The following is a 60,948-nucleotide window of genomic DNA, read 5'->3' on the forward strand; positions in this document are numbered from 1 at the left end:
ACAAGAATTAGGAGACCCTTATCATCCCCCACACATCTCATCGTAATGCTCCCTCCCCCACCTTGACCAGCCTGGCCTATTCTTTCCTGCCTCTGACTAGGAAAGGTATGTGGCCCACTCCTTACCCCACCCCATGGGGCCTTATACATCCCCCACCCAGCCAATAATTGTATCATAAGACCCCTCTTTCCCCAACCAATCAGTAGGTAAACAGGTGTATTGTAAGATTTCTCTTCTCTCTGGCTTATAAAAACAGAAATACCTCGATCACCCAGGGTCAGCTCTCCCTGATTATCAGGAAGGCATCCTGCCGCTGTAGCAGCATCTCTCATCTTCAGCTCTTCTTTCTCTTTATCTTGCTATGCTGGAAAATCCATTTTTCTGACCCACATGCATAGACAATAACTATTGTATTGATATTGTATGTAATATTTATTACAATAAATATTAATTATCATCATTAACTTTCTCAATTATTATAACTTAAGGTGCAAAATTTAGCATGCTGGTCTCCATAAAATGTCTTGATTGTAAAAAAGTGTCTGCATCCTCAAAACTTTGGAATACAACATCTCAGTACTACACTGGGCTTCTTCAGGTCTACTTTCAAAATAGCTGACTGAGCCTGAAACCTCTGGGCTATCCCACACACCCACCCCTTCCCCACAGCTGGTTCTGCACAGAGGCACCAGAGTCCCACTGGCTTGGGATCCATGCCCCTCCCCACCCTTGGTCTCTGCCCCTGAGCATACAGCCTGCAGTGCCTGGATGGTGTGATTTTTTTAGGGGCACATTTAGGTGCTCTCCTGGGCATCATCCTCACTCCCCAAAAATATCTCCTTGGGTGGGAAGACCTGGGCAGTAGGGGAGGGTCATCCAACAACAATTGAAAGGATACAGTGGTTCTCTGGTCCTCAGGAAGACAGCAAGGAGGGATCACAGCATCTAAGGCAGAAACACAAAGCAGGCATATTGAATGAGTCTCATGCCTCAGGACAGGAGCCCATCTCCAGGCTTCTGGTTCCAAGAATGGAGCAACAGAACAGCTGCTGGAACAGAGGCTGAGTCTGCAGCAAGGCAAGTGGATAACCTCAGCTTTTCTCTGGAGTACAGCCTGCATTGAATCGTCTCCTTAACTATGGACAATGCAATTCTTATCACCTCAGTCTCTGCCTGAAATTCTTCACTGACTCCCAACACCTCCAAGGTAACACCCCTAACCTATAAGGGCAGCTTATACAATAACTAGGCAATGCTTGAGTTATCTCAACGGAGCATCACGGAAGTCTTGCAATTATTGTTGGTCCCGTGTCAGATAAGGAAACTAAAGAGGCCAAGCAGCCGGCCAAGATCAACATCATCAGAATAGAACCCATGCCTGTCTGAGGGTCTGGCCTGTGTGCATAGACAGTCTGTTGAGTAAACCCCACGGTTCCCAGCCTGAGTATATAGGAAAGCACATCTTACTTAGGGACAGGGAAGCCCCTCGAACCAAGAATCCACAATCCTCAGAAACAGACTCACCGACGTGGAGAACAGACGTGGTTGCCAAGGCGAAGAAGGGAGGAAGGGAGTGGGATGGATGGGGAGTTTGGGGTTAGTAGATGCAAACCATTACATTTAGAATGGATAAGCAATGAGGTCCTGCTGTATAGCACTGGGAACTATATCCAATCTCTTAGGATAGACCATGATGGAAGATACTATAAGAAAAGGAATGTGTGTGTGTGTGTGTGTGTGTGTAATATATATGACTGGATCACTTTGTTTCACAGCAGAAATTGACAGAACATTGTAAGTCAACTATAAAATTTTAAAAAAATTTTTAAGTTGGGAGTTACAGTCATGGCTCAATGGTAACGAAACCAACTAGTATCCACGAGGATGGGGGTTTGACCCCTGGCCTCACTCAGTGTGTTAAGGATCTAGTGTTGCCTTGACTACACTGTAGATCACAGACACTGCTCAGATCCCACATTGGTATGGCTGTGGCCTAGGCCAGCAGCTGCAGCTCCTATTTGACCCCCAGCATGGGAACTTCCATATGCCACAGGTGCAACCCTAAAAAGCAAAAAATAAAATAAAATAGATATTCCCTTCTATTCTTGGCAGAAATGAATCTGACTAGTAACCATGAGGACACAGCCTCAATCCTGGTCTCACTCAGTGGGTCAAGGATCCGGAGTTGCTGTGAGCTGCTCTGTAGGTCACAGATGTGGCTCAGATCTGGCATTTCAGTGGCTGTGGCTGTGGCATAGGCCAGCAGCTACAGCTCCAACTCTACCCCTAGCCTGGGAACTTCCATGTGCTGCACCTTCAGCCCTAAGAAGCAAAACAAAAGAAAAAAAGAAAAAAGAATCCACAATTCCTGATTCCCCTCAGAAAAATGTATTCCTAATTGGAAGTACCTTGGAGACGGTATCTACCATCATTACAAGCTGGGCTGGACATTTGACGCTGTTTGGCCACACAGCATCTTCTCCTCCCTCCTAATAATCGCTCTAATTTCCTTTGCATACAGTCTTGGTGGACAGCTTTCCATGCAGGGATCCATCCTCCACTTTGTGAGACAAAATGGCCACACAGGTCTCTGGGTGTCTGACTTCCCTCTCACTATCTTAGAACAACGAAAGGCAAGCCTCTGATGTAAGCTTAGCCAGTTGAACTTGCTTTCCTAGGAATTTAGGCTTGAAGCAAGAGACACAAGGAATTTCATTCATCCCAGTGACTGCGCCTGGGCCAGACCCGAGGTGCAGTCCCTGCTTCCAAGACCCTCTGAGCTGCCTGCCTCCTACCCAAGCTCTGTTCTAGGTCTTCCCCTTCACCTTGAGGCATCCATGGCCACCCAGTGTCCCCTTTCTTCACTTCACCTGAGTCACTTTCTGTTGCCTGCCATCAATGAATCTGGCTGATACACCAGCTCATACTAAGGAAGAAAGAATTCCCAATTCCCCTTCCACATTTGAGCTCCAAAGGCCAAACATGACCCCTCTACCCCTGGGAAAGGACCTTCCCAAGATTCTCAACTTAAAAAAAAAAGAGAAGAAGTTGTTTATAAATTTTGCTGGACCTAAGCATCCACCAGCTGGCAGCTTCCAATTAGAACCCAAGTTCACTCGACAAAGTGAGGCCACCTGGATGAAAAGGGAAGGGAGGGGTGGAATTTCAAGTGTTTATTCAGTTCACAAGAAAAGCCTAGTGATTACCTATCTCTATTGCATCATTCCTCAGATTTGTGCTGGGAACGGAGCAGGGTCACACTCCTACATCATAGGATGGAGGGAATGGTCAATGTGGTCCATTTTTTTTTTTTCCTGTCCCTAACCCTTTCCGGCTGTGGGCAGAGAATTCTGGTTCTGCTGCTCCTCAAGGCCATGTGCCCCAGTTATTTACTATGATGGGCATTTATCTCAAGTTATAAGGGAACCCAAACCTCTATCCCTTGGAGAAAGGCAGCATTGTGTGGAGGTACAGAACCTAGGCTGCCTGGATTTGAATCCCAAATCTGCCAAGACTGCGGGAGCCTATACATGTCATTTAATCTATGCCCCAGCTTCCACATGTGTAAAAGTAGCCTCAGAGTCAATATGTGGGACGCATTTAGAATTGGAAGCACAGTTACCCCACATCACTGTCTTCCTGAGCTTGCCATGGCATCAGGCCACTAAACAGTCAACTAAACACTCAAACGGCCAACTGAAACTAGAAAACCTGTCTTCTCTTGTTTATTTGCAGTTACACTTGTCAAAAGAAAATACTGAAGGGGGTTCCACTTCTGGCCTAGCACCATGAGATGCTGCACAGACCCATTCCCCAGAGAAAATGGTGAAAATTATTTTTAAAACTACTACTGAAAATCTCTGGAAATTGACCTAAGGACATACAGCAAATGAAAAAAAATATTTCTTAGCAATGTGGATGCAACTAGAGATTCTCATAAAGTGAAGTAAGTCAGAAAGAGAAAAACAAATAGTATTTGATATCACTTATATGTGAAATCTAAAATATGGCACAAAACCTATCTGAAAAACAGAAACAGACTCACAGACATGAGAACAGACTTGTGGTTGCCAAGGGGGAGGGGAAGAGGGAGGGAGTGAGCTGGATGCGGGGTTTGGGGTTAGTAGATGCAAACTATTATGTTTAAAATGGGTAAGCAATGATGTTCTGCTGTACAGCACCAGGAGGTATATTCAATCTCTTAGGATAGAACATGATGGAAGATAATATAAGAAAAGTAATGTATGTATATATACATATATACATACACATATATATATGACTGGGTCACTTTGCTGCACAGCATAAATTGGCACAACATTATAAATCAGCTATAGTTTCATTTTTCAAATTTAAAAAAAGAAGAAATATTTCTCCAAGAAAAACTCCTAGGAGTTCCTGTTGTGTAACAAAAAAACAAATCCTCCTAGTATCCATGCCTCAGGTGCAGTCATAAAAGGCAAAAGAAAAAATAAAAAGAAAGAAAAAAGAAAATCTCCTAAAACTCTACACAAATCTATGATATTTGAACCAAGACCCACCTTGTCACCCCACTCCCAGCTCAGCCAGTTGGAGACTCCACTCCAGACCAGTACAGACAAGAACAGAGGGCAGAAGCCTATCTTTTTGGAAGGGACAAGAGAGAGGCATTTCTCATCTTGCCCCAGATACCTGCTGCTGAGACTAAGTCCCAGGAAAGGGTAGCTGTCTTTTTCAACTCAGCCTGGACTGGTGAGCAACTCAGCCTGGAGTGTGGCATGACTGAGAATACGAGGGCCATAAGTTCCTTTTGAAACCAACAGCACTAACGGCCTGAACCTAGCTAGAACACGAACTGGGACTTGAACCCAGCCTAAACCCAGATTGGGACTTCAACCCACAGTTTTAAATGAGATATCACTCACCCTTGTCTGGACTCACGGAGGTTCAGATTCTTCATGTCTACCGCACAGAATGAATTCAACAACAGACAAAGTGATAGGCAAGAAATAGATTTATTAAGATAGGACGCTTCCAAGAGGTGCAAGTAGGCAAGCACAGAAGCTCTGCCCCAAGGATCTGAGGATCTGATGGGCTACAGTTTTATCATCCAAGGGGAGAAGGGATCGGAAAAGTCTGCTTCTTCCTTTCTGGGAGTTGTAGCTCCTCCTTCATCCCATCCCCACCCAACCACCTGAGGCATTTCTCACACCTCCACTCATCAAGCAAGCCTGCCATTGGGCTGATGGCTTTCTTGAGCAATTATTAACTTATAGTGATCTCCAATTGTCCCTTAAGTTTCCCCCTTTATCTATGGTCCTGTATTGGGACTTCTACAGAAGAGCATGGAGAGATTCAAGCTTCAGGGAGCTCTCAGAAACAGTGGAAGTTAAGGACTTCCCATGTGGCTCAGCAGTAACAAAACCCGACTAGTGTCCATGAGGACATGGGTTCAATCCTTGGCCTCGCTCATTGGGTTAAGGATCCCATATTGCTGTGAGCTGTAGCTCTGATTCTACCCCTAGCCTGGGAACTTCCATATGCAGGTGGTGCCTTAAAAAAAAAAAGAAAAAAAACAGTAGAAGTTGTGATGAAAGATATTTGGAAGGAGACTGATAGATTCAATGGAAAGAGAGGACTAAACTGTAAGCTGGCTAATTTGCTGAATTGAAAACAGAGAAAGAGACAGTTCTGAAGAGGCTTCCTTGGGTCACAACAATCTCAAACTCTGACCTCAGTTACTATCCCTATTAAGGAGTTTGATTGGACTTCACTGTCAAGCAGATGATCTTGGGAGTTCCCATCGTGGCTCAGCAGTTAGTGAAACTGACTAGCATCCATGAGGACACATGTTCAATCCCTGACCTTGCTCAGTGGGTTAAGGATCTGGCATTGCTGTGAGCTCTGGCATAGGCCAGTGGCTACAGCTCCAATTGGACCCCTAGCCTGGGAAGCTCCATATGCCTCGGGTGTGGCCCTAAAAAAACAAAAAGACCAAATAAAATAAAAAATAAAAATAAAAAAATAAAACAGATGATCTCCTGGGGCATTGTTGAAAACAATAGAGCAATCTAGGAATTTGCAAAGATTCACAAATGGGTGTTGTTAGAGAAAGAGCTAGTCAAAGGGAGACTTGCCCAAACCACTGTCCTCACAAGGTGGTTGTGGGGATGCTCAAGCCTGCACCCCTTGAGGTGCAACATCTGAGGCTTCACACTGTGGAGGGAAGAGGAACTTCACTAAAATAATCCAACCAGTCACTAAAGAAGCAAACAAGAAAATAACAACAACATACCTGGGGAGGGGAGAGCGATCAGTAGCCAGATTTGCTAAAATATACTATCTAAGACACCCAATTTCCAACCACAAAATTACCAAAAAAATGATCCATACATGGAATAGAAGGACTGGATCTAAACTTCTCTCCTAAAAACAACAAAATTCACAAATAAAGGCTGAGCAGTCTCCACCCAAATGGACCGGAAACCTTAAAAAAGATACCCTACTCCAGAAGAAAAAGAGGAGGCCACATCACGAGATAGGAGGGGCGATTTCATGATATAAACAACCCCATTCCTCCAGGGTGGGAAGCTCCACAGACCGAAAACTAACTGGTTCACAGAGACTCACCTACAGGAGTGAGAGTTCTGAGCCCCACATCAAACCCTCAAGTGCAGCAATCTGGCACTGGGAGAAAGAGCCCCTGGAGCATCTGGCATTGAAGGCCAGTGGGGCTTGTGCGCAGGAGCTCCATGGGACTGGGGGAAACGGAGACCCCATTCTTAAAAGGCACACACGGACTTTCACGTGCACTGGGTCCCAGGGCAGAGCAAAGTCTCCATAGGAATGTGGGTCAAACCTGACTGCAATTCTTGGAGGTCATCCTGGGAAAACAGGGGTGAATGTGGCTTGTTGTGAGGGAGGGACATTGAAAGCAAAGCTCTCGGGAATATTCAGCAGCAAGACTTTCTCTGGAGGTGGCCATTTTGGGAAAATCTGGCCCCACCTGTCAGTCAGTGCTGAGAAGCCCTAGGGCAAACAACAATCCAGGTGGGATCACAGCCCCACCCCTCAGTAAACAGGCTACCTAAAGACCCCTCAGGCACACAGCTGCCTCTAATCCCATCCAGAGACTAAGCCCCACGCCCAGAGGAATTAGAATCGGCTCCACCTATCAATGGGCAGGTGTCAGCCCCTCCCATCAGGAAGCCTACAGCAAGCCCCCATACTGACTTCAGCCACAAGGGGGGCAGACACCAGAAGTCAGAGAGGCTACAACTCTATTATCTGTAAAAAGGTCACCAAACCAAAAACCTATAAAAATGAAAAGACAGAGAACTATAACTCAGATGAGGGAGAAAGGAAAAACTCCAGAAAATAAGCTAAGTGATGAGGAGATTCTCAGCCTCCAGGAAAAAGACTTTAGATCGATGATGCTAAAGATGATGCAAGACATTGGAAATAAACAAGAGACAAAGATGGATAACTTACAGGAAACACTGAGCAAAGAGATTCAAGATATAAAACTTAAATAAGAAGAGATGCAAAATACAATAACAGGAAAAAAAATTCACTAGAAGCAGCCAACAGCAGAATACAGGAGGCAGAAGAACGAATAAGTGAGGTGGGGGACAGATAAGTGGAAATTACAGATGCAGAACAGAAAAGAGAAAGAAGATTGAAAACAAATGAAGAGAGTCTCAGAGAACTCTGGGACAATGTTAAACACACCAACATCCGTATTATAGGGGTACCAGAAAGAGAAGAGAGAGAGAAGGAGACAGAAAATATATTCCAAGAGATAACAGCCGAAAACTTCCCTAACATGGGAAAGGAACCACTCACTCAAATCCAGGAAGCACAATGAGTACCATATAAAATAAACCCAAGGAGGAATGCACCGAAACACATATTAATCAAACTAACCAAAATTAAAGACAAAGAGAAAATCTTGAAAGCAGCTAGGGAAAAGAAACAAGTAACATACAAGGGAACCCCAATAAGGTTATCGGCAGATTTTTCAGCAGAAACTCTGCAGGCCAGAAGAGAGTGGCATGATATACTTAAAGTGATGAAAGGAAAAAAACCTCCCACCAAGAGCCCAGCAAGGCTCTCATTCAGATTTGAAGGAGAAATCAAAACCTTCACAGATAAGCAAAAGTTGAGAGAATTCAGCAACACTAAACCAGCCTTACAATAAATACTAAAGGAACTTCTCTAGGCAGAAAAGAAAAGACAGAAACAGGAAACAAAAATTCCGCAAATGACAAGGCTCACCAGTAAAGGTATATATACAGGAAAGATACAAAATCATCCATGCACAATTATACCACCAAAATCAGAAATCATGAGAAGGGGTGGGTACAAATGCAGGACACTGGAGATGAACTTGCAATTAAGAGAACAACAACTTAAAACAATCTCGTATACATATAGACTCTTATATCAAAGCTTCAGAATAACTGCAAACCAAAAAAATCTACAATTTATACACAAACAAGGAATCACTAGAGAAGAAATATATCTCATAGTAAATAAGTGCATAATCCACCATGAAGGGGGTCATTTGACATCATTCTTGGAGTGCTGAAGTCTCCTTAGATCTGATTCTGATTTCCTCTCCATCAAAGAATTTATGATAATTATAATTAAATAATGCCACTGTACAATTAAATAATACAGTTCTACAATTGTATTATTAATAACCATTTCTCTCCATGGTACAATGTAAGATCTATAATGTCTTGTTTATCACATCACCTAGAATGGTATAATGCCTATACTGAAGAATCAATAAGATGTAACAAATTGTAAGGACATATTTATATAGTTACACTGTTTTTTAACCAATTTATGCATTTTCTATTTATTTTCAGAGGGTATATTATTTTTGTTATTCTTGCCAGTTATTATTTTTATTATTCTATAGAAAATATTTAATGGTATATAAGGCTTACTTCTTTATAAATTTTAGCTGCATAATATAAACAATTTTAATATAATGCTAATTTTTAAAGAAAAATCAAAATGTAATAGATAATACTAAATAGTAAAGATGAAAGCCATACAAAATGGAATAAAGTATAGAATAAATTTCCTATTTGTCTCAGCATATTTTCCATTCCACTTCTCCAGAGGGAGTCACTTCATCTCTTTCTTAAGATCCATGATATAATAATCTGTGTGAATGTAACTGTGTTTAAATATATGTATTTTATTCTGTAAAAAAAAATAAAAATAAAATTTCCAAAAAAAAAATGACCCATATACAAGTGAGGGGAAACCCAGAAAACAGACCTGCCTGTGGAAAGCAAATAGACATCGGATTTAACAAAGGCATCAAAGTAGCCATTATAAATATGTTCAAAAACTAAAGAAAACCATGCTTGAAGAAATAAAGGAAGGTATGATGACAACATCTCTGTAAATAGAAATACTAATAAAGAGAATTATAAAAAGATTCAAATGGAAATTCTAGAGTTGCAAAAGATAAAAACTTAAATGAAAAGTTCACTAGAAGAGCTCAACAGTAACTCTGAAATGGCAGAATGGCAGAGGAAAGAATTAGCAAACTTTGAAGACAGATCAAAAAATCTATGCAATCCAAAGAAAGAGAAAAAATAGAATAAAGAAAAATAAGTCAAGCCTCAGGGAACTGTAGGACACCATAAGAGCACCAACATGTGCATGAATAGAAGTTCCAGAAGGAGAGGAGAGAGGAAGTGGAAGAAAAAATTTTGAAGAACAATAAAGCTTAAGACCTCTCAAAATTTGTTGAAAAATAATCCATACTTCCAGGAAGCTCAATTTAAGGTAAATCCAAATAGATCCACAAATAAACACGTGATAGCCAAAGACACAGAGACAATCTTGAAAGCAGCAAGAGAAAAAAGACTCATCACTTACAAGGAATTCCTAATAATATCAAATGCTGACTTCTCATGAGAAACGGTAGAGATCAAACAGCAAAAAGATGACATATTCAGAGTGCTCAAAAAAAAAAAAAAACTAAAAACTGTCAACCAAAAAAATCCTATCCTGTAAAGCTATCTTTCAACAATGAAAACAAAGACATTGCAGTTAAACAAAAACTGAGATTTGTTGTTAGCACACATGCCTTAAAAGAAATACTGGGAGTTCCCGTCATGGCTCAGTGGTAAGGAACTCGACTAGTATCCATGAGGATGTGGGTTTGATCCTTAGCCTCACTCAGTGGGTTAAGAATCCAGTGTGGACGTAAGCTGTGGTGTAGGTCACAGATGTGGCTCAGATCCCATGTTACTGTGGCCGTGGTGTAGGCCAGCAGCTGTAGCTCAAATCTGACCCCTAACCTGAAAGCAAGTGACCACTAATGAAAAAACAATGAGTCAAGATAATTATGTAATTATAAGACAGTATAATAAGACATCTTTTTTTCCTCCTTTCTTCCCAACTAATTTAAAAGCAATGGTATAGTATAATATGAATATAATGTATTGGGGGCTGATAATACATAGAAATGTAATGTATTTGACAGCAATAGCACAAAAGAGGTAGGTGGGAACAAAGCTGTATTGGGCTAAGGAAATAAATGGATGGTAACGCGAAACCACAGTAACAAATGAAGAGCAATGAAGATGATTATTGAGAAGATTAAGATAACAAAAAATATATATATTCTCCCTTTTCTTCTCTCAAATTCTTTAAAAGACATAAATTATATAATCATTGTAACCATGCATTTTTAGGTTTGTAACATTTATGTGTAATGTGCGTAACAATAGCACAAAAGGGTGAAAATAGAATAGAACAAAATAGAGGAAATACCATATGATATCACTTATATGCATAATTTTTTAAAATGATACAACCTACTAAACAGAAACAGAATCACAGACATAGAAAACAAACTTATGGTTAACAAAGGGGAAAGGAGGAGAGAGATAAATTGGAGATTTGGCATATAGTACACACTACTATGTATAAAATAGATAACCAACAAGGACCTACTGTATAGCACAGGGAACTATATTCAATATCTTGTGTTAACCATAATGGAAAAGAATCGGGAAAGTGTATATATATACACACACATACACACATATGTAAATAATATACATGTATGTATCATATACATACATATATATGTATCACTTTGCTATACATCTGAAAGATTGTAAATCAGCTATACTTCAATTAAAAAACAAGAATCGAAAAACATTAGAGAAAATCAGTGAATCCAGAAGTTGGTTCTTGGAAGAGATCAACAAAAGTGACAATTTTATCTAGACTGACCAGTAAAAAAAAGAGAGAAGACTCAAATCACTAGAATCAGAAAGAAAACAGGGGACATTATAACTGACCCTACAGAGAGAAAAATGATTATACCTGCTGTGAAGAGCTTCCAAATGCCCGCAACCAGAGTGCAGGTCAAACTGGCAGTCATGTCTTCTGGCTGATTTTCCCCAACACTATCTATCCATTGCTAAGGTCAAATTACTTCAAGTCATTTATTTTCATTTTTTTTAAATTTCAAATTTAGAGAAAAGTTGCGAGACCAATACAAAGAGCTCCTGTTTATTTTAACCAGCTCTCCCACTGTTAACACTCTATGGCAAGTATGTGGTATGTGCCTTATTGTGGTTTTTCTGTGTGTACCTATTACCATTTCTTCTAAATCATTTGACAGTAAATGCAGACTTGATGTCCTATTCCCCTCTTAATACTTTAGTGTGTGTTTCCTGACAGGTGTGTGTGTTTTTTGTTTGTTTGTTTTTTTCTGTTGTTGTTTTTGTTGTTTTTTTGCCATTTCTTGGGCCGCTCCCACGACATATGGAGGTTCCCAGGTGAGGGGTCAAATTGGGGCTATAGCCACCGGCCTACGCCAGAGCCGCAGCAATGCAGGATCCGAGCCTCATCTACAATCTACACCACAGCTCACAGCAATGCCGGATCCTTAACCCACTGAGCAAGGCCAGGGATTGAACCCACAACCTCATGGTTCCTAGTCGGATTCGTTAACCACTGAGCCACAACGGGAACTCCAGTGTGTGTTTTCTTGATGCCCCATTCCCCTCTTAATACTTCGGCTAGGGTTCCTCATACATAACCTAGCACAACCATCAGAATCAGGAAATTAACACTGACTCATTTCACATTTCATAGATTGCCCCCAATAAGGTCAATTATAGATCTGGATTCCGTGTATGCCTTTACTTTCCTTTGATCTGGAGCAGTTCTTCAGTCTGTCTTTGTCTTTCATGACCTTGACATTTTTGAAGAGTACAGAGAAGTTACTGTGTAAAATGCCAGTTTGGGTTTGTCTCATATTTCCTCGTGATTTATTCAGTTTTGGCAGAAACATGTCTTTATGTTCCTCTTGGTACATTACATCATGAGTCCTATGACACTGGCTTGTTCCATTAGTAATGACATTATCCCACCTGCCAAGATTCTTGATTGTCAAGATAAGTAACAATGAAATTTATTTATTTATTTATTTATTTATTTATTTATTTATTTTTGGTCTTTTTGTCTTTTTAGAGCCCACCCATGGCATATGGAGGTTCCCAGGCTGGGGGTCAAATCAGAGCTGCAGCGGCTGGCCTAGGCCACAGCCACAGCAAGGAAGGATCCAAGCCGTGGCTGTGACCTACACCACAGCTCACGCAATGCTAGATCCTTGACCCATTGAGCGAGGCTAGGGATCGAACCCGAGTCCTCATGGATGCTAGTCAGGTTTGCTGACCACGAGCCACAACGACGACGACAGGGAACTCCGAAATTTATTAATTGATATTAAATTAAGTATCTTGTGGGGATAGACTTTGCGACTAAAATTACCTTTATTGGGGGCACCCTACTGTAAGGTAACACTTTCCATTTTCCCTTATTTATTAATTTGTTATTTATATGAATTCATGGATTCTAAGTTATTCAATGGGTTATAATCTATTATTGTCATTATTTGTTTTAGTACTCAAATTGCCCCAGATTTCACCATTGGGAGTCACTTTGAACCGTTTTTATTGTTGTTGTTGTTGTTGTTTGTTTGTTTTCCTTTTTAGGGCCGCCCCTGGGGCATATGGAGGTTCCCAGGCCAGGGCTCCAATCAGAGCTTCAGCTGCCGGCCTACACCACAGCTCATGGCAAGGCCAGATCCTTAAGCCACTGAGTGAGGCCAGGATACTAGTCGGGCTTGTTACTGCTGAGCCACAAGGGGAACTTCCAAAATCACTGTTCTGATTGAACTCTCTATTTTCTCTTCTCTCAGCCACAACCTCTTCCCGGATCTTCAGTATCCATTCTCAGCCAAGTGATGAGGGTGGGATGGACCCTACATCAGCCCCAAGGGCGTGGCCTGACTAGGCTTATGCCAATCAGTGTATCCCATGCACCCCCCAACTGCCCCGGACACAGTGATTGGTTCAAGATGAGCACCTGACCCACTGAAGGGTGAGAACTGGGGAGATCGCTCATGGAGCTTCTGTGAAAGAAGCTTCCTTTCTCGTACAAAGGAACTACTGAGAGAGAGCCTACCAAAGAACTAACTGTCCCTCTCTCTCCCTCTCTCTCTCTCTCTCCTGATGAGACACTGGAAAAATGTAAAGTTTCACCTTGATGCAGGCATTTCTGCTGCGGAGAAAGAAGCTAGCCTGAGGTCAGTTTCAGTATACAGAATGGGGAAAAACAGAGAGAATGGCAGGGAAACAGGACTGGAGCTCTGGTGACACCGCAGCTTCTGGATAACTCTGTGCCAATAGCTATCTGTGGACTGGTTAATGATTTGAGCCAATGAATTGCCTTTTTTAATTATGCCCGAATGAGCTAAGACTTCTGTTGCTTGCAACCAAAAGTATCCTAAATAATACATCCCCACCCACAAGACAGCAAAAGACTGTCAGCTGAGAGAAGCAAACAGATAAGTTTCTGTTCCTTATAACCAAAGGAATTCTAACCATAACTGTGCTGGCCTCCCTGTGCTGGTCTGAGAGCTTTGGGGGGTATATTGACGGTGTACCCGAGCCTCTTGGAGTAGTGTGTGGCTCAACAAGTATTTCATGACTGTATGAGAGTTGCTAAGGTCGTCTTGTTCACCACTAAATCTCCCGTATCTATAATGGTGTGTGGACATCCAGCAAACATTTATTGAAAGAATTCATGAGTCATCCGAGCGTGCTCCTCTCCTCAAACCCACCAAAGAGAAAGAAGCCGAGGCAAAAAAATCTTGCATGACATTTAATTCTCCTGAGAGGGGAGGGCGGTGGCAGGAGTTAGGTGAGAGAAACAAGAGGGCAGACCCTGGATTTAGGAGGCAAGGAACCGGCCGAGGGTGCTGGAGTTTCTGTGCTTCTTCTCCATGGTGGGGTCAGGGGACGCGGGGGCTCAGATGAGACCTGGCATGGAGAGAAGAGCCAGTAGTGGGCAGGTATGGGGGGTTTCCAGGGGCAACAAGGACCACCTGTCCCTGTTCTTCACACCTGGAATCCCATCCTGGAAGCCAGTCAGGGGCCTGGGCCTGTTGCTAGTCTTTGAAGATAAAAGCCACAGGCAGGAGTTCCCATCGTGGCGCAGTGGAAATGAATCCAACTAGGAACCATGAGGTGGCAGGTTCCATCCCTAGCCTTGGTCAGTGGGTGAAGGATCTGGCATTGCCATGAGCTGTGGAGTAGGTCCCAGAAGAGGCTCAGATGCCGAGTTGCTGTGGCTCTGGCATAAGCCAGCAGCTACAGCTCCGGTTCGACCCCTACCTAGCCTGGGAACCTCCATATGCCATGGGTACGGCCCTGAAAAGACTAAGTAAATAAATAAATATAAAAGCCACAGGCTCCAAGGACAGAAAATGGTGAGGACCTTCCACTAAGGGGCAGACCCCAGCTCTCCCAGCATCAAAGCATCAGTGAGGGCTGGATGAGCTGCCAGGAGCCATCATGGGGGTCCCTTCCTGGCCCCACCTCCTGCAGCTGCAACCTGAAATCTCCAGGCACAGCCTAGGCAGCCCCAGAGGAAGACACCAGCAGAGCCCCACCCCACCCCAGAGATTCCCCCAGCCTGGCTCTCAGGCCCCTAGTGGCATGGAGAAGGATGTGACCTCGGCTCCCATCCCCAAGGACCTGTGCTGGGCCGGGGGACTGGAGTTTAATCAGGGTTCTGATGTCTCTTGAGTATATCAGTCTGAGCCCATTTGCTTGGTGTCACCCTCTTTGTACATGACCATCTTGTTCAATCCTCATTCCAACCTCAGAAACAGGGATTACTGTCCTCCATTCACAGATGAAGAAACTGAAGCTCAGAGAAGTTAAGATACTTGTGCAAGGTCACACAGCCAAGGAGAAATGGGGACCTGATTTGCCTCAAGATTGCTTGGGGGCCGGGGGGAGCTCTTATGAGTTTTTCTCAAACATCTCTAGCCAAAGCCCACCTACCCAGCTGCTCCCCACTTTCCCATGTTGAGAGTAGGGGGAAAGGACATGATGTGAGCGAGGCACACAAATGTGCTAAGTACATCCCACTTTTCAGGTTGCTGTTTATGAAGTTCTCTCTGACAGGTGTATTTTGTATTGTTAAACCTTGTCACATGGGCTGAGGAAGGCTGTCCAGGAATGTCACCTCTGCACTCACCTGTCTTCTCTTTACAGATCTTGATGTCCACACAGATAGCCTGGGGTTTCTTCCCAGTCAGGATGTCCTTGGAGATGCGACGGAGAAAGGTCCTCATGATCTTCTTGCACACACCTCTCAGTATCTTCATCTTGTCACACACCCGGGAGGCTGCCTGGGTGACAGTGTCCTGGAGCGGCAGAGACATGGCAGGACACGGGTACCAGGTGAGCCCTGCCCGGCGAGGCCTCTCTGCAGGGCCCAGCAGCTTTGGGGCCCTGGGCAAGTCTGGCAATGAAAGTGTTGGGGACAAGGAACTGGTGCCAGGTGGCCACGGGGGCAGAGACTGGAGAACAGGGCTCAGCTCCCCACTCTCCGCCCCCCCTCCCTGAGCCTGGCTAGTAGAAGCTCATGACAGGACAATGGCCCTGCCAGGTCTCAGTACAGCTGGCCCCTGTCTTCTGTGTGGAGAGTGGTGCTCATGGCCTCCAGACCCACTTTAAAGGCTCTACCTGCATTGCTTCCTGGGTTCAGGGTCTGGCTGTGGGCTCCACCCACAGGGGGTGTGTGGGAAGGTTAGAAGGGGATCCGGGCTTGGAGCCTCAGGGCATTTGATTTTGAAATATCTTTACTGCCATCCCAGTGGAGCGGGATAAAACTGAGTACCTCGGGCTGAGAGTGGAGATGCTGAAGAGGTTGGGGGAACAGAAGAGAGGGAGAGGTGAGTGAAAAAATGTTTCTTGTAACGTTACATCCTCTTGTTAATCATTCACTCAGAGCTAAGTACCTCCCACTTTTCAGGTCGATTGAAAGGCTTGGGTAACTTGCAAGGTTATCCATCCCATTCCACAGACAGGAAAACTGAAGCTCAGAAAGGGTTAATGACTTGCCCAAGCCATACAGCTAGAAAGTGGCAGATCTGGGGAGTTCCTGTTGTGGCTCAGCGGAAACGAATCCAACTAGGAACCATGAGGTTGTGAGTTCGATCCTGGCCCCGATCAGCGGGTTAAGGATACAGCCTTGCCGTGAGCTGGGGTAGGTCGCAGAGGCATCTCAGATCCAGCGTTGCTGCGGCTGTGGTGTAGGCTGGCAGCTATAGCTCTGATTTGCCCCCTAGCCTGTGAACCTCCATATGCCGTGGGTGAGGCCCTAAAAAAATAAATAAAAATAAAATAGAATAAAATGCATTATTGAGATTTAAAAAAAAAAAAAAGAAAGAAAGTGGCAGATCTGGGACTTAGCAGTCCTCATGGGTACTAGTCAGGTTCATTACTACTGAGCCACAATGGGAACTCCTGTTCTGTCGATTTCTGCTGTACAGCAAAATGACCCAGTCATACATCTATACATATTCTCGTGTTATCTTCCGTCATGTTCCTGTTCCATCACAAGTTATTGGACATAGTTCCCTGTGCCATACAGCAGGACCTCGGGGTCTCTCCATTCTAATTGTAACAGCCTTTGAAAATTTGATGGAAACTACACACCCTTCCTCCCCCTTTCACAGGCCCAGAGTGTCACAAGTTCCAAGGATTCTCTGAAGTCCATCTGCTGACCAGAGAGGGGCCCACAGACACCCCCAACCCGTGCCCCCAGCCAGTAGCTCTGGGGCAGCACCTGTTCTGGGGCCCCGGGTCCCGCCCATTTCCCCCACCAGCGGGCAGAAAGCTCCACCAGCCCCCAGCCTCACCTCGTTGGGCTGTGGTCCCACCATGTCCTCCAGCTTCTGGATTATCTTCCGACAAGACTCACAGATGAGGCCCAGCTCCTCTCTTTGGAGCAGCTGGTCACCCTGTCAGGAAAGGAGGCCCCTCAAGGTGGTCTCTCAGACACCCAGCCTTGGAAAGGTGCCGGGAAGGGGCCCTTGGGTGCTTTCAAGGCCAGCTGGATCATTATGGTCTTTCTGTCCCTAAGGACCTGAACCAGGCTAGCTGGCCCCTGCCCACTTTCCTGCTAGTCTTAGAGGGGCTGGAGACCCCAGGACCTGTCCCCACACCCACAACACCTTTTCAAGCCCAGTACCTCTTCTGTTCTCTGGTCAGATTTCAAAGGATGCTCTTGCAGAGGCAAACTAATGTGCCCCCCCAGCACGCCCCCTGCCCCGCCAGGCATGAGCATGAACCAGCATCTTCAGCACCCAGCCCTGCCTTCCTCCCCCAGACCATGAGAGATCTCCAGCCCTCACCCCTGGGGCTGCCTCGGAGGAGAGGAAGGAGAGGGACCACGGGAGGTGAGCAGGGAGCCAGCCAAGTACCTGGGGGTCCTCCGGGGCCAGGTTCTGGCAGAACTGCTCTCCGTCGCATGGGTGGGCCCTTGCCAGGGCAGAGTGCTCAGGGGTCAGACCGGAAAAGGCCAGCCCTGGGAAAGAAAGAGCATTAGCACTCCCATCCCCGAGGGCAGAGGGGGAGGAAAAGTCAGTTCTCTCAGCCAGCAGAGCGCCCGGATGGAGCAGATGGAGCAGATGGAGCGGGGCAGGGATGCGGCCTCGTGAGGAATCCGGGAGGCCCCCAGCCCTACTCTGCCCTGGGGCTGCAATGAACCCCTGTCAGTGAGAAGACTTGCTCTCAGTTCCTTGGAGAGTAGGAAAGAAAGAACCCCAATCACCACCCTCATACCCCCTTTCTATCTGTCTCTCTTTCTGTCTGTCTGTCTCTGTCTCTCTCTCTCTGTCTCTCTGTCTCACTCTGTCTCTGTCTCTCTGTCTGTCTCTGTCTCTCTCTCTGTCTCTCTGTCTCTGTCTCTCTCTCTGTCTCTCTGTCTCTCTGTCTCAGTCCCTTTCTGTCTGTCTCTCTGTCTCTCTCTCTCACATGCACACACACATTTGGGGGGTTGTCTGAAAGGAAATTTCCATCCTCTCCTTTCTAGAGACCGTCTTTCTTTTTCTCTTTCCTTCTAAGAAACCCCCTCACATCAGGTGGCGCAGCCCACTCTCCCTTCCAGAAGGGTCCTTACTCTGAGCTAAGCCCTCGGAGCTTACAGTGACCCCAGGCCCCGGGAGAGAGGAGTGGGGTGGGGAGTAGGAATCGAGTCTAGAACAGAGAGGTCCCCATTCGCTCATAAGCCCTGTCACCATCCTGACCAGTGGGACCCAGAAGCAGCATCAGGCCCACTGATGAGGGTCCATGACCTTCATGACCCAGATGAAGAGTCAGAGGCCCAGGGAGAGAAGGGGGGACCCAGGCCACACAGTGTGACCAGAGGGTCAGGATCAGAACCCGGTTGGGGCTCACGGCCTTCCCACCAGCTGTCTCTCCCCATCGGCCAGGTCACTGACAGGCTGGGCTGAAGCTGGCGAGGGCCTGGGGGGCCTGGGGTCCACCAAGCCTGAGAAAGCTGGGCTGGCAGGAGGAGCTGTCAGGATCTACCCCAAGGGGAACGTCCTTACCTGGGGTGCCCAGGAGCACCAAGGTGAGGAGCAGGACAGCCCAGGAGGTCATGGTGGGGAAGCTGCCAAGGCTTCTCCACACCCACTTTTATGGAGGCTGGGGACCAGGCAGCCACCTCCCTGTGTCACTGGGTTTACCACAAACACCAACACAAACCGGTGGAGGAGTGGGGGGAGGAGGGCGACCTCAGAGCTTCCGCACACCCTGCTGGCCCCCACCGCACAGTACTAGAACTTTCCGAGCAAGGACAGCATCAGCTGTCAGCAGGCCCACCCTGCCCAGATGCGGTAATGGAAGGAAAAATCCCTGCCAGTGGCCAGTCAGGTAGGGCTCTTGGCCATGTGAGCGTCCCAGCTCCTCTGCCCTCCTTGTCTCCTTCTCCCAGGGGACCAGGCTGTCTCCATGTGCCATCCTTTCATATCCCTGCTCACCCTCCAGCCCTTGAAGCCAATGTGACACTACCTGATTCAGCCGGAAGTAGAAAAGGTTGCCCTTGGGGTAGATCCTGACAATTCCTCCTCCCAGCCCTGCTTGCTCAAGCTTGGCGGACCCTGAGCCTGAGCTCCACAGGTTCCCCCAGTCCCTCTCTGGCTTCTCGCCATCATCATGGAGGCTGGGCCTTTCCCTCAGAGCCGGCTTCACCCGGGATTCTGGGCCACCTCCCTGGGATCCCTCTCTGAATCTTCATTTGTGCCATAAAGGTCACTGGTCCTTTTCTGTAAGAAAAATTCAGGCTGCCTAAGTAAAGGTGGATATTAGATTTAAAAAATTGGAGTTCCTGTTGTGGCTCAGCAGGCTAAGAACCCGACTAGTATCCATGAGGATGCTGGTTCGATCCCTGGCCTCACTCAGTGGGTTAAGGATTCACAGGTGTGGCTCAGATCCCATGTGGCTGTGGCTGTGGTGTAGGCCGGCAGCTGCAGCTCTGATTGGACCCCAGGCTGGGAACCTCTGTAGGCTGCCCGTGTGGGCCTAAAAAGATAAAAAGATGGGGAGTGGGAAATGGGGTTCCTGTCTGTATGTAGAAACACTGGACTGGAAGTTTCCACCAGTTCCACTTCCCATAGGCCTTCTCAGGCCCTTTACCGTGTCTGTGTGTGTTGTGGATCCCGAAGCTGAATTCTTAGCCCTTCCCAGCATCTTTGGCCATTAAACCCTTTGGTCAAGAAGATAAAAGAAAAAGGAAGATATTTGAGGCATGGGGTGACAGTAGCTGATCTGCCACCTTCTCAGGTTGGTATGACCAGCAGGGTGACTGGCCTAGCAGCTTCTGGAGCCCAGGCAGCAGCTGTCATGGCAGCCAAAAACAGACAGACAAACAGACGTGCCCCTCCTCAGAGAGTCAGACTGGGGCTCCTCCTCGTTGTCACTCCTTTACCTCCTGGAGAGTGGAGAATGGGGACAGGGGGTTTGCTGCTCCCCACGATGGATCAGACTGAACTCAGAAGGCTGGGGACCCCCGAATCCTTTCTGGTTGTTCACCCCAACCCCGGGGAAGCAGACACACTCACACCCTCACTCCTGTCACACACTCATACAGAGTGACACTCCCTCACAGTCACACGCTCTCCCAAGCACTCATTCACACACACTCCTAGCCACTCTCACACACACTCCCAGACACCCACCTGCTCACAGGTACTAATTCACAGCCACACACTTGCAAATACTCATAAATCCATGTACACACAAACACACCACCTTTATTCCTGTTCATTGTGGAAGCCACTTGATGCCACGGAATTTAAACATTTTAGCACTTTTTGGTCTCTCTCTCTCTTTTTTTTTTTTTTTTTTTTTTCTGGCCATGCCCGCGGCATACTGAAGTTCCCAGGCCAGGGATCGAACCCACACCACAGGAGTAACGCAAGCCACAGCAATGACAATGCTGAATCTTTAATCCCCTGAGCCACCAGAGAACTCTGGTGCCTGATTTTTAATTTTATTGAAAAAAATGAATCAGATAAGAAAGCAAAAAAATAAATGAAACCCTTTATAAGCTCAAGAAAGAGATTTACTGGAATATTGATAACTGGATTTATCATGGCGATTATTTTGAAAAGTATAGAAATGTTGAATCACTAACACAGTGATTCAGGAACTAACACAGTGTGGTAGGTCGTTTATATATCAAAAACAAACTGGCAAACCCTTAGAAAAAATATATCAGATTTGTGGCCACCAGAGTCAAGGGACAAGGGAGAGGGAGAATTAGATGAAGGCCATCAAATGGTGCAAACTTCCAGTTAGAAAATAAATAAGTACTAGGAATATAATGTACAACATGACAAGGATAATAACACTGTTGTACTTTGTAAATGGAAGTTGTTAAGAGAGGAAATCCCGAGAATTCTCATTACCGGGGAAAAAATTATTTCCTATTTCTTTAATGTTGCATCCTTTTTTTTTTTTTTTGGTCTTTTGAGGGCCGCACCTGCGTCATATGGAGGTTCCCAGGCTAGGGGTCCAATAGGAGCTGTAGCCACCTGCCCAAGCCAGAGCCACAGCAACGCCAGATCCCAGCCTTATCTGCAACCTACACCACAGCTCACAGCAAAGCTGGATCCTTTTTTTTTTTTTTTTTGCCTGGACTATTTAAATTGTTTTATTTCCTTTGTATTCTTTTTTTTTAATATTTTTTTTTTATTTTCCCACTGTACAGCAAGGGGGTCAGGTTATCCTTATATGTATACATTACAATTACATTTTTTCCCCCACCCTTTCTTCTGCAAAGCTGGATCCTTAACCCACCAAGCGAGGCCAGGAATGGAACTCACAACCTCATGGTTCCTAGTCGGATTCGTTTCCGCTGCACCACGACGGGAACTCCTAATGTTACATCTTTATGTGAGATGATGGATGTTCACTAAACCTGTTGCAGTCATCATTTTAGGATGTATGTAGGTCAAATCAGTATATTGTACAACTTAAACTTACGTAGTGCTGTATGTCAATTATATTTCAATAAAACTGGAAATTAATTTAATAAGACATATATATCCATTTAATTTCTTTTTTTTTTTTTTTTTTTTGCTTTTTAGGCCTGCACCTGCGGCATTTGGAAGTTCCCAGGCTACAGGTTGGATCAGAGCTACAGCTGCCAGCCTACGCCACAGCAACTTGGGATCTGAGCCTCTCTGGGACCTACCCCACAGCTCATGGCAATGCCAGATCCTTAACCCACTGAGCAAGGCCAGGGATTTTACCTGAATCCTCATGGATACTAGTCAGGTTCATTTCCACTGTGCCACAACGGGAACTCCCCATTTACATTTTTAAATGCATATGTTTATAAGAAAAGGTATATGTTGGTGTATGATTATAAACTGCAGAAACTTTTTAAATAACCTTTTTAGTTTAACAAAATACCGTGAACATCTTTCCATACCAATACATTTGGATCTCCTTCACCATTTCCATTGGTTGCCTAATGTTCTATTTTAGGAATGAACTGTAACTGGAGTCCTTTGATTCTGGGATTCATGAGCCTTCCACTTGCAGGGCAGGGGCTGGGAAAGATCTCTAATGGCTTGTACAATAGTCTAGGTGAGTGATAGGAATGCCTTCTTTAGACTGGGTGCCTCATGTTCTCAAGATGGCTGCTGTAGCACCTCCAGGCCTCCAGGCCTCACCCCAGGTGGAAAAATAAAAAGAGTGAAGCAGGAAAGGGTGGTACTTTTATAACTTTCTGTTTCCCAGAAAACTTCAGCTTGTGTATCATTGGTACATCGCAGTAGCTACCCCTAGCTGTGAAGGGCTATACAGAAGGAAGCCTTTTGCTGCACTTTTTTTTTTTTTTTTTGTCACTCTGAACAAACTAGAGATTCTTCCAGGAAGGAAGAGAAGGAAGGGGAGTCAAGTAGACAACAGTGGTATCAGCTGCCGAAGGACTTCTTGCTAAACAGCATTTTAAAGGAAGACTTTATAAGTTTTTACAACTAATCAGGTACAAGACACAGAGGAGAGAGGAGGCAAATTTTTATAAGATTTGGAGGCACAGGGACTAGTTGTGAAGTAGGAAAATTAGGAAAAGGAGTTTTTTTGTGAAAAGCTGAGTGTGAGGTGTTGCATTTTTGTGGTCTGCTTGAGGGCAGGCCCACCTCTGCTGTCAGATCCACCCACCATGCCTAGAACTGCCCTCAGACCAAATGGTCTGTTGATGTCAAACTGGTTCACCTCATGGAAGGAAACCAGGACTCAGAGAGGTCCAGTGAATTGTCCAAGGACACACAGCTCAAAACAGACTGGTCTGGGGATTTGAGGCCAGGCCTGTCTGACGCTAAAGCCCGTTTGTCCCCCCCCTCCGCCTTGGCCATATCTCTAGGTTTCCAGCCCAGAGCTGCTTGACCTCTGGCCACCAGGTCAGGCACAGCTCCCCCTCCTCTTAGCAGGCCTCTTATGCCCTAACCACTTTCAGAGACCGAGGTCTATGTGTGGAGACCACAATAGAAAGGAGAAAAAGCCCAGGAAGCTGACTCATGTTTTTCTTTGTTGTGGGTTATTTGGTAAGACCAGATATTCCAGTAAGTCCTGGCCTACAGTGCTGAGGGCTACCAAAAAGCGTGGTTCATCACAGGCCTCCACCCAGGCCTCTGGGCTCCCATGTGAAGAGAACCTGGCACAGGTCCTACCCTTGTCCTACTCACAGGGTCGCATGGAAGGCCCATTGCAGGCCAAGCCCAGATCCGCAGGAGTTCCTGTGTGAAGCTTATTGCTTTCTGTGTCTTCATCAAGAAATCCTTGCTCTGGAGTTCCTCTTGTGGCTCAGCAGGTTAAGAACCCAACTAGTATCCAGAAGGAGGCAGGTTCCATCCCTGGCCTCACTCAGTGGGTTAAGGATCCAGCATTGCCATGAGCTGCAGGGTAGGTCACAGACACAGCTCAGATCTGGCGTTGCTGTGGCTGTGGTGTAGGCCAGCAGCTGCAACTCTGACTCGATCCCTAGCCTGGGAACCTCCATATGCTGAGGGTGAAGCCCTAAAAAGATAAATAAATAAATAAATGAAATCCTTTCTCCAATGTCAGAATGACATCCTCTTGTTTCTTCTAGGAGTTTTATAGTTTTAACTTTTACATTTAGGTCTGTGATGCATCTCCAATGAGCTGGGTTGGGGTTCTGTTGTTTCAAATCAATTTGTTGAAAAGATTTTTCTTTTCCCATTGAACTGCCTTGGCGCCTTGGTCAGAAATCAACTGACTGTATAAATGTGGGTCTATTTGTGGGCTCTTTATTATAGCAAGAGCTACTACAATAATAAAAATAACAAAACAAGCTGATTTTTCTAATGGGTGCTATGCTTGCATGGTCAATTCACAAAGGAAAGTAAGAATAACAAATAAACATTGGAAAAAGTGTTTGATATCATAAATCATGAGGGAATTCTATATTAAAGCTACAATGAGATGATGGCATTAAAATGACCACAATTTTAAAAACAAGATTAAAAAAATAAGAACCTGGGAGTTCCTGTTGTGGCTCATTGGAAATGAATCCAACTAATATCCATGAGGATGTGGATTTGATCCCTGGCCTCCATCAATGGGTTAAGGATCAGCGTTGCTGTAGCTACGATCCAGCCCCTAGCCTGGGAACTTCCAATGCTGCGAGTGCGGCCCTAAAAAGCAAAAAAAAAAAAAAAATCTGAAAAAAAGATAGAGGAGTCCCCGCTGTGGCTCAGTGGGTCAAGATCCAATTGCAGTGGCTTAGTTTACTTCGGAGGTATGGGTTTGATCCCCAGCCTGGTGCAGTGGGTTAAAGGATCCAGCATTGATGCAGCTGTAGCATAGGTTACAGCTGTGGCTTGGATTCACTCCCTGACCTGGAAACTTTCATATGTCGTGGGTGCAGCCATAAAGAAATAAATGAATAAAATTTTTAAAAAAGAAACAAACAAACAAAACAGAACAAAACCAGAAGTCATAGAAACAGAGAATGGATTAGTGGCAGGATGTGAAAGTGGGCAAAAATGCATGAAGGTGATAAAAAGTTACAAACTTCCAGTTATAAAATAAGTCCTGGGCATGTAACTTATAGTATGGTGACTATAGTTAATAATATCCTGTTGTATATTTGAAAATTGCTAATGGAGTAGATTTTAAAATTTCACATCAAAAGTAAAAAAAAATTGTAACTATGTGTGGTGATGGATGGTAACTGGATAATCATTTTGTAATATTTACTTACATCAAATCATTATGTTGTACACCTGTTATATATTAATTACATTTCATTTTTTAAAAAACGAATGATAATGATACCTAGTGTGCAGAGATGTGGTGAGATATTTAAAATCATATTAGACTACTCAGCCATAAAAAAGAACAAAATCATGCCATTTGCAGCAACATGAATGGAACTAGAGACTCTCATACTAAGTGAAGTAAGTCAGAAAGAGAAAGACAAATCCCATATGATATCACTTATATATGGAATCTAATATATGGCACAAATGAACCTATCTACAAAAAAGAAACAAACTCAGAGACATGGAGAACAGACTTGTGGTTGCCAAGGGGGAGGGGGAAGGAGTGGGGTGCACTGGGAGTTTGGGGTTAGTAGATGCAAGCTCTTGCATTTGGAGTGGATTAGCAATGAGATCCTGCTATATAGCTCAGGGAACTATATCTAGTCACTTGTGATGGAGCATGATGGAAGATAATGTGAGAAAAATGGAGTTCCCGTTGTGGCTCAGAGGAAACGAATCTAACTAGAAACCATGAGGTTGCGGGTTCAATCCCTGGTCTCGCTCAGTGGGTTAAAGATCCGGCGTTACCATGAGTTATGGTGTAGCTAGCAGACAAGGCTCAGATCCCGCATTGCTGTGGCTGTGGCATAGGCCAGCGACTACAGCTCCGATTCACCCCTAGCCTGGGAACCTCCGTGTGCTGTGGATGCAGCCCTGAAAAGCTGCATATATATATATAAATATATAAAAATATATATAAATATATATATATATATAAAGCTGCTTATATATATAAACTGGGTCACTTTGCTGTACAGCAGAAATTGGCATAACCTTGTAAATCAACAATATAAAAAACTATGATTTAAAAAATAAAATGAAAAAATCGTATTAGACACTTGGCACGTAGAGGGGAAAAAAGACAAAGCAAATGTTGATGAGGTTGTGGAGCAACTGACACTTCAGACATTATCGGTGGGAGTATAAAATGGATTTTTGAAACTCAGACTGACAGTTTTTCATGGAGTTAAGCATACGCCTGCCCCGTAACCCAGCAATTCACCTCTAGATCTTCACTCACACTAAATGAAAACATATGTGCATACAAAGACTATACAAGAAGGTTCCCAGACATATGATCTAGCAATTACACTACTAGATGTGTACTCCAAAAAACTGAAAACAGAGATTCAAATAGATATTTATACATCAGTGTTCATAGTAGTATTAGTCACACTAACCAAAAGTAAAAACAACCCAAATGTCCATGGATAGATGAATGAATTAACAAAATATGATATATACATACAATGGAATATTATTCAGTCATAAAAAATAACAAAGTTCTGATACATGTTACAAGATGGATGAATCTTGAAAGCTGCTATGCTAAGTGATATAAGCCGTATACAAAAGGATAAATATTGTATGATACCACTTACATGAATTATCTAGAAAAGGAAAATTCATAGGGGCAGAAATTAGAGATTACCAGGGACTGGGGAGCAGGGAATTAAAGGAGTTATTATTGCTTAATGGTTACAGAGTTTCTATTTAGGGTGATTAAAAAAAATTTGAAATGGATAGTGATGAAGGCTGCACAATATTTTAAATGTAATTGTGTACCACTGTTTTTTCAAATCATCTTTTATATCTCTGTAAAAAGTTTTAGGAAGAACTCTCAGGGACAACCCCACCCCCTCACCCCCGATTCCCCAGGCAAAGGGACCCAATGGGACCGACCGCCTTGGCAGAAGGTGCAGCTTCAAGGAGCTGCAATCACTCTGTCCCACACTTGCACACATGACTCAGAGCTTACTCACAGGGCATTTTGATATAACCAAATAAAATGCTGGGAACCGAATGAAAGATCATTAAAGGCAGTAAAGGTGAAATAAAATAGGAGTTCATCGGCCAAAGAAGACTTGGTGGAGAAAGCAGCAAATGATAAAAAATAGCATGAAGCAGGGTTTTATCATATTACATTTCAGCAAGCTGACTGAAATTTAACTAAAAAATTACTGCTTTAAACATAGGCAAAACACTCTCTGACATCAACATTATGAATATTTTCTCAGGTCAGTCTCCCAAAGCAATAGAAATTAGAGCAAAAATAAACCCATGGGACCTCATCAAACTGAAAAGCTTTTGCACAGCAAAGGAAACCAAAAAGAAAACAAAAAGACAGCTTACAGAATGGGAGAAAATAGTTTCAAATGATGCAACTGACAAGGGCTTAATCTCTAGAATATATAAGCAACTTATACAACTCAACAGCAAAAAAACCAATCAATCAATGGAAAAATGGGCAAAAGACCTGAATAGACATTTCTCCAAAGAAGATATACAGATGGCCAACAAACACATGAAAAAATGCTCAACATCACTGATTATAAGAGACATGCAAATCAAAACTACCATGAGATACCACCTCACACCAGTCAGAATGGCCATCATTAATAAATCCACAAATAACAAGTGCTGGAGGGGCTGTGGAGAAAAGGGAACCCTCCTGCACTGCTGGTGGGAATGTAAACTGGTACAGCCACTATGGAGAACAGTTTGGAGATACCTTAGAAATCTATACATAGAACTTCCATATGACCCTGCAATCCCACTCTTGGGCATCTATCCAGACAAAGCTCTACTTAAAAGAGACACATGCACCCGCATGTTCATTGCAGCACTATTCACAATAGCCAGGACATGGAAACAATCCAAATGTCCATCGACAGATGATTGGATTCGGAAGAGGTGGTATATATACACAATGAAATACTACTCAGCCATAAAAAAGGATGACATAATGCCATTTGCAGCAACATGGATGGAACTAGAGAATCTCATCCTGAGTGAAATGAGCCAGAAAGACAAAGACAAATACCATATGATATCACTTATAACTGGAATCTAATATCCAGCACAAATGAACATCTCCTCAGAAAAGAAAATCATGGACTTGGAGAAGAGACTTGTGGTTGCCTGTTGGGAGGGGGAGGGAGTGGGAGGGATCGGGAGCTTGGGCTTATCAGACACAACTTAGAATAGATTTACAAGGAGATCCTGCTGAATAACATTGAGAACTATGTCTAGATACTCATGTTGCAACAGAAGAAAGGGTGGGGGAAAACTGTAATTGTAATGTATACATGTAAGGATAACCTGACCCCCTTGCTGTACAGTGGGAAAATAAAAAAAAAAAAACTACTGCTTTAAAAAACTACCTCCCCCATTTCTATCTTTAGCAAACTGCTGTTTTCAGTTCCAGTTACGTGAAATAAATCAGCCCCTCAATGTTAACTGTCGACTTTTTTTTTTTTTTTCTGGCCAGCCTGAGGGCATGAGGAGGTTCCCAGGGCAGGGACCAGATTTGTGCTACAGCAGTGACCCAAGCCACGTCAGTGACAAAGCCAGATCCTTAACTGCTAGGCCACCAGGGAACTCCTGCTATTCTTGGTTATACTTGGAAAACCATTATTAAATATTTTCACACATGAAATGAGAAGGAAAAATGCCCATCAAAATTGTATGGAGGAAGTTCTTGTTGTGGCTCAGTGACTAGTACCCATGAGGTTTCAGGTTCGATCCCCAGCTCTGCTCAGTGGGTTAAGGATCCAATGCTGCCATGACCTATGGTGTAGGTGGCAGAATCAGCTTGGATCCCAAGTTGTTGTGGCTGTGGGTGTGGCTGACAGCTGCAGCTTCAATTCAACCCCTAGTCTGGGAACTTCAATATGCCAAGGGTGCAGCCCCAAAAATTAAAAAAAAATTAAAAATTGTGTGGAATATTTTGCATTTCACCAGCCTTCATGGATCTTTTTCTTCTGTAAACATTTCTACTGTATCGTGTTTCAGGGATTTTGTGCTTTTAGGCATTAGGTTTACTAAATACTACATCTGCCATGTTTACTCAAGTTATTTCCCTAACTTACAGCTTTTTACACTACCCAGTTTTCCTAATAGCTTATGTAGATTATTACTTGAATTTCTCTAAAATCACCGTGTTTCTATTTAGGTGGCATCGATTATTTTTATTTCTTCGCAGTAGTTTTAATTTGGATTTCAGTCCTTGCTTATGTTTGGGAGGTCCGGCTCTCTACCAAAACCTGAAGATACAGAGTGTTTTCTCCCATCAGTGTTCTGTTCTTTTTTTTTTTTTTTTTTTTAGTATTCATTGTCTTTCATGGGCACAGTTCCCACTGCCCTTAAACAATTGCAATAGTAACAGGAAAGATCACAGATCACTACAACAAATGTAACAATAATTTAAAAGTTTGAAATATTGCCAGAATTACCCAAATGTGACCCAGAGACACCAAGTGAGCCAATGCTATTGGAAGAATGGGCCAATAAAATTGCTTGACACAGTGTTGCCACAAAGCCTTCAATCTGTGAAAAAACGCACTGCCTATGAAGTGCAACAAAGTGAAGCCCAATGAAACAAGGTCTGCCCGTCCCCGTAGTAAGGTTTAGCCATTCTGATAGTCACAAAACCAATATGCAGAAATCAACTGCATGTCTATACTCAGCAATCATCAGAATGACACCATTAACAACAGCAACGAAAAGATAAAGGATCTAGGAATCCAGCTGATCCTTGAGCAACATGAGAGTCAGGGGCACTGCACCTGAGCAGTCTCAGTGTTTTTACTATGTCAGCATTTGGGGCTACTGTCTTTTTCCATGGTGATGATTTTATTTATGATTTTTATAACCTCTGGTCAGAAGTTACAACCTTGACGCAGGCTATGAGGATAACTTCCTATATGAATGAGACTATCCTATATTTTTCTTTTTTTATCCCACTCCAATTATAATGTGAGCTCTAAAAAAACCTCTTGCCCAAGCTCATGATCTGTTTTCACACATTCCTGGTTTCCATCTGTGCTACTTCAAATAATCATTCTTTTATTTAAAGGACAGACTCCAGTGTATCTGAAGAGAAATATTCACAGGCTGTACTTTGTCAATACTTTTTTTTTTTTCGTCTTTTTGTCTTTTCTAGGGCCGCACCTGCAGCATATAGAGGTTCCCAGGCTAGGGATTGAATCAGAGCTGTAGCCACCGGCCTATACCACAGCCACAGCAATGCCAGATCCGAGCTGCATCTGCAACCTACACCACAACTCACGGCAACGCCGGATCCTTAACCCACTGAGCAAGGCCAGGGATTGAACTCACAACCTCATGGTTCCTAGTCAGATTCACTAACCACTGAGCCATGATGGGAACTCCTGTCAATAGTTTTCTTATTGCTACAGTTGATTGGTTTACTTGTCACAAGCTTAAGAGACCTCACATTACTTGTGGTTCCACTTGTCAATTGGAAATGCTGTTTCATTCCGTCTATAGTTTATAATCTTGAGCAAATTGAAACCTCTACATCAATAATAAATTTTGGGGGAGTTCCCTAGAAAAGGCAAAAAGCCAAAAAAAAAGGGGGGGGGGAAATAATAATAAATTTTTATGTTAACAATTTAGCTGTAACATTAAAACTAATCAAAACTGGGAGTTCCCGCCATGGCGCGGTGGGTTAAGAATCCAACTACAGTGGTCTGGGTCACTACAGAAGCACAGGTTTGATCCCCAGCCTGGCACAGTGGGTTAAAGGATCCAGCATTGCTGCAGCTCAGATTTAATCCCTAGCCTGAGAAGGTCCATATATCCCAGGTGTAGCCATTAAATAAATAAATAAAAATAATCAAAACTAACGACTACACTAAGAATCTCACATAAATTCTCCCAATTTTTTAAATGAAAGAGATTGATGACTCAGGATATATAAAAAATGAACTGAACTGAAGCTTCCCTCATCCTAACTTTCATAACTTTTCATAATGTATCTTTGGGGGCTATGATACTGCTCATTAAATAGTGGTTTTCTTTAAAAACAAAGTAATTCCAAGAAAGTATTTATACCTGTTCAGGAACATTGTATATTACCAGTGTTAATTTGTTATTAACACAAAAGTGAAATGGGTAATGTTTTGCTGTACTGATGTTTCTGTTACCCAGAAAACTCTTGGATGCAAACTGTTATGTAAACATGAATTCACTGCAAACTTAGGATATGAACTTACCCCTTTTAATCAAATGTTTTTACAATTGACCTACTATATAGCACAAGGAACCATAGTCAATATCTCGTCATAAAATATAATGGAAAAGAACCTGAAAACAAAACATATGTATGTATATGCACAACTGAATCACTTTGCTATACACCTGAAACATCGTAAATCAACTATATTTCAATTTAAACAAAAATTTGTTTAACTCTCAATAGCAGCTTACTGCTCAAAATATAAATGTGGAAAAGGAAAGCAAAACAAAGCCACCTTTGGGGTGGCTACTGTGGTTAGATTCTCAGCCTCTCTTTTTTCTTCTTTCTAGCTGTAGGGGTTGGAAAGTGACACCAACACTTCCGAGAATTCGTTGCAACTTGGGTCTGGATATACATTCACGTGGGATTTGGGAAGCTGATCCCAAGGCCCTCTGACTGTTTTTGCTGGCAAGCAAAATCAAGGGACGCGTGAGTTCCAAAACCAAAAGGCTTCTTAAATTTGGCTTTCCAATCCCCGGAGGGCCACTTCAGACATGTGTTCTTAAACTCCCAGCTTCAGAACCAGCTTGCAGTTGCCTACAGAGACCACAGGGCCTAATTTTCTGGGTTTTTTTTGTTTGTTTGTTTGTTTTTATCTTTTTAGGGCCACACCCACAGCATATGGAAGTTCCCAGTCTAAGTGTGGAATGGGAGCTGCAGCTGCCGGCCTACACCACAACAACAGCAATTTGGGATCCAAGACGTGTCTGCAACCTATACACCACAGCTCACGGCAACACCGGATCCTTAACCCACTGAGCAAGGCCAGGAATTGAACTCATGTCCTCATGGATGCTAGTTGGGTTCATTACCACTGAGCCACAAAAAGAACTCCCTAATTTTCTGATTTAAGTCCCTTCCCCTCCAAATACCAGGATGTTTCTGTTTCCTGCCCTGAAGGCTAATGAGACAGGTTTCATCATTCCACTTGTCCTCCCAGAAAAGAAAGAGGAAGCGAGTGAGGTCTACTTTGCTCTGCCAAGATGGCTTCTCTATAGCTGCACTGCGTCCTCTGTATCTTCAGGGGATCACTCAGTTTTGTTCTTTCTCTTAACCCCATGGTTTAAACTACTAGGTCTGTGGTTAACAAGGATGTGGCTGAAGCTTGGAAACGTACACCACTGTGAGAGGTGACAGATTATCTTAGCAGGACAAATACTAACCCCCCACCACCACTCCCCCATCCAGCCAGAGCCATATGGGTCGATAATGCAGCCGCTCGCTGCCCCTTAAAGAATTTCTCTCCATTTTGGTCCCAGAAGCCCCTGACCCAGGAGCATTGTCTCCAAGGACCCTTTGCACAATAGGCTGAGATATGACTTCTATTGCCCAAGTGAGCCCATGGCTACATTTTCTCTTGTTACTGTAACCACTGCCACAAACATAGTGGCTTAAAACAACATCCATTTAATTGTCTGACAGTTCTGTAGATCAGAAGTCTGGGTGGGCTCAACTGGTTCCTCTGCCAGGGATCTCACGAGGCCAAAAACAAGATGTTGGCTGGGTGGACTCTTATCTGGGAAGAATGTGCTTCCAAAATCATTCAGGTTGTTGGCAGAATTCAGTTCCTGGTGGTGGTTGTAGGACTGAAGCTTCTTTTTCCTGGCTGGCTATCATCTGAGGGTGGTTCTCGGCTTCTAGAGGCTACTGGCATTTCCCTGGCTCATGGCTCACTCCATCTCCAAAGTCAGCCATAACAGATGAATGAAGCCTTTCTCAGACTATGAGTCACTCTGAAGTTCCCTCTGCTTCAACTTCCTCTCTCCCACTCCACACACGCATACTCACATATATACACAGGCCATCTTGCCTGTCTTTTCTTCTTTTCTTGGATCCCTGCTTCAGCACCTGCAGCTGGACACCCCCTCCTTTGCTTTATCATCTCTGAGTTTATGATTAAGCTTTTGGGGTTTTTTACTCACTGCATGAGGAAATTCTTTAAATTTTTTTAGTAATAAAAAGCATAAGCAGGAGTTCCCATCATGGCTCAGTGGAGACGAATCTGACTAGCATCCATGAGAACGCAGGTTCGATCCCTGGTCTCGCTCAGTGGGTTAAGGACTGGTGTAGGTCACAGACACAGCTCATATCCTGCATTGCTGTGGCTGTGGCACATAGGCCAGTGGCTACAGCTCTGATTGGGCCCCTAGCCTGGGAACATTCATATGCCGTGGGTCAGGCCCTAAAATGACAAAGAGGAAAAAAAGAAAGAAAAGCATAAGGGGAGTTCCCCAGTGGCTCAATGGACTAAGGATCTAACATTGTCACTGCTGTGGTGCTGGCTTGATCCCTGGCTTGGGAACCTCTGCAAGCTGGGGGAATGGCTAAAAAAAGAAAAGGAAAGAGAAGCATAGGGAAAACAAACATAAGCTCCTACTTTCCCACTATCCCATGGTCTCTCTCTTTAGGAAACTACTGTTAAAACTTTATTTTTTCTCTTTCCATATAAGCATAGTACATGCACAGTGCTCCATTCTTAATTATAAAATGTAAAACATATTCACAAGTGTGCACAAAACAAAACAATTGTTTATTAGGAAACAAATAAACATAATAAAAATAAATGCATGTCACCACCACCCAGGCCAAGATTCTGCCAGCACCCTGGAAGCCCCCCTATTTCCAGACCCTCCTGCCCTAAGGTAATACTATCCTGACCTTAGTGAGAATCAGATACTTGTTTTTCTCTCAGGTTTTACCATCTGAGCACATACTCTTATTTCTTTGTATTTAATTTATCTCGCTTTTATTGGAGTAGAGTTGACGTACAATGTCGTGTTAGTTTCAGGTGTACAGTAAAGTGAATCAGTTATAGGTATGTATATATATGTGTACACATCTATAATAACTGTACTCAGTATCTTGTATAAAAAAGAACAGATTCTTTACCATTATAGAATATTACAATATATTGAGTACAGTTCCCTGTGCTATATGAGTATATAACTATTCTCTCTCTCGCTCTCTTTTTTTTTTTTTTTTTTTTTTTTTTTGCTATTTTAGGCCCACACCCAAAGCCTATGGAGGTTCCCAGGCTAGGGGTCAAATGGGAGCTTCAGCTGCCAGCCTACACCACAGCCACAGCAACACAGGATCTGAGCTGCCTCTGAGACCTACACCACAGCTCACTGCAACACAGGATCCTTAACCCACTGAACAAAGCCAGGGATCGAATCCACATCCTCATGGATACTTGTCGGGTTCGTTAACCACTGAGCCACGAAGGGAACTCCTATACTCTTAAACACTGTAGTTCTGTTTTCTCTGCTTTTGATATATATATAAATAGAATCCAGAGCATGCGTTCTCTTGTGTCTGACTTTTTTTTTTTCCCAGCCACTGGCCTCCCCCGAAGCCTATGGAAGTTCCCTAGCCAGAGCTGTGACCAATCCACAGCTACAGCAATACTAGATCCTTAACCACTGTGCTAGGCTGGGAACCCAACTGGTGCCTCCACAGAGAGAAGCCAGATCATTAGCCCACAGTGCCTCAGTGGGAACTCCTCTGTCTGACTTCTTTTGATCACTTTTTTAATGTGCATGAATTTCACCCATGTTGTTGTGTGTATGAGGATTCTGTTTCTTTCCATTGCTGAGCACTATTCCCTTTTGTGAATATTCCCTACTTTATCCATTTGCCTGTTGATGGATGTGTGAGTTGTTATTGGTTTCAACTTATAGATACACACTGATCCTTTCCTCTTTTCCAACTTTACTGAAATATAATTAAAGTATGCTCACGTGGATGCATCTAATGTGTATGATTTTATCAGTTTTGACACGTGTACACCTGTGAAACCATCACAGCAGTCAAGAAAGTGAACATGTTCATTACCATCTTGTGTTCTTTTGGGTAGAGGGATGGATGGGTGGATGGATGGATAGATGGATGGATGGATGGATGGATGGATGGATGGATGGATGGATGAATGGATAGATGGATGGATGGATGGGTGGGTGGATGGATGGGTGGGTGGATGGATGGATGGGTGGATAGATGGGTGGGTGGGTGGATGGATGGATAGATAGGTGGATGGATAGATGGGTGGATGGATGGTTGGGTGGATGGATAGATGGGTGGGCGGATGGATGGATTGATAGATGGGTGGGTGGGTGGATGGATGGATAGATAGATGGATGGATAGATGGATGGATGGATGGTTGGGTGGATGGATAGATGGGTGGGTGGATGGATGGACTGATAGATGGGTGGGTGGAGGGAAGGATGGATGGATAGATGGAGGAATTGATGGATGGAGGGAGGGATAGATGGATGGATGAATGGAGGATTGATGGATGGAAGGAGCCTCACATGGCATAGTTTCCCCTCACCATTTTGAATGCATTTCCTTGAATTCCTTCTCAAATAGATGTTGGCTGGCTCAAAGGGCTCATTCTGGTGCCTCGGCAGCCTGCTAATACTAGAATCTTGACTGGGGCTTGAGAAATTACAAGTGCACCCTGCTTCGCGCCTTGACAGAAGCTCCTGAATAATACACCACTCTGGCCAACAAAAGACAGATCAGATGGAGAGGGAAGATTCTTGAACTTCTCCTGGTTGTCGCTGATCAGAGTTGAGGATGCACTCCTGACCACATGACCACCACTATTTGAGTCACACTGCAGAATGTGATAGACAAGAAAGATTAGTAGATTCTCAGAGAGTTAGCAGACCTCATCTGCACTGCCCATAACCAACCTCTCAAGTTCCCAGGCCACAAGGGGGCCCACTCTCCCCTCCCCCCCAGGCCTCTGCTCTCAGAAGTTAATTCTTTTCTGTCACCTTTTCCCGTTTATATCCATCTTTTACTCTCCTTCATAAAATTTCTCATAACTCTCCCATCCCAGCGCCACCCCTATAAGCGTTCACTCCTTTGAGAAGCTCCAAAGTCCCTGGAAATTTCCACCTTTGGCTACTAAGGTTGAAGAGACCTTGGATTCAGAGTAACACAATGGGGTTCTCAGAGCCCACTCTGAGCCCTCATCTGCCCCTCTTCCCCTCACTCACACCTGCCAACTCCATCCCAGAATTGCCCAAACCACTCTGGCTTCCCCAGCAGCTCACTGGGATGTTGGCTTCTGCCACTGTGTGTCCTGGTACCTAACCTTTGCCACATCTACTGCCCTACCACCTCATATAACAGGCCTGGGGACACTGCTCTCACCCTTCTGGCATTTACTCCCCAGCTCTCCACGTTTTGGGGTTCAGACTTCTCCCTTAGTACCATTGATTCACACCAGGTCTGCCCCACCACACAATTCAAATGGGACAAATTCTACACTGACTTGAATTGTTTTCTAATAGCTTTTCATGTGCTAGTATATTTGAGGCAAGAGGGGGATTTTCCTTTCTTTTGCATTTTAAGTACAGAGATAATGATAGTGATCAAACATGATTCTACCAAGAAATAGCATCAACAAATACCATTGACAAGTTGATATACTACTTGTCTTTAGATTTTTTTTAAGGGGCTCACCAAGGCACATCACCAAGAAATTCAAGAAATTGTTTTTTTTTTTTTCTTTGCTTTTGAGAGCCATACCTGTGGCATGTGAAAATTCCCAGTCTAGGGGTCAAATCAGAGCTGCAGCTGCCAGCCTACACAACAGCCACAGCAATGTGGGATCCCAGCTGTGTATGTGACCTATATCACACTCATGGCAATGCCAGGTCCTTAACCCACTAAAAGAGGCCAGGGATAAAACCCTTGTCCTCATGGATACTAGTTGGGTTCTTAACCCACTGAGCCACAATGGGAGCTCCCAGATTTTTTTCTCTTTAGTGTCCTTTATTTTTTTTAATTGTTATTTTCCCCAACACACTTTTTTTTCCACCTACAGCATGGTGACCAGTTACACATACGTGTATACATAATTTTTTCTCCCATTGTCGTGCTGTGTTGTAAGTATCTAGACATAGTTCTCAGTGCTACACAGCAGAATCTCATTGTAAATCCATTCCATGAGCAATAGTTTGCATCTGTTGACCCCAAGCTCCCATTCCCTCCCACTCTGTCCCCTCCCCCCAGGAACCACAAGTCTATTCTCCAAGTCCATGATTTTCTTTTCTGTGGAAAGGTTCATTTGTGCTGTATATTAGATACAAGATATGAGTGATATCATATGGTATTTGTTTTTCCCTTTCTGACTTATTTCACTCAGTATGAGAATCTCTAGTTCCATCCATGTTGCTGCAAAAGGCATTATTTTGTTCTTTTTTATGGCTGAGTTGTGTTCCATTGCATATATATACCACATCTTCCTAATCCAATCATCTGTCGATGGACGTTTGGGTTATTTCCATGTCTTGGCCTTTGTGAATAGAGCTTCAATGAACATGCAGGTGGATGTGTTTTTTCAAGGAAAGTTTTGTCTAGATATATGCCCAAGAGTGGGATTGTTGGATCATATGGTAGTTTTATGTATAGATTTCTAAGGTACCTCCATACTGTTCTCCATAGTGGCTGTACCAGCTTACATTCCCACCAACAGTGCAGGAGGGATCCCTTTTCTCCACAACCCCTCCAGCACTTGTTATTTGTGGACTCATTAATGATGGCCATTCTTACTGGTGTGAGGTGGTATTTCATGGTAGTTTTGATTTGCATTTCTCTAATAATCAGGGATGTTGAGCATTTTTTCACGTGCTTGTTGGCCATCTGTATATCTTCTTTGGAGAAATGTCTACTTCAGGTCCTTTGCCCATTTTTCCATTGGGTTGTTGGCTTTTTTGCTGTTGAGTTGTATAAGTTGCTTGTATATTCTAGAGATTAAGCCCTTGTCCATTGCATCATTTGAAACTATTTTCTCCCATTCTGTAAGTTGTCTTTTTGTCGTCTTTTTGGTTTCCTTTGCTGTGCAAAGGCTTGTCAGTTTGATTAGTTCCCATTGGTTTATTTTTTTAAGTCTCCTTTATTGTCCTTTGGGTTTTTTTAATGATTTTTATTTTTTCCATTATAGGTGGTTTAGTGTTCTGTCAATTTTCTACTGTACAGCAAGGTGACCCAGTCACACATACATGTATACATTCTTTTTCTCACATTATCCTCCATCATGCTCCATCTTAAGTGACTAGATACAGTTCCCAGTGCTCTACAGCAGGATCTTATTGCTTATCCACTCCAAAGGCAATAGTTTGCATCTGTTAACCCCAAATTCTCAATCCATCCCACTCCCTCTCCCTCTCCCTCTCCCTTGGAACAACAAGTCTGTTCTCCGAGTCCATGAGTTTCTTTTCCGCAGAAAGGTTCATTGGTGCCATATATTAGATTCCAGATATAAGTGATAAAATATTGCATTTGTCTTTCTCTTTCTGACTTGTTTCACTTAGTATGCCATATTGCTACAAATGGCATTATTCTGTTCTTTTCTATGGCTGAGTAGTATTCCATTGTGTATATATACCACATCTCCTTAATCCATTCATCTGTTGGTGGACATTTAGGTTGTTTCCATGTCTTAGCTATTGTGAATAGTGCTGCAATGAACATACAGGTGCATGTGTCTATTTCAAGGAAAGTTTTGTCTGGAATGGGATTGCTGCGTCCTAGGGTAGTTCTATATTTAGTTTTCTGGGGTGCCTCCATACTGTTTTCCATAGTGATTGTACCAATTTACATTCCCACCAACAGTGCTGGAGGGTTCCCTTTTCTCCACACCCCCTCCAGTAGTTGTTATTTGTGGACTTATTAATGATGGCCATTCTGACTGGTATGAAGTGGTACCTCATGGTAGTTTTGATTTGCATTTCTCTAATAATCAGTAATGTTGAACATTTTTTCACGTGCTTTTTGGTCAAATTTGTATATCTTCTTTGGAGAAATGTCTATTCAGGTCTTTTGCCCATTTTTCAATTGGGTTGTTGGTTTTTTTGCCTTTGAGTTGTATAAAGTTGTATATTTTAGAGATTATGCCCTTGTCGGTTACATCGTTTGAATCTATTTTCTTCCATTCTGTAAGTTGTCTTGTGTGTGTGTGTGTGTGTGTGTGTGTGTGTGTGTGCTTTCCTTTGCTGTGCAAAAGCTCCTAGAGTTTTTTGTAAATTATTACTAACAAGTTTTCCCAGACACAGTGACCTATGAGTAAATTTAAGAAAGTGACATTTTGGAGTCCCATGAGGATGCAGCTTTGATCCCTGGCCTTGCTCAGTGGGTTAAGGATCCAGCGTTGCCGTGAGCTGTGGTGTAGGTCACAGACATGGCTCGGATCCCACATTGCTGTGGCTGTGGTGTAGGTCAGCAGTTGTAGCTCCGATTCGACCCCTAGCCTGGGAAACTCCATATGCCGCGGGTGTGGCCCTAAAAAGACAAAAAAAAAAATTGGATCTACAGCTGCCAACCTATGCCACAGCAACCCTGGATCCCAGCCGAATTTTCGATGTACACCACAGCTCACAGCAACACTGGATCCCTGACCCACTGAGTGAGGCCAGGGATTGAACTTGCATCCTCCTGGATACTAGTTGAATTTGTTTCCTCTGTGCCATAACAGAAACTCACCTCTCTTTATACTGTCCCTGGGACTTGGACTTGGACTGGACTGGGGGCAAACCTGGCTGTTTTTGGTCTGGTCTCACATCCTGCTCAGCCTGGGATGCTGGGGTCTGCTCCAGACTCCAGCTGTGAGCCGTCTCTCCCAGCAGCTGCTCAGATAGCCTTCTGGGTGGTCCCCGCAACGAGTCAGCAGGGCACACCCTGACCCAGAACCCCCGCCTCAGGCCATGTCCGTTTCTCCAGCAAATACTAATGAATGCCTACTCCATGCCAGCTGTCCCGCCAGGCACTAAGGATAGGACAACGAGAAAAACCAAACATGGGCCTGCCCTCATAGAGCTTACATTCTACTGGGTGAGAAGACAACAATCACACAACTAAGTGTGAAGAGTAGGAAAGAAGAGCTAAGATGCTGGGAAGCCCAGGTATCCAGTGTTGCAAGAAATTATAGGAGGCCTTTTATCAGTCTGCCTGCATTAAAAAAGAAAAGCCTTCCTTGGGAGTTCCCGTTGTGGTGCAGTGGAAACAAATCCAACTAGGAACCAGGAGGTTTCATATTCGATCCCTGGCCTTGCTCAGTGGGTTGAGGATCTGGTGTTGCCATGAGCTGAGGTGCAGGCTGGCAGCTGTACCTCTGATTAGACCCCTAGCCTAAGAACCTCCATATGCCTTGGGTGTGGCCCTAAAAAGCAAAAAAAAAAAAAAAAAAAAAAAAAATCCTTCCTCAACAGGCCCCAGCAACATCTCTTTTGGCCACAGAGCAGCATATGGAAGTTCCCAGGCTAGAGGTAATCAGAGTTGCAGCTGCGGGCCTACACCACAGCCCTAGCAAAGCCAGATCTGAGAGGCATCTGCAACCTACACCATGCCTTGTGGCAAGGAGTGATCCTTAACCTACTGAGCAAGACCAGGGATCAAACTGTATCCTCATGGATGATAGTCAGGTTCTTAACCCGCTGAGCCACAATGGGAACTCAGGCCACAGCAACATCTATAGATTTGTGAGACGTGAGGTGCAGAGAGACCGAAGTCGCAGGGTGATCAGTGTTCAGCGCGTTAAAGCCGCCAAGGAAGGTGTGGAGTTCCTGACACAGCGCCACCTCTGCACCTATTGGTCAGTGGTGGGATTGCATGTCCTGGCTGCCTTGTGTGGATGGGGCCCTGCGAGGCTGGACGCTGCAATTAAGAAGTCAAGTGTGTCCCTTTTCCGGACGGAACATTTGTCAGCCAGTGTGAGGCCCTCGGGGTTCTCTTTTCCCCTAGTGAACGACTATGTGTGTGTCAGCTTCCGCCCCCAGGGAGGCTGTGATGAGCAAGCCCCTGGCCACCCATCGTGCGCATGAACTTGAGCATGAAACAAACCTCTGTGGTCCTAAGCCACTAAGCTTTGGGGTTCAGTGGTCAGAATTTCCTGAGATTGAGCCTCCTGGTGGCTGAAGAAGTGGGTTTGTTGTTTTCTCTACAAAACATCCTGGTGAGAGCAGGGCGGCGGCAAGGGAGTCATTCCTCCCCACCCCCCGGTGCCCAGCACAGCGTTCAGCTCCGAGCCGGGGTTCTGCCAGATATTGTTCTTGACCCCGTCTTCCCTCGGAAAAGCTTCTTGTCCGGGTAGGAAAGGCAGTAGACACCCTTCCAGTCAGATCAGCTTCTCTTCCCTTCGGTGAAGCTCCTTCCTTAAGGGGCCTTCTGCCTTCCCCGTCAATACCTTGCACAGGTCCCAGGCATAGCTATCCTGGTCCCCCCTTGGGACGTCCACTGAAGCCTTTTCCTGCAGGGGGAGACCAAGAGGAGGGGCCTGAAGCACTTCTTCCTGCAGAAAGGAGACCCAGACACCCATGAAGGATATGCCTCTCACATCCTCCTATCTCCTTACACTGGGCAATTGGGGGCTGGGAAAGAACATAAACTACCGGACAGAAATTCCCTCCAAACCAAAAACCTACACACGCGATTTTAGGGACATTTAAAAGACACGATTCCATAAACAAAATGTGATGAATATAGACACAGATATATCTAGCTAGAAGGATAGACACACACACACACCCTGGAATATTATGCCACCTTAAAGAGGACAGAAATTCTGACACAGGCTACAACATGAATGAACCTTGAGGACATGATGCTCAATGAACTAAGCCAGTCACAAGAAGGCAGATATTTCATGTGTGATTCCACCCATTTGAGGTACCTAGAGTAGTGAAAATCATAGAGACAGGCTCTGTGAGGGTGCCGGTTCGATCCCTGTCCTCGATCAGTGGGTTAAGGATCCAACATCACCGCAAGCTGCCTTGGATCCAGTGTGGCCACAGCTGGGGTGTAGGCTGCAGCTAAGCTCTGATTCAAGACCTGGCCCAGGAACTTCCATATGCCACAGGGGCAGCCATAAAAAAAAAAAAAAAAAAAAACTGTAGACACAGGAAGTAGAATTGTAGTTGCCAGGACCTGGGGGGGAATAGGGAGTTATTTATTGGTGATGATGGTTACACAATAATGTACTTAATACCACTGAACTGCACACTTAAGAACGTTTACCCCAGGGAGTTCCCGTCGTGGTGCAGTGGTTAACGAATCCGACTAGGAACCATGAGGTTGCGGGTTCGATCCCTGCCCTTGCTCAGTGGGTTAACGATCCAGCGTTGCCGTGAGCTATGGGGTAGGTTGCAGACGCGGCTCGGATCCCGCGTTGCTGTGGCCCTGGCGTAGGCCGGCAGCTACAGCTCCGATTCAACCCCTAGCCTGGGAACCTCCATATGCCGAGGGAGCAGCCCAAGAAATGGCAAAAAGACAAAAAAAAAAAAAAAAAAAAAAAAAAAAAAGGAGCGGTTACCCCAGATGGACATTAATCTCTAACTCACTCTTCAATTGACAGAAAAGGAATGAGAGAAATGGTGACTCAGTCTATGGGAAGAGAAGGGCAAAGAAACCGTGAGACTCAAGGGACATTTCCACCCCTAGGGCCCCTATTGAACAAGGACGGATCTGGGCAAGGCCAATGGGAGAAAACCACATCTTTCTGGACCCCACGTTGGTACCCCCCATCTTTAAGGGATAAAAACCCCTATAGGACAATAGAGAGGGGGATTCTTGTCCCGGGAATCGTTTGCTTTCCTGTAATAAAGACTTTGCTTGCTTGAAAAAAACAAAAAGAAAAAAGAAAAGAAAAGGAAAAAAAAGAATGGTTATAATGGAGGAGTTCCCTGGTGACTTAATGGCTCCTTTCCTTTTGTGTCAGTACCAAGACTTTGAGGGTCCTGAGTCTCCCTCTCTTTGGCCATCTGCAGGGACAGAAGCTGTGTGCTGTCAACCAATCATTGTGTCCCACTGGCTGGCACAGCAGCGGGTTCAGGAATGGGTACGTACCCCAGTGTGAACCTCACCGATATGAGAACTTTGCTGCAGCTTCAGGGAAGAAAGCCTTCTTCTGACCACCCGTCAGAGCTGCCAGAGGAGCCCCACTCCCTGCCTGGACAGTGTGTGGTGACACCGTGACACCCCAGGAAGCAGAGGACAGATCTTGGTAACATGATTTCAGCCAATGGATTAAGCTCTGCCTACAACTACTTGATCTAGTCCTGACTTTTAAATTATAGGAACCAAAAATTTCCTTTCTGTATAGGTCAGATTGAATCAAGTTCTCTCTTGTTTGTACCATAAAAATACCCGAAACAAGGATTATTTTCACAAAATTAATAGAAAATTACAAAAAGATACATTTTCAGTTCATTTTTATCGATTTTAGTTCCTCCTTTGCCCTTGAATATTTTCAGTTGCTGGATATGACAAAAGTGCCCTGCTGGAAGAAGTTCACGTGTTAAGCAGCTAACATCCTGAGCAGGGTGAATCCATCAGGACCACTCGATTCAGGAAGTATATTTGATCTCCTACTGTGGACAAAGCCCCATCAAAGATGTCATGAAAGCACAGATAGGGATTAGACAAGATCTCTGTCCCTGAGGCTCACGGTTCAGTGAGAGAGACATAGACACCTGGCTCCCCAGACAGCACCCACTGGGTGCTGAAGGCAAGCACAGTATCAAATTCATTCACTGCGGCATCTCTAATGCCTAGAATAGCATCTGGCACCTTGCCAATTGTGTGTGTGTGTGTTTCTTAATTGAGTGAAATAAATAAATAGACCCATTACTTCTTCAAGTCACCATCCCAACATGGGCTTAAAAATGGAACCAGGAGTTCCCATTGTGGCTCAGCTGGTTGAGGTCCCAACGTAGTCTCTGTTGAGGATACAGGTTCAATCCCTGGCCTCACTCAGTGGGTTAAGGATCTGGTGTTCCCACGAGCTGCCGCATAGGTCAAAGATGAGACTCAGATCCTGAGTTGCTGTGGCTGTGGTGTAGGCTGGCAGCTGCAGCTCCAATTCGACCCCTAGCCTGGGAACTTTCATATGCTGCAGGTGTGGCCATAAAAACAAGAAAAAAATGGAATCAATGCCGGAGTAATAATTTGAACTTCCAGTGTCCCTTGCTTCCAACTACTGCAAGAATTTCAGTCCTTACAAAGTCTCCTCCACTCCCATGACCCTAGGAGTCCCTGTGCTTCCCCTGGTTCCATGAGGGCAGTGGGCACTGAGGCCCCAGCTCCCAGATCATTTAACTATTTTTGTTGTTGTTGTGGTTGCTCCCTCAGCATATGGAGTCCCCAGGCCAGGGATCAGATCCCAGCCCCAGTTGCAACCTATGCCACAGCTGCAGCAATGGATCCTTTAACACACTGTGCCAGGCCCAGGATGGAACCTGCGCCCTAGCTCTGCAGGATGCCACCAATCCTGTTGCACCACATAGGAACACCAGATCCTTAACTGTTATTTGATTAAAGGAATGAAATGAGAGCTCTTTCTACACTCTAAGTTTCATTGCCTTCCCTCCCCCTCCTCTAAGTAAATTCCTTCCTTTGAAAGACAAAGTAAGAAAGGACTGTGCTGGAAAAACCTGCCAGGACATCTCTCAAGGCCCCTTGCTTTCTCCATGGGTTCAACCCCAAACCCAGAAGCTACATTCAAATCAACAAAGGCATGCAGGTGGGAGAGGAGAGGAAAGTCATAGGCCCTGAGGAGTTAGTCCCACAGTGGGTTCAGGGAAATGCAGCCCCAAACCACAAAAGGCACTAAGAATTCTGCTCTTTGCTTTCATCTTGTGATGGACATAAAAAGCGATTTTAATACATAACCTGTAACAACACTTCACTGAGCCCTTTGGGTCTCCGCCCCCAAGTCCCTCAAGTCCCACACTTTGGAGCCTCATATTTCCCACAATCAAAAGAAACCCTTGTGACCCAGCAGGTTAAAGACCCACCGTTGTCACTGCAGCAGCTTGGGTTGGCCTGGGAACTTCCACATGCCACAACGCGGCCAAAAAATAAAGAAAAACAAACTTTCTTTTTTTACCTCTAACTTAACTTATTTCTCCCTGTCTCTTCTCTCTACCTCCTTCTTTTTAATTGCAGTAAAATATCCGTAATATTAAATTTACCATTTTAACAATCTTAAGCAAAAAGTTCAGTGGCTTAAGTATGTTCATTTACGATATTGTGTAACCATCATCATCATCTACCTCCCAGCACTTTCTCATCTTGCAAAACTGAAACTCTGTCCCCATTAAACACTAACTTCCCCTTCCCCCTCTTCCCAGCCCCTGGCAACCACCATTCTGTCTTCTGTCTCTGTGAATTTGACTAGACTCATGCAGTACTTGTTTTCTGTGTCACGATCTTAAGGTTCATCTATTTGGTACATATGTCAGAATTTCATTCCTTTTTTCTGGCCGTGTAATATTCTATTGTATAGCTATACCATGTTTCGTTTACCTATTGGTCCATTGATGTCTCTAGGGTTGTTTCCACCTTTTGGCTAGTGTGAGTAATGCTACCATGAACACAGGTTTACAAGCATCTGCTGTAGCCCTGCTTTCTGTTCTCTTGGGTGTACACACAGGAAGGGACTTGCTGGGTCCTAGGGTAATTCTATGATCAACTTTTTGAAGAACTGTTTTGCACAAACTGCTCTCCACAGCAATGGCACCACTTTGCTTCTCATCAGTAATGCACTAGAATTCTGGTCTCAGAGAGTGCCCATCGTGGTGCAGCGGTTAACAAATCCAACTATGAACCATGAGATTGCAGGTTCCATCCCTGCCCTTGCTCAGTGGGTTAAGGATCCAGCGTTGCCGTGAGCTGTGGTGTAGGTCGCAGATGCGGCTTGGATCTGATGTTGCTATGGCTGTGGCATAGGCCGGCATCTACAGCTCTGACTAGACCCCTAGCCTGGGAACCTCCATATGCCACAGGAGCAGCCCAAGAAATGGCAAAAAAGACCAAAAAAAAAAAAATTCCAGTCTCTCCACATCCTCATCAGCTGGTTACAGCTGACCTTCGGTGTCTATGGGAGATTGGTCCTAGGACCTGTCACAAATGTCCAAACTGAGGACACTCAAGTCCCATAGCTGTCACATGGGATCTGCAATTGTTTGGATGCGTGGATGTGAACCTGCAGGTACGGAAGCCAGCTGTATTTTCTGTTTTTTAACCATAGCCATCCTAGGGAGTGTAAAGTATGGTTTTGATTTACTCCAGGCCACTTTACAGTGAGCCAACAAGGACCCTCTGTTAATGTACCATTAATTCAATTTTGTCTCTTCACACGTTTGCTTCTTTTCTATCCCACTACCAGCTGGCTCAGTTCTCAATTCCCAGCTCAAAATCCAATTGGCTCAACCAAGCTGATGGATTGATTTTCTTTGGGTCAGATGTCTATACTTGGCCCAAAAGGCTCCAGCCACGGAATGGATGGAAGTGGTCGAGTGGGCTTCCCTTTCCAGGAGTTCCTGACAGCACTTTCTAAACAGGGTTGCAGGGAATAGGTCAGGGCAGACTTGTGTGGTGCAGACTGCAGTGGGCTGTGGGCATGGTGCTGGACAGGAAACATGAATTCCATAGTTTGAATACAAGGAACTGCCCCTCAGAAATGTCAAATTGTCCACACGCCAGGAGGAGAGCCACCTCTTAGCTGCAAACTCAAGTTAATATACTCTTAGACCTTGGGGCAGTTAATGGAATGTTTCTTTTATTTCTTTAGGATGAGTCCTCATTCATTTACAGTGAGAAATAAGTGAGTCAGGAGGAAGCTGCCAGAGCATCAGATATGTGCAGGCCACTCCCCAAGAAAAGCCAAATTTTAATCAGAGAATGTGGTACAGGCGACCTCAGATCAAGGGGAAACAGGGACCCATCTGGGGGACCAAGAGGCAGGACTTTCTCACCCTTGCCCAAGGCCAGGACAGCTTGGCCAATGGCTGGCTTTTTGCATTTTCTTTATTTTATTTTATTTTATTTTTTTCTTTTTACAGCCACACCTGCAGCATGTGGAAATTTCCAGTCTAGGGTTCAAATCAGAACTGCAGCCACCAGCCTATACCCCAGCCACAGCAATACTGGATCCAAGCAGCATCTTTGACCTACCCAGCAGCTTGCAGCAATGCTGGATCCTTAACCCGGTGAGCAAGGCTAGGGATTGAACCTGCCTCCTCACAGATACTACATTGGGTTCTTAACCCACAGAGCCACAGGAGGAACTTCAGTATTTTCTTTATTTTATCTTCTTGGATGGCAGCTTTCAACAGTATAGAGACACCCACCCCTCTTTGAGGATTTGATGGGAGCCATGGATCTACTATCTAGAAAACACCACAAAATGCATAGTTTGGTATTCAGTATGGTGGATTTGAGACCACTCCATGTCCCTTTTCCCCTGGGCACATGGCTTCCCCTTGGTTAAGTGCGACAGGGCGACTGAGTTCTTGCCCATGTACTAGAAACAGAAATGAAGCCCACTCCCAGGCCTGACTCCCAACACCCCATTCCTAGCCAGGGGAGGACCCTGAGCCCTGGGAGCTTCGGAGCAAGCATCGGGGCTGGGCTCCTGAGTGACTGTGTGGATCACAGCCTGCCCTCCTGAGCCAGCTGGCTCTGCACTGTGCCCTGAGTGAGAAGGAAGCAGGGGCCATGGGAAGCCCACGCTATAGCCATTAGGCACCCTGACCAATACCCCTGGAGGCAGCCATTCTAGAACCAACCCCACCCCCACCCTTGTACCCCTCACCACCCAGCAGCGCTAAGGCCACCCCATCAGTCCTGAGTGTGCCCAAACCTGACTGCATCCAGCTCGGCTCCTTTAACACTTAGTAATCTACAAGCTCTTCCTGTTCCACTTCCTGGGTAGAACACAAGTCACGGGGTCCCCATCTTTGTCACACATTTACACACCCCCTTGGTCAACTCCCACAATGGCAACTCTTTGTCATACCAGTAAGGGCTCAAGGCCAACAGAAACTACCTGAATCCCTGTGTGACCTGGAGGGACTCACTCGGCCAGCCTGAGTCCTGCCCTGAGTGAGCCTCCGCCAGAGAGGGCGCCCCCAGACTCAGCGAAACTGGCCACCAAGGTCATGAGCCAACGTCCAATTCCCTGCCCTTTCGATAGCAGCGTCCACCCCTCATCAGTAGTGAGCTGGTCATTACGGCTGTGCTGCCCACTGGGGCTGACCTGGCAGCTGCAGAGGACAGTTTCTTTCTCCTGAAGCACCAGCCATGCCTCTTGTCTCATACTTTTATCTTTGTTTCCTGTAAACCCTCTTCTGACTAATGCAGCCGTGTTCTCATACAAGTTTTCTGGAGGAAAGAGTTGGGAGGGGGCAGGTGGTAGGTGGCCTTGGAGGGTCCCAGGCCTGCCCATGCCGTGCTTAACCTGGGTCAAGAGCCGGGCAGGAAGTTCTTAAGAGCATTGCTCAGGAGCAGAGGAGGGCTGAGAGGCCTGGGGTAGAGAAGGGAGGGGGACCGCTCTAGCTGCCCTGGTCCTGCCTCGGTTACACCTCCACGACCCAGAGAATCATGGGACTCCAGATGTGAAGGCTTAAGAGGCACCTGGCTGCTGGGAGCCAGGAGCCAAGGCCCACAGGAGTAGGGTGGGAGTAGGGGGCAAAGGGAGCAGGAAAGGACATCCTTCCAGAGACCGTGGGCGGTAGGAGGAGTGGGGGTGGCACCCAGGAGTGTCACTCCTGGGAAGAGGCAGGGATCAAAGCACCTGGAGGGCCCTCCAGGACAAAGGCAAACACTGAAGTCACTGCTGCACCCACAGAGCCCTGCCCCCACAAACCCAGCCCCCAGCTATAAGGTCCCCAGCCCAAGCAGGGTGTCCAGGCTGCGGAGGAGTCATGGCCAAGTCACATCTGCTGCCGTGGCTGCTGCTGCTGCCCACTCTGTGTGGTCCAGGCACTGGTGAGTTGCCCCAGCCTCTCTCCTCGCTCCCCTCCCACCTGGGGCCAGGTATGGAGAGAGCATCGCATTATCCTTTGTATGTACATTGTCCTTTTATGGCTGCTCCCTTGACATGTGGTAGTTCCCCAGCCAGGGATTGAATCTGAGCCTCAGCTTGGACCTACGCTGCAGCTGCAACGACACCAGATCTTTAACTCACTGTGCCAGGCTGGGGATCAAACCTGCACCTCCACAGTGAGTGACATGAGTCACTGCAGTCAGATTCTTCTATTTTTTAACGGCCACACCTGTGGCATATGGAGGTTCCCAGGCTAAGGGTCCAATTGGAACTGTAGCTGGGGCCTACGCCACAGCCACAGCAATACCAGATCCAAGCCTCATCTTTGACCGACAGCTACAGCTCACAGCAACACGGGATCCTTAACCCACTGGGCAAGGCCAGGAATCGCACCTGCATCCTCACAGACACTATGTCCAGTTCTTAACCAACTGCATTACAGCAGGAGCTCCCCATCTTCTCATTTTAAATTTGAAGGAGCTTTGATTCAGAGAGACTCCAGGGCTTGTCCAAGGTCACATAGCTGGTGGGGCACGAGATGGGGTAGAACCCAGAGCTGTCTAACTCGAGCATGGTGTTTTTTTTTTTTTTTGGTTTTGGTTTTTTCTTTTTTGCTTCTGTTTTTTTTGTCTTTTATTAAGGCTGCACCTGCAGCATATGGAGGTTCCCAGGCTAGGGGTTGAATCAGAGTTGTAGCCACTGGCCTAAGCCACAGCCACAGCAATGCCAGATCTGAGCCATGTCTGTGACTTCCACCACAGCTCACAGCAATGCTGGATCCTTCACCCACTGAGCGAGGCCAGGGATTGAACCTGCGTCCTCATGGATGCTAATCATATTCGTTTCCACTGAGCCACAACAGGAACTCCTCCCAGCATGTTTTAATAGCCATGAGCCACAGAAAAATTGGTCGTAGAGGTGGGGTGAGTTCAGGGTGTCAGGTGCGGCTTGAATCCCAAGGTTGCTCTGGCCCCAACCAACAGCCATCGGGACCACGTCATCCCCGGTCTGTGACCAGGGCCCTGAGTTCTGGTGCCAAAGCCTGGAGCAAGCATTGCAGTGCCAAGCCCTTGGGCACTGCCTACACCAAGTCTGGGGCCACGCCCCAACCGTGAGTACCACCCAAGAATGAACCGGGACAAAGGTCTGGAGTAGAGGGTCCTGGGTGGGCTCTGGCTGGGCCTGAGGGATTGCAGGTGGGCTGGACTGGGGGAGGTGGAACAGGACAGAATGTGAGGGGTGGGGTGGGGCGGGGTGGGATGGGATCACGGGCCATTGCCTGTGTCTTGGAATGCCCTGTCAGCCTCTGCCTGGCTGAGAGTGTCCCTGACTCACCTGCCTCACCTTGGGGTCCCTCCCCAGGATGACCTGTGCCAGGAATGTGAGGACATCGCCAGCATCCTCACCAAGATGGCCAAGGAGGCCATTTTCCAGGTGATGAGGCCCAGACCCTGCATGAAGTTTGGGGGTTAAGAGATGGAGAAGATGGGAGTTCCTGTTGTGGCTCATTGGGGTACAAACCTGACTAGTGTTCATGAGGACGTGGGTCCAATGCTTGCTTAGTGGGCTAAGGATCTGGCGTTGCTGTGGCTGTGGTCTAGGTCAGCAGGTGCAGCGCCGATTGGACTCCTAGCCTGAGAACCTCCGTATGCCACAGGGGCAACCCTAAAAAGGAAAAAAAAAAATTGGGAGAAGAGGTTAGCCCCTTAAAGGAGCCTTCTCCGGGCCGGGGGGATGCCTGGGTTTGCTGGGGACTCCAGGAGCCTCCTGGCCAGGTAAGGGTCAGGAAGTCAGCTCGGCAGCATAATCAGAGACAGTGTTTCTTGAAGGGAGCAGCCTTGCCTATGCCCAGCCACGTGGCTCCTTTGCACCCTCCCAACTCAAGGCTGAGGGCAAAGGTGGGCAGTTGGCTGGGCAGTGGCCCCGCATCCAGGGGCTCAGGCAGAGCCAGGCTGACGGTTGCCCCTCCTGCCTATCTCCCAGGACACGATGCGGAAGTTCCTGGAGAAAGAGTGTGACGTCCTCCCCGTGAAGCTGCTGGTGCCCCAGTGTCACCACCTGCTGGAGACTTACTTTCCGCTGGTCGTTGATCACTTCCAGAGCCAAATGGTGAGGTCTGCCCCCCTGGCTGCCTCTTTGCCTCCTGCACAGCCCCCAGCCGTCCTCACTCAGAGTTACACTCACACTGGGCACCCCAGCCCACCCCACATGCATGTAAACATAGGCACACATGCACACACACACCCTGCTCACAACTGGTCCAGGAAACTCGGTGACCCTCAGCCAGGTGTCCAGATCACAGCCCTACCCATCAGCTGTGCATAGTGGGCCTGCACACTTACAAAACACACACATTTTCACACCCCTCACGCAAACCTACACTGGGTCGCACACTCATGCTACACTCAGTCTCACGTAAAGCCCACACTGTCTACACACTCACAAGTACAAACACACTCTCACACACTTAGACTCATCCCCACAAACATCTGTGCTCACACACGGTCCCAGACCCCTGCCCCAAAGTCCTCACCTGGCCCCATCTCTGCCTTTGGTCACTCCCACCAGCTTACGGCCCCCAAACAGTCTGTCCCCTACTCCAGACCAAAGATAGTGGCCTAGGCCCTGAATCGTTGAGCCAGACTGAGCAGGAGTGGGGGTCCCTCCCCCACCCTGACCACCCCCTGGCCCCGCCTTGTGCCCTAGAACCTGAAGGCCATCTGCAAGCACTTGGGCCTGTGCAAACCTGAGCATCCAGAGCCAGGCCAGGGGCCAGAGCTGACAGGCTCTCTGCTGGACAAGCTGGCCCTCCCCCTGCTGCCCGCAGGCCTCCAGGCGAGGCCTGGGCCTCAGACACAGGTGAGAAAGGCCCCACACACACCGGAGAGGTTGGGCAGGGGTTGGGGGGGAGCTGGAGAGCTAGGGCCACAGCCCAGGCCCTTGTCCCTGGGAGAGGCAGGGTTGGGAAGGGACCAGCAGCTCCAGGCAGCCTCTGAGGCTGGAGCAGGAGGCAGGAGATGGAGGCAGGTGAGGCAGAGCCCAGAGGAGTCTTCCCTGGTCCAGCCTCCCTCCAGCGTGATTCTCTCCCCCAGGATCTCTCCAAGCAGAAGTTCCCCATTCCTCTTCCCTTCTGCTGGCTCTGCAGGACTCTGATCAAGCGGATCCAAGCTGTGGTTCCCAAGGTGAGGGGTCTAGGGCCTCATCAGGTGCCCCTCCCCTCTGTCGACTTGGGAAAACAACACACAACCTGAAAGTTGAAAGCTAAGTTTTATTTAGGGCAAAATTAGGACTTAAGCTCAGGAGACAGCATCTCAGGAGTCATGAGAAACCACTCCAAGGAGGTGAGGGGGGATCTAGGATATATAGGAATTTTTTGTAACAAAGGGCAGGTAGCAGGAACAAAGGAGGTCTGGACTCAATGAAGTCATTCCTTTGATACGCATCTCTGCCATGGGGCTGGACTCCTATGTCTTCCTAGCTCTCTTGGCGGGGGCTGCATTTGCAGATGGCTGTGACATTCTCTGTTTTGTCCACTTAACTACAGCCCTGGTTGGGTGGTATTTCAGATAGCTGTGAAATACCCCCAAAGAGACAGGGAAGTAACATCAGCGTATATGATAAAGGCGATGGGGGAGGTGCATGCCGCCATGCACACATTTTATAAAAGTGTGTTGCTAGTCTCTTGAAGGTTCCTACTAGTCACAAGGAGCTGACATCACCATGAAGGATTTTATTGTTTTTCTAGATATGAGGAAATGCAAGCATTCGGCACCTAAAATCTTCTCCTAAAAAATATCTATCCAGAGACTTTTTCTCCCAGTTTTCCCAGAGCACAGAGTGCTTCATGCCTGATTTCTATCCTGAGCTCAGCTCAGGGGGAGCTGCAGGTCAGCAGCTGCAGTTGCTCATGATTTAATCCATGTAGAGGCAGATGGCTGGGGACAGCAAGTGCCCGATTCCAGGTCACACCTCCAGGGCACCACCGCCCCCACCCCTCCTCACAGCCCAGTCAGGGGCCAGCTAGCTGCCAGGAATTAGGAGGGGGGCCACTTCTCCTCTGCTCCCCTACCCCCCTGCAAGGGACCCGGCACTTAGGCTAGGTGGCCTGGTTGCTGCCAGGCCTAGAGCTTATTCAATCACTGGGAAGCCCCTACCGTGTGGCAGGCATTACACCAGGTATCAAAGTGCAGAAAAGATTCTTCTAAGTCGTGGAGTTCCCATTGTGGCACAGTGGAAACGATTCCAACTAGTATCCATGAGGATGTAGGTTCGATCCCTGGCCCCTCGCAGTGGGTTAAGGATCCAGCATTGCCATGAGCTGTGGTGTAGGTTGTAGACATGGCTTAGATCTGGTGTTGCTGTGGCTCTGGTGTAGGCCGGCAGCTGTAGCTTCGATTGGACCTCCAGCCTGGGAACCTCCATATGCTGCAGTGTGGCCCTAAAAAAAGCAAAAAAAAAAAAAGAAAGAAAGAAAGAAAGAAAGAAAAGAAATACACTTAAACTTTGAAAAGATATCTCTAACTCCAGGTAGAGACACTGCATTCAGGGAGATAAATTAGGAGAAATGATGACTAGGTGGTGGCAGTAAAAAGAAATGGACAGATTCAAGATATTTAAATTTTAGATGGTAAAATTGAAGGACATGCCGACCGATGTGCTGAGACATGTGGAGTTTAGGAAGGAGGAGGCGTGAAAGAGGATACTGCTTTCTGAGTTGTGCAGGGCGGCAATGTGCACCACCATACGGAGGAAGGAAACCGTATTTGGTTTTAGACATCTGGAGTTTGCAGACGTTTCCATCCAAGGGAACTAGAGGAGGCAGTAAGGGTACATGGGTCTGGAACTTTGAGGAGCCTGGGCCAAAGCTAGACATTTCAGATGCATTAGATTGTGATGATTATTGAGATTGTCTAGAGCAGAGGGTAGAAGATGAGAAAGCCAGAGGTTGTGTTCAGAATGCGGAGTGGGGGGCGCAGGGGAGATAGGGGGTGGGGAGACTCCTGGCTTCCCCCAGGGTCTCTTGAAACCGGAGACTTGGGGACTGGTTGGCCCCAGGAGCCACAGACAAGAGCTCCTCCACCTGCGGTGAAGCGCAGGTGGGGAGGGAGGAGACTCAGGCCCGGCTCTCGTGGGAAACGCTGGATTTTCAGCAACTCCAGAGTCTTTGAGATCAGACGTGAGTCAGTGGCCTGGTTCCTGCACCAGCTCCGTGACTCTGAGCAAGTCCCCTGGACTGGCTGATGCTTCGTGTCCTCATCTGTAAACAGCACAATAAATCCCCAAGGGAACCAAGGAAGGTCTAACGAAGTACCCAGCTGGTGCTGGGCACAGAGTAGATCTTTCAGGGAAGGTCCCACCCTGCCCTCTCTTGGCCCCCTGCCCCAGGGTGTGCTGGGCAAGGCTGTGGCCCAGGTGTGCCACGTGGTACCCCTGGTGGTGGGCGGCATCTGCCAGTGCCTGGCTGAGCGCTACATTGTCATCCTGCTGAACATGCTGCTGGACCGCACACTGCCCCAGCTGGTCTGTGGCCTCGTCCTCCGATGCTCCAGTGAGGACAGCGTGGGCTCAGGTGAGCCTGCTGCTCCAACCCCTGCCCATCACCCCCTCCCACCTCCACCCCTGCCCTGCACCGCCCTCTCACTCTCCGGTCCCTGTGCCCTGCTCCAGCAAGGACAGGAACTGAATATCCTGCTGGGGGGCCTTGACCTTTTTTTCTCTCCAGCCCTCACTGGTCTGGGGTCCCTGCCAGGAGAATGGCTACCGCAAGACTCTGAGTGCCAGCTCTGCATGTTTGTGACCACTCAGGCAGAGAACAGCAGTGAGCAGGCCGTGCCACAGGCAATGCGCCAGGCCTGCCTGGGCTCCTGGCTGGACAAGCAAAAGGTGAGGGGCGGGCAGGAGGCGGGGGCGGGAGGGTTAGGACCCAGAGGCTGCCCACAGAAGAGAGTTGAGCCCAGGAAAGACTCCCCAGCTCTGGTTGTTGGGTGAGAACACTGAACCCTAAGCACTTGATGTAGGTCCCCAGAACTTTGTCCTTTTGGAGAGAGAATTCAGGGTAGTGAGGCAAGAAAGTGTTTATTTAAAGAGAGAAGAGAAAGAAGACAGGTGTGGAGAAACCACAGGCAAGTTTTATTAAAAGAGAAGAGAGGAGTTCCCCTTGTGGTGCAGCAGAAACAGATCCGACTAGAATCCATGAGGATAAATGTTCAATCCCTGGCCTCGCTCAGTGGGTTTGGGATCCAGCGTTGCCGTGAGCTGTGATATCAGTCTCAGATGCAGCTCAGCTTTTGCATTGCTGTGGCTGTGGTGCAGGCTGGTAGCTATAACTCTGATTCGACCCCTAGCCCGGGAACCTCCATATGCTGCAGGTGCGGCCCTGAAAAGCAAAAAAGAAAGAGAGAGAGAGAGAGAAGGTAGGTGCAGAGAAAGCACAGGCACAGGCAGGCCTGGAGGCAGGGTTGGGGAGGGAGAGAGAAAGAGCAAGAGAAGAAGCGAGCAACATCTACTTTGGAGGTCCCTTAAATTGCTTGTGTGAGGATGGTCCTTCTGGGCTTCCTCTGGCCAATCATCTTGCTTCGTCTGGCTTTGGCCTGATCAGGGCCCTCCCCTGTGTGCATGTGCATCCTTCAGCCAGGATGGTTTCTAGCACAAGGGTCTCTGGGAAGGTGACAGGATGTACTATGGTTTGCTACCCCCCTCCCTTCTCTGACCCCTGAAGAAACTTTCTGGGAGGGTGTCGTTCTGGAAGTCTCCTTAACCTCAAGAACAAGAAATAGGTTGTCTCCATTTTATCCAATCAGGAGGCAGCTTTTATCTTGCAGTTACCTGTCCACAGGGAACACATTACCATTGCTCAGCCTGGGACCCATTTATCTTCTGCTTCCCAGCCAGAGACACTCAGAGTGGGCCAGACCTCCGCCCTTTAGGGGCTCAGACAGGCAGGTGGAATGTGGGCTGAGCAATGGTGGGACTCTAACCTGCTAAGATCAGGAGCTTCTGGACAAAGGGCATGGGATCTGGAGGGCAAGCAGAGCCAGGCGTGAGGCCCAGTTATCTACCAGGACATGAGCAATGCCAGGGCCAGCTGGAGCAGGGGATGGCCTGGCTTCTCTCCAGGGTCCCAGTCCTCTCCCAGCCCCAACCCTCCTCCTAGTGTGACTCAGTGGGGACCAACCCATGGGCAGGAGGAGAGGGCTGGGCCTCACGTCCTGGAGTCTCTGTACTCATGGGGTGACGAGGCTTCCCAGGAGGCCCCTTCCAGCAGAATGCTCCCTTGCTCCCCCCATCAGGTCTCCAAGACCAGGAGCCTTAGGATGCCCTCTAGAACTGAGATGAAGGAATTCCTTGGTGTTGCAGCAGGTTAAGGATGCAGTGTTGTCACTGTTCTGGCTCAGGTCGCTGCTGTGGCTTGGGTTCTATCCCTGGCCAGGGAACTTCCCCACGCCACGGGTGCACCCAAAAAATAAATAATAAAAAATAAAAAAAAAAAAAATGGAGTTCCCATCGTCGCAGCAGAAATGAATCTGACTAGTATCCATGAGGATGTGTGTTTGATCCCTGGCCTCACTCAGTAGATTAAGGATCCAACATTGCCATGAGCTGTGATATAGGTCACAGGTTCAGCTTGGATCCAGCGTTGCTGTGGCTGTGGTGTAGGCCAGCAGCTGTAGCTCCAATTCCACCCCTAGCTTGGGAACCTCCATATGCCCCAGGTGCGGCCCTAAAAAAAAGAACTGAAAAGAGCTCCCACTGTGACTCAGTGGTATCAGTGGTGTCTCTGAATCCCCAGCCCGGCACAGTGGGTTAAGGATCCAGCATTGCCACAGCTGCGGCAAAGGTCGAAACTGCGATTTGGATGTGATCTCTGACCCTGGAATTCGATATGCTATGGGGTTACTAAAAAAGAACTGAATTTAAGGGGGGTGGAAGGAAGTTCCCATTGTGGCTCAGCAGTAACAAACCCAACTAGTATCCATGGGGATGCGTGTTTGATCCCTGAGCTTGCTCAGAGGGTTAAGGATGCAGAGTTGCCCTTAGCTATGATGTAGGTCAGAGACACAGCTCGGCTCTGATCCGGCATTGCTGTTGCTGTGGCTGTGGTGTAGGCCGGCAGCTGCAGCTCCAATTCTATCCCTAGCCTGGGAATTTCCACATGCCAAGCATGCGGCCCTAAAACCAATAAAGTGGGGGGGGGGAGGGAAGAAGGTGGGAGAAAGGGACTAAGATTCTGCCCCTATGCCTGCTCTTCCAATATCCCTGGCTTTGTCAGTAGAAACCCCTATTTCCACCCATACTGGCTCATTCAGGGTCTTACAGCCAAAGCAGTTCAGTGGGGCTGAGGGCTGGACCTACACCCAGGCAGGGGTTGGGGAAGACGGAGGAGCCCTGGAGTGACCCAGACAAGTGGGGAGGCCCAGCCAGCAAAGCAGGAGAGCCCAGCCCTGGCCTGGGTCCACCCCACCCGGTGTCTGTCCCCTCCTCAGTGTGAGCAGTTCGTGGAGCAGCATTCACTCCAGCTGCAGTCCTTCGTGTCCAGGGGCTGGGATGCCCACACCGCTTGCCAGGTATGCCCACTCCTCCCAGCTGGTCTCAGGACCAGCTCCCATGGCCCCCACCCATAGTCCTCAGAGGCCCTGCCCACCCCACCCCACCCCATCCCCAGGCACAAGGCAGCCCCAAGAGCACAAGCCCGGGACTGGGAAGTGCCCTCCCATGTTTAATATAGAAAAGGCAGTCTCAGAACAGTTAAGAAGGGAGCAGAGGAGTTCCCGATGTGGTTCCGCAGTAATGAACCCAACTAGTATCCATGAGGATGCAGGTTCGATCCCTGGCCTTGCTCAGTGCATTAAGGATCCAGCATTGACATGAGCTGTAGTGTATGTCACAAATACAGCTCAGATCCAGTGTTGCTGTGACTGTGGCGTAGGCCAGTGGCTGCAGCTCTGATTCCACCCCTAGCCTGGGAACCTCCATGTGCTGTAGGTGCGGGCCTAAAAAAAGAACAAAAAAAATTTTTAAATAAAATAAAAAGGGAGGGGGCAGAGATGAAACCCACCAGATTGCTGACGAAATCCCTGCCATCAGATGAGTGGTGGTGGTAGCTGGTATGTCCAGGGCTGGATTTTGGCAAGAGGAACAGAATAGAAAAGGAAATGATACGGGTGTGTGTTTCTGCTCTTGTTGAAATACTTTTTGTCCTCCTGGCCTCCCTTTTCTGTGAACTTTGCTCCAAACTCCTTCCCACCACCCCACACCACTCTCAGAATTTTCTCCCCCTCCTCTGTCCTGCCTGGCACCTTTTTTGAGGGTGTGGCCCTAAAAAGACAAAAAGGAAAAAACCAGGAAAGAACGGAAAAGGAGGGTGGAGGGGCAATCTAAGGAGTGGGGGTTGCTGCACATTATGGGATGGGGTGTTCACTGAGCCATGCAGCTGGTGAGGGGTACACAGGGGGTGTCCCGGGGCAAGCCTCCCACTTCCTCCAGCTCTAAACCCAGAAGCCTGTGGCTTGGGGGAGGCACCAAGGGATCTACAAGAGCTACCAAGTAGCAGGTGGGGTGAGAGCTGCCCCTTCCGAGAGGAGCCTCTCTGACCCCCTCGGAGCTGGGTCTGGGGGATGCGAGGCCCCAGGCTCTAACACTGTTCCCGTGGCAGGCCCTGGGGACGTGTATGACCCCATTCAGTCCTCTCCAGTGTGTCCACAGCCCCCACGTCTGATGACCACTCAAAGCCATGCCAGGTGAGTCCAGGCCCCTAATGGGGTGGGGTCCCTGTTCCCATTGGCTGGAGGGGGAGGAGTCCCCCAGGCCCCAAGCAGAAAGAGGCGGCCACTGCTGCTGGCTGCTCCATTCTCCTCCTCACAGGCCAGACCCCCGGCTCCTGAGGACCCCAGCAGCACCATCACCAGAGCGACTCTCTCGGACCCATCCACCCCACTTGCCCAGAATCCCCTGCCCTGACCCAGGCCTCAGGGGAGCTGCCACCTGGCTGAGGCTTCCCTTTCACAGCCCTCCTTGGGACTTGCTGAGCTTCTACATTTGATGTATTCAGACCAACCTAACCTTGCCTGAGGAAATCAGACTTTGCTGCCCAAGGATGACAATCCCTCAGATGCCAGGAATTCCTCCATCACCTGCTGCCTCCCTCCTGAGACACGTCCCTCTCTCTCCCCATCTTCGAACCTTGGGACAGGGTGGTTCAGATGCAGCCTCCGTGCGCCTCGGGGCAAGGAAGTGCCTCTGAGAACAAGCTTGGTCGACCTCACAGTTCTGCCCTGAGCGGGACCCCAACAAAAAGGCCATGTATTTATTTCTTCATTCTTGTTTTAAAAATGCAGTGAGTGCCTGTAGCCAGACCACATTCTAGGGGCCAGGGCTAGAGTTGTGAACAAAATGGTACGCCCCGGCCCTCCTGGGCTCACACCCCAGGGCCCGCCTCTTCCATCTGGGGCTGTAGGGGTGGGGAGGGTGAGTGGGGGAGCCCAGCCTGCTCCTGAAACCTCTAGAATCACAAGCCCCCATGGGAGGCCAGGGGGAGGAAGTGTCTGCTGCAGCTCGGACCTTCCCTGCAAGGGCCAGCTGGACATCATCCCTCCCCACTGACGCCAGCTGGTGGGGCCTGGGGGGTCAGGGAGCTGGGCCTTCCATCCCTGGTGAAACAGGAAAAGCAGTGGATGGCATAGGAGCCCCGGGCTCTGGTCCTGACTCTGCTATCAACTGGCCATGGGTCCCCAGCCAAGTAAGACACACGGCCCCTCACTGGCCCTCACTGGCCCTGGTGATGAAGGGGGAGCCCGGTGAGGTGGTCTTGGGGACTCTGCCACTCCTCCTGACTAGGCCCCTCCTCTAGCTCCAGCCCCTGCCCACAGCCACACCCAGAAGACTTCGCTCCCACACCTGCCTCCCCTACCACCTTTTCCTCGATAGGCCCTGAGGCCTGTGCTCTCAGTGCTGGGTCGGCCAGTCCATCCTAACTCTAACCACAGCCCAAAACCAGAGCCACTTCCCTCCTCTCTGAGTGTGAGGCATGGCCAAGGCTGCATCTTTTGGAGGAGGTCTGCAGAAGGGGCCCTGGGCCACCTTCACCTCCAACCCGAGCCAGCCCAGCTCCCACAGCGCCCCCAGAGCTGGGCCGAGGGGACCTCTTCATCACAGAAGTTGTCGTGGGCTTCCAGCCCCTCCCCAAGTCCTGGTCCAAGAGGACAGTGAGGGAGGAGCTGGGCCCTGCCCGACTCTGATCTCCATATGCACAAGATACTATACAGTTATTCTGCTAACACTTTTCCACAATTCAAAATTCAGAAGAATAAAAAATGGAAACATCGATCCCAGAAAAAATAGACCTGTGAAATCCTTAAACTCCTTTTTAAAAGCAGACATCCCTGGAGTTCCCACTGTGGCGCGGTGGGTTAAATATCCGACTGCAGCAGCTCAGGTCGCTGAAAAGGCATGGGTTTGATCCCCAGCCCCGAAACTTCCATATGCAGTGGATGTGGCCACTAAAAAAAGTTTAAAAAAAAAAAAATCAAGGGAGTTCCCATCGTGGCACAACGGAAATGAATCCAACTAGGAACCATGAAGTTGCAGGTTTGACTCCTGACCTTGCTCAGTGGGTTAAGGATGCCGCATTGCCATGCACTGTGGTGTAGGTCAAAGACGCTGCTCAGATCTGATGTTGCTCTGGCTGTGGTGTAGGCCAGCAGCTGTAGCTCTGATTAGACCCCCTAGCCTGGGAACCTCTATATGCCGTGAACACGGCCCTAAAAAAAGCTAAAAAAAAAAATCAGGAACGCCCTGGCATGGTCAAGCGTGGTGGAAACTGATTGGGCATGTTCACATTTGAAATGTTCTTCCGCTGAGGAGCGGTTGCTTTTTGTTACTGT

The 60,948-nt window shown here is 46.9% G+C and overlaps 2 protein-coding genes and 1 pseudogene across 3 annotated transcripts; 2 read left to right on the forward strand and 1 right to left on the reverse strand.

The window, feature by feature from the left end:
- On the reverse strand, positions 14,288–18,995 carry GNLY (granulysin). The gene is made up of 5 exons (NM_001278755.1): positions 18,944–18,995; positions 17,813–17,916; positions 17,249–17,350; positions 15,580–15,748; positions 14,288–14,354 (listed from the first exon to the last, which is right to left on the reverse strand). Exons 1-5 carry the CDS (start codon positions 18,993–18,995, stop codon positions 14,344–14,346), a joined length of 438 nt encoding a protein of 145 aa, NP_001265684.1. The 3' UTR covers positions 14,288–14,343.
- LOC100523178 lies at positions 19,235–30,543 on the forward strand (annotated as a pseudogene).
- Positions 48,901–60,403, forward strand: SFTPB (surfactant protein B). 2 transcript variants are annotated; one of them, XM_005662410.3, is made up of 11 exons: positions 48,901–49,011; positions 50,053–50,180; positions 50,432–50,503; positions 51,053–51,178; positions 51,776–51,928; positions 52,162–52,251; positions 54,455–54,638; positions 54,792–54,952; positions 57,553–57,633; positions 58,722–58,806; positions 58,931–60,403. In XM_005662410.3, exons 1-10 carry the CDS (start codon positions 48,948–48,950, stop codon positions 58,782–58,784), a joined length of 1,122 nt encoding a protein of 373 aa, XP_005662467.1. In that variant the 5' UTR covers positions 48,901–48,947; the 3' UTR covers positions 58,785–58,806; positions 58,931–60,403.

The sequence above is a fragment of the Sus scrofa genome, chromosome 3 (genome assembly GCF_000003025.6).
Source record: "Sus scrofa isolate TJ Tabasco breed Duroc chromosome 3, Sscrofa11.1, whole genome shotgun sequence".
In the NCBI taxonomy this organism is placed as follows: Eukaryota; Metazoa; Chordata; class Mammalia; order Artiodactyla; family Suidae; genus Sus; species Sus scrofa.

Excerpts from the sequence above, each read along its gene's own strand:
- SFTPB (XM_005662410.3), top strand. The coding sequence starts at position 48,948 with ATGGCCAAGTCACATCTGCTGCCGTGGCTGCTGCTGCTGCCCACTCTG. Across the intron at positions 49,012-50,052 it reads TCTGTGTGGTCCAGGCACTG|CCATCGGGACCACGTCATCC; the intron begins GTGAGTTGCCCC and ends CCCAACCAACAG. Across the intron at positions 57,634-58,721 it reads ATGCCCACACCGCTTGCCAG|GCCCTGGGGACGTGTATGAC; the intron begins GTATGCCCACTC and ends TTCCCGTGGCAG.
- GNLY (NM_001278755.1), bottom strand. The coding sequence starts at position 18,995 with ATGACCTCCTGGGCTGTCCTGCTCCTCACCTTGGTGCTCCTGGGCACC. Across the intron at positions 17,917-18,943 it reads GGTGCTCCTGGGCACCCCAG|GGCTGGCCTTTTCCGGTCTG; the intron begins GTAAGGACGTTC and ends TTTCTTTCCCAG. Across the intron at positions 17,351-17,812 it reads TGGCCCCGGAGGACCCCCAG|GGTGACCAGCTGCTCCAAAG; the intron begins GTACTTGGCTGG and ends CTTTCCTGACAG.